Genomic DNA, 60,948 nt, shown 5'->3' on the forward strand with positions numbered 1-60,948 from the left:
TTACCCACTCTGTGAGTGCTCTAAGATCTGCAGATCACAAAGAGGTATTGAAATATACCAATTTTTGGTTTTAAAAAAATCTGAGTAATTTTACTATAGGTAGGGTCACTTTCCCCCTTGCACTTCTTCTACATTCCACAAAATCCACAAGTGGCCCTGGAATAGTTCTGCCTTCCTATCCTTAGGCAGCCTTTGGCACTCTTGATGTCCACTAGATATGTTGGACCATGGCTTCCATAAATTTCATTCAATATAGCAGCTGGGAAAGTATAACAACAGGGCACATGGAAAATGTTGCATACTGACATAAGGATAATCTCCCGGCCCGAGAACAACCAGGGAATCCCACGCGGCAGCCGTTGACAGATGACAGCTGTCAAAAGGCTGCCAGAAGAAACCGCGCACGCGCACAGGCCGGCAGCAGCCACTGACAGTGACAGCTGTCAAAAGGCTGCGCAGGCGCAAGAACCGGCCCGGCTGACAGCCGCGAGCTGTCAGAATGCCGACTCCCTAAAACACGCCTCCCCTTAGCCGGTGTAGTGTATGCCTTTAAAGCATACACGGAAATGTCAGCACAACAGGGGGCTGGACAGCTCCAGGCTATAACCGCTTTTGGCGGGAAAGCCTGAATAGAGCGAGTCGTTGACAGCCCCAGGGCATGGTCAGCTCTGGTGGGAAGCCAGGGTTTAAATCCATTGGCCACCTGCACTGGCAGGAAGCCCAGGTTTAAATCTATTGGTCACCATTCACCTGGGAAGGTATAAAGAGACGCCAGGTAACCCCTTTGCTCCAGCTTCATTTCTGACTCAATAAAGAAATACTACCCAGCTCAAGTGTCCGCCTCTCCGTTCAACCACGCGACATTGCACTGGTGACGAGGATGGGATCCTGCACCGGACAATGCTAGCCACAGACGGAATCCAATCGGCAGCCCCGGATCAAGACGCAGGACAACCGAGACAGCGGAATGGCACAACTGGGTCAGTATCCCCTTTTCAATAGCAACCGCCCAGAGGAGTGGGAAGCCTTCGTAGGGCAGTTAGAGTGCTACCTACGGGCAAACGGGGTGAAAGATGACCGGCAGAGAGCGGCAGCGCTACTCTGCAGCTGCGGCATGGAAACATACCAGCTGGCGGTCGGTCTCTGTGCACCCGACGACATTCACTCCATCGGGTACAATGAGTTGCTGGCAAAACTGACTGAGCACTTCAAGCTCGAGACGTCCGAGATCGCCTGGCGGTATCATTTCGAGAAGCGGGACCAACAGCCGGGTGAGTCTGCAAAGCAATACATGGCCGCCCTGAGGCAGGAAGCTCACCTCTGTAATTTTGAGAATTTAGAGATCCGGCTACGAGATCGGATCGTCTGCGGGTTGAGGGACAGGAAGCTGCACCAGAAAATTTTTGCAAAACAGAAGCTGACCCTGAGGGATGTCCAAGAGGAATTCCTAGCCTGGGACGTGGCCGAGGAGTCCGACGCATCCCCGGTCTACCTGCCATTTCAAGTCGGCCAAGTGTTGGGCATGCGGGAAAACCGGGCACATCGCGGCGGTCTGCAGGAGCAGGCAGCGGGATAGCCTGCACGAGGTGGAGGCGGAGTTCCCATTCGCTACAGGTACCGGGGAGCGGTTGCCGGGACAGACGGTCAGCCACACGGCGGGACGGCCGGACATTTATCTAACAGGGGCCCCTGCGGCGCTAACCCCGAAAATAAAATTGAGGGTGAAGCTGCAAGGGGTCCCCTGCACGATGGAGCTGGACTCAGGGTCAGCCGTGTCCATCATCTCCGCCAGAACATTTAAGGAGATTTGCAAGCGGAGCAGCCAACGGGTTCCCTTGAGGCCATCCAGACTGACCCTCTCTGACTTTCAAAATTCACCCATTAACGTCCGGGGGGAGGCGTTGGTTTGGGTTCAGTACAAAGGGTTCGAGGGCAAATTGAGAGTACTGGTTGTTGAAGGCCAGCAGACCAGCCTCGTGGGGTTAGGGTGGTTCAACGCGCTGGGCATCGGAATCACGGGGATTCACCAGACGCGGAGCTGCCTTTCCCTTGAAGCAGTCTGCAAGGATTTTGCGGACGTGTTCGACGGGAAGCTGGGAAGGTACACTGGTCCCCCAATCTCATTTAAGTTAGACCCCCAGGTGCAACCCATAAGAATGAAGGCTAGGAGGGTTCCGTTCGCGCTAAAACACAAGATAGAGCGGGAATTGGATAAGCTGGTAGACCAGGGGGTGCTAACGCCAGTCGATGGAGTGGAATGGGAAACCCCCATCATAACGCCGCTCAAGGCAAACGGCGAAATTAGAATTTGCGCCAACTATAAGGGGACAATCAACCGGGCTCTGAGCGCTCATTCTTACCCGGTTCCTGCGGTAAACAGCATTCTGGCTTCCCTGCAAGGTGGGTCGGTGTTCGCTAAACTGGATCTCGCCCAAGCTTATCAGCAGCTGCCGGTAGACCCAGGGACTGCTAAAGCACAAACAATTATCACACACACGGGTAGACCAGTTGCAGTTCGGGGTCAGTGTGGCTCCTGGAATATTCCAGGAGGTGATGGAAAGGACCCTCAAGGGAATACCAGGGGTTTGCCCTTATTTTGATGACGTCCTGATCACAGCCAGCTCCGAGGACGTCCTGGCAGCCCGTTTGAAGGCAGTACTTGAGAGGTTCAGGGGTGCAGGGTTGAAGCTCAAAAGGGAGAAATGCAAGATTGGGGTAACAGACAGAGTTCTTGGGGTTCAGGATTGATGCTCAAGGCATCCACCCATCTGCATCCAAAGTCAGGGCAATCAAAGAAGCCCCTACTCCCAAGAACAAGTCTGAGTTGCAGGCATTCCTGGGCCTCCTCAACTTTTACCACGCATTCCTGCCACACAAGGCTACAATTGCAGAACCCCTACACAGGTTGCTTGACAAGCAAGCATCCTGGGACTGGACTGACAAACACGCGAACGCATTCAAAACACTGAAGAACCTGTTAGCAGGCAATGCCACAGTCACCCACATCAGGGAGGACCAGCCAATCTGCCTTGCTTGTGATGCATCCCCTTATGGGATTGGGGCAGTTCTCAGCCATTTAAGGGAGGATGGAACTCAGGCCCCCATCGCCTACTACTCCAGGACCCTGTCAGCTGCAGAGCGGAACTATGCCCAGATAGACAAGAAGGCACTGGCAGTGGTTGCTGGGGTAAAGAAATTTCATGACTACCTTTATGGTAGGGAATTTCTAATTTATACAGACCATAAGCCATTATTAGGGTTATTTACAACAGAGAAGCAGACACCACAGATCCTGTCACCTCGGATGTTACGCTGGTCCATATTCCTATCCGCTTACTCATGCAAATTGGTATACAGGCTGGGCAAAGAGATGGGGCATGCCGATGGCCTCAGCAGACTTCCCCTAAGGGACACTGAGCCAGACCCAGCACCGGCCGGCCAAATACTGGCAATACAGGAACTGCCAGAATGCCCCCTCAACACAAGGGACATAGCCACAGGGACCCCCAAGGACAAGGTTCTGAGCAGGGTACAATCATGGGTGAGCAGTGGGTGGCAGGACAAATCACCAGGGCAAGAGTTCATTGCTTACTTCTCCAGAAGGCATGAACTGTCCACACACAAGGGATGCCTATTGTGGGGAAGTAGAGTCATCATCCCCACGAGGCTCAGAGAAAGAGTCCTCCAGTCATTACACGAAGGCCACCCAGGAATAGTAAGAATGAAGGCCCTGGCAAGGAGCTACCTGTGGTGGCCAGGGTTGGACAAGGAGATAGAAGGACTAGTAGCGGGGTGTTATACATGCCAGAGGACACGGCCAGAACAACCACATGCACCAGTCTAAAAGTGGGAGGAAACACACTCACCATGGTCCAGAGTGCATATAATTTAATTTAATTTAATTTAATTTAATAATATTTATATACCGCCCTTCTCCCTGAGGACTCAGGGCGGTTTACAGGGCAGAATAAAATACTGAATACAAACGTTAAAAAGAGATTAAATAATTGCCCATGTTAAAACAGTTGACATAGAATTCTAAAACACCAAGTTAAAAATTAAGACAATAGAAAACCCCACCAATCCCCATCAGGCTAGGCCGGCTTGTACAAACAGAAACGTCTTGAGATCGCGACGAAAGGAGCGAAGATCGGGCGCCATCCGGAGCTCTACCGGTAGCTGATTCCACAGCTCCGGAGCGCCCACAGAGAAGGATCTCCCCCTGGGGGCCACCAATCGACATTCTCTGATCGGTGGCACCCTGAGGAGGCCCTCTCTGTGGGAACGCACAGGACGCAGGGAGCTTGATGCCGGCAGCAGATGTTCCCTAAGGTACTCCGGCCCCATGCCATGGAGGGCTTTGAACATCGTTACCAGTACCTTGAATCTCACCCGGAAGACAACTGGCAACCAATGCAGCTCACGGAGCAGCGGTGTAACGTGGGAGTATCGGGAGACTCCCAATACAACTCTCGCGGCTGCATTCTGTACCAGTTGGAGCTTCCGGGTGGTCCTCAAGGGCAGCCCCATGTAGAGAGCGTTGCAGTAGTCCAGACGAGAGGACACGAGCGCATGAGTGACCGTGCACAAATCATCCCGGCTAAGATAGGGCCGCAACTGGCGCACCAGGCGAACCTGGGCGAAGGCCAGGCATATAGACTATGCAGGCCCATTCCAAGGTCACACATTTCTGGTAGCAGTAGACAGCCATTCTAAATGGCTGGAGGTGGTGCCTGTGGGTAACATGACCTCAGCAGAAACCATTCAAGCATTGAGGGGGATGTTTGCTACACATGGTCTGCCTGATGTAATCGTGTCAGATAATGGAACACAATTTACCTCCTCGGATTTCCAGGTGTTCCTGAGGACCTTGGGGATTAGGCACACCACCTCGGCTCCCTTCCACCCTGCCAGTAACGGATTGGCAGAACGATTCGTGTGGACAACGAAGGATGCCCTCAAGCGCATAGTACAGGGAAATTGGAAGCAAAGACTAGCCACATTCCTCCTACACCAACATGCAACACCCTGCACCACCACAGGCAAAAGCCCAGCGGAACTCAGATGGGGCAGACGCCTCATAACAACATTGGACAGGCTTCACCCAGACAGGGTAGCAGCAGACGCCGGGACCCCCAACATCAAAACAAGCTTCAACACAGGAGACCCCATCTGGGCTAGGAACTATAGCACAGGCCATCCATGGGTGCCAGGGGAGGTATTAGAACAAACAGGACCCCTTTCCTACAGAGTAAGGGTGGAGGAGGGACTCCTTTGGAAAAGGCACCTGGATCAGCTGAGGAAAAGGGCTCCTGAAAGGGTTATAGAGTACACACTGGGGGTGGAGGAGGAAGAGCCAACACAAACACAAACGCAGACACCCAGGAGGGGTACCAGAGGGGCACAGTGGCAACCCCACCCCAGGAAGGAAATTAACAGAGAAACCAGGCAGTCACCAGAACCCAGCAGAACTCAAAACCCGGGCACCGCAAAACACACACACACACACCACAATCCACCACAACATTCACAACAGGGAAGAGAGCCTAGGCATGGCACCACACCACCAGGGGAACCAGTGCCAAGAAGATCAAGCAGGCCACATAAGGCTCCAAGCTACCTCGCGGACTATGTGCGTTCTTAGGGGGGTGGAAAAGCAACCAAGGAATAACAACTGTGAACTCTTGTATATGTAAATTTTGTGTATAGTGTAAATAAGCGTATATAGTTATGGAGACAGAATGACAGGGGGTAATTCTTCACTATGGGGGAAGGGGTGTAGTGTATGCCTTTAAAGCATACACGGAAATGTCAGCACAACAGGGGGCTGGACAGCTCCAGGCTATAACCGCTTTTGGCGGGAAAGCCTGAATAGAGCGAGTCGTTGACAGCCCCAGGGCATGGTCAACTCTGGCGGGAAGCCAGGGTTTAAATCCATTGGCCACCTGCACTGGCGGGAAGCCCAGGTTTAAATCTATTGGTCACCATTCACCTGGGCAGGTATAAAGAGACGCCAGGTAACCCCTTTGCTCCAGCTTCATTTCTGACTCAATAAAGAAATACTACCCAGCTCAAGTGTCCGCCTCTCCATTCAACCACGCGACATTGCAGCCGGCAAGCCAGCCAGCTGACAGATTCCCCTGCCAAGCCGCGCAAGCGCAATCGCCTGGGAGCTGTCAAAGCTACCGGCAGGCTATTGGTCGCCGCCCTCTAGGCGGGAGAATACGGTTTCCTGATTTGTTGTAACAGTTGACAGTTCGCTATAAAAGGAAGGGTTTCTCCGCTTGTCAGCTGTCCGGAGCTGAAGCGAATAAAGCGTTTGGAACCCAGCCAGCCTCTCTCTCTGATCATTGTCCGAACTATTCAGAAAAAGCTTATGAAAGGTGATGTTTCTGGTCATTCATAAAGTGTCATTATATACCCTAACTGTCAGGAATAGCCTAGAGTTCTTTTCCTTACAAAACCACAAAGTTTCATAGAGAACCCTCAAGTCAAATTAGAAGGCTCAGATGAAAATGGTATCTTTGCCAAGCTTTCCGACTTGGAATGGAACAAATAGGACATTTCAGATCAACCTTACCTTAGATCCAGATCATTCTGTCCAACCTGCCAGCTTTTAAAACTATCTGCTTTTTTACACTCTTAATTCAGATCTCTCTGTCACACTCCTTTGCCTCAACAAACTTTGAAGAATCAACTTTTTCTACAGGTTAAATATCTGGACAGTTTTCATATAAACTTACTTCAAAGTTACAAATGGAAAACTTAAGGTCCACTAGATATTGTTGAGCTATTTCTTCTAGCAAATCCAGGTAGTATGGCCAGTGGTGAGTGATGCTGGCAGGTATAGTCAGTGAGATTTCTTTCCTAATGAAATTTAGATTATCCACTCTTAACCCATTCAACTCCATCCAATCTTGTGTTGATATTATTGAGATTGTTTAGATATTTAATATCCAAAAAGAATCCAACTGCTGTTCCTCTATAATCATGTCTTTGACTGTCATGCCATCTCATCAAAATCTTTGCTAAATAATGCATGGATTCGTTGTGGCGACTTTAAACACAAAACAGCATTGAAAAATAAAGCTTAGTAATTGTCTCAGGGCATTTGATGAAACTAGAAGAATGGAAAATGCTAAACACAGACTTTTTGAACTGCTCCCTATTCTAAACCTTGTAACCAACAATAAACAGATCCCCAAAGCTTATTCAGAGTGGGATGTAATTAAAAGCAACCTGGCATCAATTAATTAGTGCTGCTCTCCGAATAAATGATAAAGAATGAAATATAGCTTCATAACATAATTCAGGGCTGAGTTGTTAGCAACTTGCCTTTGAAGAGTGAATGGAGCACCCCCAAGAGTGTTTAGCCTATCTAATTCTCATCGATTAAATAAGACATCGTTCAGGAAAATGGATGCTTCAAAAGTGGAAAAATCCTATCTGTAACACATTCCAACCAATTATTTTTGTACACTTTACTGAAGCAGTTAAACTGCTTCAGAACATGGTATCCAAATTAAGAAAAGAAAAAAAGCACTTGCCTTCATGATTGAGTACCTATAGGCAGCAATTCCACTAAGGACAATTCTTTAAGGTACCTGTTAAAAAAAAAGAACAAAGTATTTTGTGGCCCTTTAAAGAATAATACATGATATAACTTTTGTGGAATACAGCCAACTTCATCAAATGATTGAACCAATTGAGGCTCATCTGTCTCATGCAAAAACAAGTATTTGAAATTCCATGACACCTGAATGGCCACTTAAAAACAGTGATAAAGGACTCATCTAGACAACCATTTTTCAGCATCATGAGAATATTGGTTTATTATCTAAAAATGAAGAATAATGCTGTTAGTTCTTTGCTATGTATGGTTAAATTTAATTTAATTTAATTTAATAATTTTATTTATATACCGCCCTTCTCCCGAAGGACTCAGGGCGGTGAACAGGGCAGATATATAAAAAATACAAAAATACAAAAGTTAAAAGAAAATTAAACATATGCCCAGCTAAAAACAATAAATACAAATATTAAAAATGACATAAAAACCCAACCCATCCCCCTTCAGGCCAGGCCGGCTTGTTCAAATAAGAATGTCTTCAGATCGCGACGGAAGGAGCGAAGGTCGGGTGCCATCCGGAGCTCAACCGGCAACCAATTCCATAGCTCCGGGAAGCCCACAGAGAAGGACCTCCCCTTGGGGGCCACCAATCGACATTCTCTGATTGGTGGCACCCTGAGGAGGCCCTCTCTGTGGGAGCGCACAGGGCGGAGGGAAGTTGATGCCGGCAGCAGGTGCTCCCTAAGGTACTCCGGACCCATGCCATGTAGGGCCTTAAACACCATTACCAGTGGTGTTTAAATGATTCCCTCATCCAGATTGCTGACGACTTCTACCAGATAGAGGATTGACTAATATGATTTATCCAAGGTATCTTATGGTTCAGATGAATTTTAGCAAGCACCAGGGAATTTTCTCAGCAATCTTACAGATAATCCCATATTTTGGTTGGGCTCTGCAACTAACCAGGAAGGCCAAAGCACTTGATGAGATTGTTTCCAGGTGACTTCTTGCTCCTTCCTGATCCTGGAAAGTTCATTAATTTACTGAATAGTATCATGAAGCTGCAGAAGACATAGCTGGAGTGCTGGGAGAGGAGGACCAAACGTGAACTTGACCAAATATGGATAAGAGCCTACACTGGAGCCTCTATAATGGTAATAAGGGCAATGAGGTATCAGTACTTTTCCATTTCTTTGTGTTGGCAGAACATGCCCTAGCAATCTTGCTTAGGGGGTAACTCACTTGCTTTTAGAGAATAAAAGGCAGGAAGATCGCCCCCAGAGGCCAATATTTCAGCAATATTTTGTCTACACAATTGGACATATTCCCTTAAATTTGAATTCCACATGGGCAAGGTCTGAAGAGGTGATAGGGACAATGTCTTCTGATCTTATATGGGATTAGTTTCAATATGTTTATTTCAATGAATGGGGTGCTGTACCACACAAAATTCATTATCTGTGGGCTAAATCCATGTTCTACCTGGCTCTTCAGGTGGCCAATGGGTATGTGAATGATTGAGTCTGGGATGCAACCAATAGCTCTTTGAGGGAGGAATAGTACTAATTGCCTTGAAGAGGACAATGGAGTACCCTCTTCTAAAATGATCTTCCCTAGATCCAGCACTATCTGCAAATCTCCAACTTTCCATATTTAGGGAAGGTTGTTGAGTAAGGTCATTGATTATTGTCAAAATATCCCCAAATTGTTTTTCAGGACAGCAAATAATCTACAGATCTTTTTGCTTAGTTTTGTTTGCAAAGCTTACATTTTTTGGGGCCCTATTATAAATGTGCTGTTGCTGCTGTAAGTGATCTTCGCTTTCGTGGAGTTTTACTTCACAAAAGAGATTCAAAAAAGGATCCTCCCATTGACCCAAGTATATTTTATACAAAATTGAAAGAGTCAATTGAAAAAAGATTACTTGATAGCAAAGATGATGAGTTGACGTATTGGTCTCGCGTACTTGATCAAAAACATTGGCCTAAAGATGTTAATACTCAACTCACATTTGGAGAAGTGGAAATTACTTATCAATCAGACTGCAACTAAATGAAAAAGATAATAATAATAATAATAATAATAATAATAATAATAATAATAATAATAATAATAATAATAATAATAATAATAATAATAATATAAAGTTGGAAGGGACCTTGGAGGTCATCTAGTCCAACCCCCTGCTCAGGCAGGAAACCCTATACCATTTCAGGCAAATGGCTATCCAGTCTCTTCTTAAAAACCTCCAGTGTTGGAGCATTCACCACCTCTGGAGGCAGGTTGTTCCACTGGTTAATTGTTCTAACTGTCAGGAAGTTTCTCCTTAGTTCTAGGTTGCTTCTCTCCTTGACTAGTTTCCATCCGTTGCTTCTTGTCCTGCTTTCAGGTGCTTTGGAGAATAGCTTGACTCCCTCTTCTTTGTGGTAGCCCCTGAGATATTGGAACACTGCTATCATGTCACCCCTCACCCTTCTCTTCATTAAACTACACATACCCAATTCCAGCAACCGTTCCCTGTATGTTTTAGCCTCCAGCCCCCTAATCATCTTGGTTGCTCTTCTCTGTACCCTTTCTAGAGTCTCGACATCTTTTTTACATCGTGGTGACCAAAACTGGATGCAGTATTCCAGGTGTGGCCTTACCAAAGCATTGTAAAGTGGTATTAGTACTTCACTTGATCTTGATTCTATCCCTCTGTTAATGCAGCCTAGCACTGTGTTGGCTTTTTTGGCAGCTGCAGCACACTGCTGGCTCATATTGAAGTGATTGTCTACTAAGACTCCGAGATCCCTCTCACAGTTACTACTATTGAGCAAGGTACCACCTATACTATACCTATGCATTTGATTTTTCCTGCCTAAATGTAGAACCTTACTTTTTTCACCATTGAATTTCATTTTGTTAGATAGTGCCCAGTGTTCGAGTCTGTCCAGATCCTTCTGTATCTTAAGCCTATCTTCTGGAGTATTGGCTATTCCTGCCAGCTTGGCGTCGTCTGCAAATTTGATGAGTTCCCCATCTATCCCCTCATCCAAATCATTAATGAAGATATTGAAGAGCACTGGGCCCAGAACAGAGCCCTGGGGCACCCCACTACACACTTCCTTCCATGTAGATGCGGTTCCATTGAGGACCACACGCTGAGTACGGCCTGTCAGCCAGCTACAAATCCATCTGGTGGTAATGCTATCTAACCCACATTTTTCTATCTTATCAAGTAGTAGGTTGTGATCTACTTTATCAAATGCCTTACTGAAGTCCAAGTAAATTATATCTACAGCGTTCCTGTGGTCCACTAATTTTGTCACTTGGTCAAAGAATGTAATAAGATTTGTCTGGCATGATCTGTTTTTGACAAACCCATGTTGACTTTTAGTGATGACTTTGTTTGCATCAAGGTGTTCGCTGATTTGTTGTTTGATTATCTTTTCCAGAATCTTCCCAGGTATTGAGATTAGGCTGATAGGTCTGTAGTTTCCTGGATCTATTTTTTTCCCTTTTTTGAAGATGGGAACTACATCAGCTCTCTTCCAGTCCTCTGGTAGTTCCCCAGTGCTCCAGGATCTTTGAAAAATATAGTTCAGTGGTTCTGAGATCACGTCTGCCAGTTCCTTGAGAACTTTGGGGTGTAATCCATCTGGTCCTGGTGATTTGAACTCGTCTAGGCTGGACAGGTGCTCACTTACCATTTTCTTGCCTATCTTAACTTGCGTTTCTATTCTGTTTTTTATGGCACTGGTTTGGGTAGGTTGGACTGTTTTTTCCCTTTGTGTAAAGACAGATGCAAAAAACGAATTAAATAGTTCTGCTTTCTCCCTGTTGCTTGTCACCTTCTTGCCACTTTCCCCCACTAATGGACCAATCATTTCCTTAACTTTTTTCTTGTTTTTTATATGTTGAAAGAAGCTTTTTTTGTTATTTTTGACTTTGGTCGCAAGCCTTAGTTCATTTTGAGCCTTAGCTTTCCTCACTTCATCTTTGCAGGCACGGGCTATTTGCTGATATTCTGACTTAGTTATGTGCCCCTCTTTCCAATTCTTATACTTGTCCTTTTTATCTTTCAATTTATCAGAGAGTTCTTTATGCAGCCATGCTGGTTTCTTTTGAGAGCTGTTATTTTTCTTCTTTGTTGGTATTGTACTAGACTGGGCCTTTATTATCTCACTTTTCAAAATTTCCCAAGCTTCTTGAGTTGTTTTCCCCTTTAGGATTCTCATCCATGGAATTCTTCCCATGGTCTCTCTAAGTTTATTGAAATTAGCTCTTTTAAAGTCCAAGACTCTAGTTTGGCTGTGTTCTATTGCTTGTGCCTCCAGAATGTTGAATTCCAATATTGCATGATCACTTCCCCCCAAGGTTCCTGTGGCTTCAACACCTTCTATCATTTCATCTCTGTTAGTGAGAATTAAATCCAATATGGCTAATCCCCTAGTTCCCTTCTCTACTTTTTGGGAGAGAAAGTTGTCTGCTAGGTTTGACACGAATCTGTTTGATCTTCCACTTGGTGCAGAGTTTGTCTCCCAGTTGATATCAGGGTAATTAAAGTCCCCCATTACTATTGTGATGTGCTTCTTACATACCTTAGTTAGCTGACTAGCAAAAGGTTCATCTATTTCCTCTGCTTGGTTGGGCGGCCTATAGTATATACACCTATGGCAATGTCATTTTTCCCCTTTTTATATTGACCCAAATGCTTTCAGGTTTACAGTTTTCGTCATTGTTGTGCTCTATTTCTGTAGAGATAAAGTTATTTCTTATATAGAGAGCAACTCCTCCTCCTCTTTTGTTTAGTCTGTTTCTTTTAAATAGTTTAAATCGCTCTAGCTGTGTGTTTCATTTGTAGGTTTCATCCCACCATGTTTCCGTAATGGCAACAATATCATATCTGCCCTCATTTACCTGAATTTCTAGTTCACCCTGCTTACTGTTCATACTCTGTGCATTAGTGTATAGACATTTGAGTCCTTTATGACTGACGCTGTGTTTACTTGCTGCATAACTTGTGTGGTGCCTGGCTTCCCCTATTTTCTTAGATTGCCGGGGACAGTGATGTACTGTATCAATTAACTCACTATCCCTATTATTTAGTTTAAATGTTCCTCCAAAAAAGCTGTGATGATTCGTGAATTCCGTGAATACATTCTCGAAAAGACATATCCAGAAAAACTGTTGCATTCCTATTTGTTCAAGTGAATGTGAACGTGGGTTTTCACAGATGAATCTAATTGCCACCCCAACAAGAGCTTTGTTAAAGACTAAGACACTTTCAGCACTTTTGTTCATCAAACTTGTTGGACCACCTCTGAGACTTTTCGATCCTTCAAAGTACATTGATCTGTGGTTACTCAGAGGATGACATTCGACCATAGATACTAAGAGCAAGGAAAGGAGTCAAGAAGATTTGCTAGATGAGAATTGGTCAAAAGTTTGGAATTTTCTATGAACATTTGCCTTAAATACAATAAATTAAATGTATGTTAAGAATTGAATATATAATTGTTTAATTATATAAATAAATATATAAATAAAAGATTAACAAGATGAGAGTTCTGGCACCTTTTTTTTGAAAAAAAGCCCTGCCTAGAACACAACCAACATTTCCAAAAAAGATTTCAAAAAGAGCAGAATTTTAAGTACATAATCCTGAATACAATCTTGACTTTTTAAAAAAATTCTTTCAGGTCCAAAGCACTTGCTTACAAAAAAGTAAACGCTACACAAATGTTGAAATGTGATTTTATCTCCACTTTTCTACAAAGAATTTTTGGATTAAGGTAGTATATAAATGTGATAACTAATTGAACACAAAAATACACAAATCCGATATATACAGACTTCAAATTGTATTTTTTTTCTTTTCCATACTAATAGGATAAAACTATTTAAAGGGGATGTGTGGATTTGGGCTTCTTGCTTGTTGCATTTGTCCTTCCCTTGCAGGTCCTTAGGAAAACATATTTTGATTCTGATTATGACAGAGGTTTTGTGTACTGAAAACTGCAAACTGCTTCAAATTTGTCAGATGCAAAAGAGGGGAAGGTTTTTTTATGGCAAAAATAAGGTATTTCATTAGATTCACTTGGCCAGGCAAAAAGGGAAGAAGCTGCCCCTGATAGAATTCCCTTTTCCATACAACAAATAAAGATTCTCTCCCATCCTCTGGTAGCACAAAACAAGTTGGTCATCCTGGTAAACGAGTGTCTTAGTACATGTGGTACACGCAGTTCAGGGTGCTTCAATAATTATCAGCCAGTTCTACCTTTAAAGTTTCTCTACAAGCAGCAATCAAAATTATATGCAGTCTCTGCATGGAACTAATGAATTCATGACCAAGGCTATTCCTAGGCATGTTAACAAGATCCTTTATCAGGATATTACTGTCCAACTTTAATGCCGAACACGAGGCCCATGGCCATGCCTGGACTGTAATGGAACCAACAATCTAGGACAGCATTGTAAGTAATGGTGTCAGTCAACTGACTCCTTGTTAAACAATGGCAATTTTTTTTCAAAAATGATCTTTATTGCTAAAAACAATTGTGGGTATTTCTGTGACCATAGCTGTCATTTTGTGCATGGGATACACTCATCTTGCAAGCAATTTTGTGTGCCTTGCCATGCCCTCAAAACTGCAAATATGCTGTATTTACTAGCTAAAAGAGTTTGCAGATCACAAACTAGATCTCTGTGCCGATGGCACATGTTTATATCTTTAGTGGTCTATTCATTTATTAAGAACCCTGTTCTTGACAATTCAAAATTGATTAAGAATAGAATTCATTAATTTTTCATGAGGACTGTTTTGGAAATTAGTCCATTTCAAAAACATGCATTTGAAAACTGGAAAAGGCTTTTGAAAACCAGAAAGAATATCCACAATTATAGAGGCAAAAAACCCCAATAACAATAACAAAAAGTTAGAAATTGCGTGCCAGCCTTAGACAACTAGGGTTACTGAAGCACTTATATGGTCCTTTTTTGGAAAAAAAAGTCATGCATTATTGTACATTCCTGGCCTTAGTCATAAAGTTTTGAGAGGCAAATGGAAGCTCTAATGTCATTCTCTACCAGTATTAGTAACCTATTTTTCCATGTGTACAATCAGCCAATTCATACAGCATTTCAGTTCAGAAGACAAACTATGGTAAATCATTTATTCTTTGTACACTTAGCAAAATGTAGAGTATCAAGCCATCTCAAGGGATTGTCTTTATGTCACCTGCTTTTTTCCCCCTGCCCCCATTAAATATCTTGTTTTCTTGCTCTAGACAGAAGATGGATTTCTTTATCTTCTCCTTTTTGTAGACGACTGGCTCAGATAAAGTCAAAAAACCAGGAGCGATGATACCACTGAGCCATCAGAACAGGCCTGGTTGTAAATTTAAACACCACTTTTATTCATTAATCTCCAACCGCTAAAGACAAACTAAAAGCAAAATTAACATGATTGCAATGGAAGCACTCTTGTACCCTGGGGCTATTTTGGGGCCTGCTGAGAGAGAGTGAGCTGATCAAAGAAAGAGGCCGAATCAAGGCTGGTGCAATAAGCGAGGCTCCACTGTGTTAATGGTTAGTTTCTTCTTCCTAAACTGTTTTGAGAGCTTGCCAGCACCACAATTAATCTGGGCTTCAATTTGGAGGGAAACGGCGCAATGGCCTGTCCAGTTTAATGACAGTATTTCACTCTGGAGATTTAATGCAAGCAATCAAAGCCACAGTGTAATTGGTGGGCACCCTGGAGTTGTAATAACGGAGGGGGGGGAGACAGTGGATGTTATTGCAGGGAAATATGCCCTCCCTTTATGTTCTAGGCATATGCAGATACAAAAAAGAATAGCTGTATATTCTGGATCAGCTTCCCTGACCTAAAAGCTGAGAATTTGAGAAATTGGGGTCCATAACATCTATAGAGATTTTGGTATCGGGAGTTCATTTATGCCCCAATATTAGCATTTTGAATAAGGAACTGGCATATGCAGTTGTGGCAGCTGAAAACAGCTCTAGATTATATGTGATCACTACAAATCCCTGAATTATAACTATACTTTCTATCAAGAACATCTGCAAGGGGGGGGGTGTCAAGAAAGTTAAGATGGCAACCATACCTGCACAATCAAAGCTCTGTTCCTGTTTTATGTGTGTAATGCACATAAGACAGGGTGGAGCTTTGATCTTATCATCATAACTGACATCATAACAGACAAGAAACACACCCAGGAGTATTAACACTACCTTTATAATGAGTTATAATACTGTAACAGATTTTTTCAAGTTTGAAAGTACATCTGCCTCCTCAGCTTAAGAGTCAAAGAAACTAGAGGGAGTCTCTTGCAGACATTTGCCATGCCCCCATTCCAGCATGCACAGCTGCCATTTCCCTGACCATTGTCTAATCCAGGGGTGTCAAACTGCCGGCCCGCAGGCTGAACGCATCACAAGGAAACTGCGCCCACCCCATTGCCGGCAATAGAGAAAAGGCTCCGATATGTCCCGCAATGTCACAGACATCGTGAGTTTGACATGTCTGGTCTAATCTGTGACTCTTCCACCTGTCTCCCAAGGTCATTCCCAGATACCATTATTTAAATTATATACAACATATAATTATGTACATCCCCACCCTTCACCTGTAGATATCAGCATTTCCTACAAAAAACATACCAAATGTAAGGATCCATGCCCTCAAATACTTCTGCACATATGTCTGGGATGGGACGTTGAAGACATGAATTTATTATTATCTTATAATACTTTGCTCAGTTAAAGATGATGACATGATTGTTTGTACCAAGAACATTAATAAAATGTGAGGTTATTCCAAGCAGTTGGGTTTTTCTTAAAAGGGAGAGAACCAATTTCAAATCCTTAGTAAAGCTAACTATAAAAGATGAAGGCTCCCTCAAACTGATCTTGCCTGAGATACAAAAGTCAAAATACAGAAATTAGAACAGTATATTGCTTGGATGATAATCTATTTGTTTATGCTGAAAGGATCAATTAAACTCCCACAACCTTTGCTATGTATCCAGGTACAGGCATCTGCATAGCAGCAGCCACCAGGGGGCGTTGGCCTGGACGCTTTTGGCGGGAAACCTAGGGCCAACCCCATTGGCTGGCCGCCTACCTGGCCAGGTATATAAAGAGGCCAGGTAGCCCTTGTTCTTCAGTAAGAAACCCCCCCACAATAAAGAGCTGAACTCGTACTCCGGCTGGCGTCTCTTCCTTGCGTCGGACCCACTACATTACAGTGGTGACAAAGGTGGGATACTGCCGACAGAAGAGCTGAAGTCACTAGGGGGAATGCACCGCGAGCTGAAGGAAAGAGGCATATTTTCCTTTCGTTCCCCCCCGACGCGACTGCCAGCCACCTAGACCAACACCGGTCACCGCAACCACGACTCAAGACCAACAACCAACCAAGCGATGGCATGGGCTGGACAACCCTGTGAATTCGACACCCACCACCGCAAGAAATGGGCCCGATACCTGGCACACACCGAGCTGTACATGCAGTTCAATCAAATCTCGGAGGATGGCGCAAAGGCGGCCGCCCTGCTCTGCATAGGGGGGCCCACACTCCTAGAGATTGCCGCAAACCTGTTCGCCCCGGAGGCCATCAATACCGTCTCTTACCGGGACCTCATGGCCAAGCTTAACGCCAACTTCCAGCCCCGGCTGTCCAAGTTGGCTTCAAGGTCACAGTTCGAGAAGAAGGACCAGTGTCCCGGCAAGTCCAGGGCCGAATACATCACCGCCCTGCGAGAAGCTGCCGTCGCCTGCAAGTTTTCGAACCTGGAGGAGCGGCTATGAGACAGGCTGGTCTGCGGCCTTCGAGACACGCGGCTGCAAGAGCGTCTGTTCGAAAAAGAGGAGGTTTCGCTCCAGGAGGCCCAGGACGCCATCCTGACCCATGAAGCGGCCTGCGGGGCCATCCAGGCGGTCCAGGAGTCCAAAACCAGCAGCCAGGAGGCCAGCATCCACCAGCAGGTCGCCTCAGCCGAGGACGAGGAGGACGGACAGAGCATCGACCTCCTCCGGCGGAAGTCGACCCCCGACCACCGAGGCGGATGCCCGGACAAGCCCAAGGCAGCGAGCAACAACTACAATTCGCAGAAGTGCGCAGGCTGTGGCGGAAACCACGTGCGCAGCCTCTGCGAATTCCAGTCAGCCACGTGTAGGGCCTGCAAGAAAACAGGCCACATAGCTGCAGTCTGTCGTAGCCGCCGCCCCCGAGAAGAGATCCACAAGCTGCATCCAGAGGAATCGCCATTCGAAGGTACTGGGGCCCCGATCAAATCACGAATTGGCTATGTCGAGAGCCGGCTGGGCATCCACCACACGGGTAGCCGCCGGCTGCTCAAACCAAAAATTAAACTAACAATCCGCTTGCAGGGCATTCCTTGCAGCATGGAGCTTGACTCCGGATCAGCAGTCTCCGTCATTTCTGAGGAGACCCTTAACTATATCAACAGCCAGAGCAAGCAGCGGATTAAAGTACGGCCCTCAAATTTGGCCCTCACTGATTTCCAAAACTCGCCGGTCAAGGTAAAGGGGGAGGCCACCGTGTCCGTGGGGTTTAAGAGTCGCGAAGAGCACCTGGAGGTTATAGTGGTAGAGGGCTGGAGAGCCAGCCTAGTCGGCCTAGACTGGTTTGAGGCCCTGGGAATCACAGTCTCCAGGATCCACCGGATCCAGGGAGAATCCATCAAGGCCGTCTGCAAAGAGTTCACAGACGTCTTCGATGGGACGCTGGGCAGGTACACAGGGCTCCCCATCTCATTCAAGCTAAACCCGAATGTTCCCCCCGTTAGGGTCAGGCCGCGGCGAGTCCCCTTCGCGCTCAAGCAAAAGATCGAGGGTGAACTGGACAAGCTGATGGCCCAGGGAATCTTAGAGCCCGTAGATGGGGGGGAGTGGGAGACCGCGATAGTCACCCCACTAAAGGCCAACGGGGAGGTAAGGATCTGTGCTGACTACAAGTGTTCGGTGAACCGCGCCCTAAACCCACACGCTTACCCGGTCCCCACGGTCAACCACGTTCTCGCTTCCCTCCAAGGCGGCGCCATCTTTGCAAGGCTCGATCTTGCGCAGGCATACCAGCAACTCACAGTTACCCGGGCAATGGCTGACACTCAGACGATAGTGCCTCACAGGGGAGCATTCAGGGTAAACAGGCTGCAGTTTGGGATCAGCGTAGCTCCTGGCATTTGTCAGGAGATCATGGAGAAGACGCTCAGGGGCATTCTGGGGGTTTGCCCTTATTTTGATGACATCCTGATCGCAGGAGCATCAGCTGAAGAACTGGCAGGTAGGCTGAGGGAGGTACTAACCAGGCTGCGCACTGCTGGACTCAAACTAAAGAGGGAGAAGTGCAGCATAGGTGTTCCATCCACTGAATTTCTGGGATTCAGGGTAGATGCCAAGGGAATCCACCCCACAGAGTCCAAGGTGAGGGCAATCAAACTGGCACCCACACCTAAGAACAAGGCAGAGCTACAGGCATTCCTGGGCCTGCTCAATTTCTATCACACATTCCTTCCACACAAGGCAGCCATTGCAGAGCCACTCCACAGGTTACTGGACAAAAAGGCAGCATGGGTCTGGACTTCTGTCCACGATCAAAGTTTCAGAGCCTTAAAGGCACTACTGTCTGACAAGTCCACAGTAACTCATTTCATTGAAACAAAGTCCACAGTAACTCATTTCATTGAAACAAAGCCCATATGCATAGCATGTGATGCATCCCCTTATGAGCCTAATGGGGCTCAAATTCCTATAGCCTACTATTCCAGGACACTATCTGGAGCAGAGAGGAACTACACCCAAATAGATAGGGAAGCCCTGGCAATCGTGGCAGGGATCAAGAAGTTCCACGATTATCTGTATGGCAGAGAGTTCACCATCTACACAGACCACAAACCCCTGCTAGGCCTGTTCACAACGGACAAGCAGACCCCCCAAATACTGTCCCCCAGAATGCTCCGGTGGTCCATCTTCCTTGCAGCTTACAATTGCAAGCTGGTGCACAAGCCAGGGAAGGAGATGGTCCACACAGACGGCCTAAGTAGGCTACCCATAGACTCCACTGAAACCGACCCCGCACCAGCAACACAGATCCTAGCCCTGCAGGAACTACCAGAATGCCCAGTACATGTCAAGGAGATTGCAACCAGCACAGCCACTGACAACATCATGAGCAGGGTACACTCATGGGTTTGCACGGGGTGGCAGGACAAGTCTCCGGGGCCTGATTTCCAGGCCTATTTCACCAGGCGACACGAGCTCTCCACGCACCAGGATTGCCTCCTTTGGGGAAGCAGGGTCATCATCCCCACCGCAGTCCGGGGCAAGGTACTGGAATCCTTACATGAGGGACATCTGGGGGTGGTTAGGATGAAGGCACTGGCCAGAAGCTACCTCTGGTGGCCAGGGCTGGACAAGGACATTGAGGAACGGGTCAAGGCCTGTTATACATGCCAGAGATCAAGGCCAGAAATGCCTCACGCCCCAGTGCACAGGTGGGAAGCCACACACACACCCTGGTCCCGCATTCACATCGACTATGCGGGGCCGTTCCAGGGCCAACTGTTCTTAGTGGTAGTGGACAGCCACTGTAAGTGGCTGGAAGTAGTCCCTGTCCCCAACATGACCTCAGCAAGGACAATCCAGGTGCTCAGAGCCCTCTTTGCCACACACGGCCTCCCCGACGTAATTGTGTCAGATAACGGGCCTCAGTTTACCGCTAATGATTTCCAGGCATTCTTGAAGGCGAATTGGATTAGACACGCCACCTCCACGCCCTTCCACCCATTGACTAATGGGCAAGCTGAACAGATGGTAAGGACGACCAAGGACGCACTCCGGCGCATTATCAGCGGGGACTGGCATCACAGACTGGCAAAATTTCTGCTCACCCAACACACCACACCATGCGTAGCCACCGGGAAGAGCCCAGCAGAACTACGATGGGGACGGCGCCTCATCACCAAGCTTGACCGTTTGCACCCTGACCGAGTGGCAGCAGAGACGGACAGGCTTGCATCACACAGGGTACTCAACGTGGGGGACCTGGTTTGGGCAAGGAACTACGGGGCGGGACAGACATGGATTCCAGGGACAGTGGTTGACAAAACGGGGCCTCTATCCTACATTGTAGGGGTGGAGGGGGATCGACACATCAGGTGTCATATTGACCAGCTCAGAGGAAGGGTCCCTGAGTGCACCACACACACCCAACCTGACAATCACACCCCAGAAGAGGCCAGACCAACTGGAAACCACACGGGCCCTGAACCTGAGGAAGATGGTTTCCTTCAGCCAGCCCTGCAGCAGCAGCAGGGCATCATCGGTGGCAGGAACCTGGCAGCCGGACCTGACCCAGTGCAAGAACTTCGTGAGCCAGACAGGCTGGGCCAGGGAGTAGCCACACCCAGACGGTCCACCAGACCCCACAGGACACCTGCATACCTAGCAGACTATGTGTGCAAGTGACATCAATGCACGGTTATACATTATGTTGTTTTGTAAATAGTTATGTGTGTGTTATAGTATACAAGGTGGTTCTTCTCTAAGGGAGCAGGGGTGTTATGTATCCAGGTACAGGCATCTGCATAGCAGCAGCCACCAGGGGGCATTGGCCTGGACGGTTTTGGCGGGAAACCCAGTTTTGGCGGGAAACCTAGGGCCAACCCCATTGGCTGGCTGCCTACCTGGCCAGGTATATAAAGAGGCCAGGTAGCCCTTGTTCTTCAGTACAACCCCTCCACACACAATAAAGAGCTGAACTCGTACTCCGGCTGGCGTCTCTTCCTTGCGTCGGACCCACTACATTACAACCTTTTTTGTCTGTTGGCATGAAGTTATATAGCAAAAATATAGCCAAGACAAAATAAAAGGAAATTTTAAAAAAAAGTACCTTTTGCAGTATACAGCAGAGCAGTTATGGATTATATCAAAAGGTCACAGGATAGAAATAGGAAAACATCTTAAATAAATGATTTATATGCTGAATTCAGATCCCAGGATTGCAGAATGTTGTGTTGAGAAATCCATCCGACGGATCAATTCCTGTAATAGCAGACTGTTCTGAACCAGCCCTCTTCTCGCAACCCCTAATTAAAAGAAGAGTCTGGAAAGCGTCCAAGGCTAAAAGGCTTCTGCCAAGATTTAATTACGCAGTTAACAAAAACACAAGAGCTTGTCTTCTCAAGCGGAAAAGTTGCTTTCAGCAACCAGCCCCTCCCCAAACACTTCTTTTATAGAGAGCTCAGGGCGTGGTCTCCCTGTGCCTCCTCCCGAGGAGTCCCATAGTCTTTCTTTGTTTGTCCCTGCTCGTCTGCCTCCTGCGTCGGGCGTCCTTGAACAGGGCCAGCTGTGGGTCATCATCCTCCGCACTCTCGGGCTCACACAGCTGAGAAGAGGTCCCCGGCTGAGGACTCTGCAAAGCCTCCAAATCATCATCAGCCGGTTCGTTTCCCTCCTCCCCCACATCTGAGTCCTCCGATACATCGGACCCGGCTGTCGGACCCACAGGCTGGCCCTGAGTCACAACACTATCCCGCACCGCAGGGCCCTTCCCCCGGGTCTGCCGATCCGGATGCGGTCGGGATGGGAACTGTTCGTGAAAAGCAGTCACCAACGCAGGGGCATGAACGGCGGTCGCGTCTTCCCATGTGAAGTCCTCCGGCCCGTACCCTTTCCACTCGATCAGGTACTGGAAGCGACCTTTCAGCCAGCGGGAATCCCTGATGCTGGCGACCTCGTACTCGGGGGTGCTGCCTCCATCACGAGTTCCTGATGGTGGAGGTTCCGCTTGGCGAAGTGGACAGGCCGGTTGTTCGGGGACCAACAAGGACCGATGGAAGACGGGGTGCACGCGCAGGGAACGTGGCAGAGTTAAACGATAGGCGACCGGGTTGATGACGGCCTCGACTGGGAACGGTCCAAGGTAACGGTGGTCCAGCTTCCTCGCCGGCCGAGTGGATGGTAGGTTCCTGGTGGACAGCCAGACCCGATCCCCCACCGATAGTGGAGGCGTATCCCTTCTCGACCGATCGGCGAACCTCTTGTAGTCGGCCTTGGCCTTCTCCAGCTGCCGTCGCACCAACCGATGGATCGCCTGTAACTCCGCCATGAATTCGTTCGCTGCCGGCTCCGGTGAGTCCACGGGAGAAAGAGGGAAGAACCTGGGGTGATAACCCACGTTGGCCAAGAACGGTGTCATCTGCGTGGAGGTGTGTTGCGAGTTATTAAAGGCAAACTCGGCTATGGCCAAATAGTCCACCCAGTTGTCCTGCTGCAGGTTAACATAGCAGCGCAGATACTGCTCTAAGATGCCGATGACCTTCTCGGTACCCCCGTCGGTCTGAGGATGATGCGCGGACGAGAGGCAAACCTTAATGTCCAACGCCCGCATCAACTCCTGCCAGAAGCGGGCTGTAAACTGGGCCCCCCTATCGGAGACGACCCTATCGGGAAGGCCGTGCAGCCGGAACACCTGTTGGATGAACATGCGACTAGTGGCGCGAGCTGACGGTAAGCCGCGACAGGGGATGAAGTGCGCCATCTTGGTCAACATGTCCACCACCACAAACACTGTCGTGAAGCTGGAGGATGGGGGTAGATCCGTCAGAAAGTCCATGGACACAGCCCCCCAGGGTCTCTTGGGCGTTGGCAAAGGCTGCAGTAAACCAGGCGGGGCCCCTGTCGCTGACTTGGCCTGCCTGCATGGGACGCAGGAGGTGACATAAGACTGGACATCGTGTCGGACTCGGGGCCACCAGAAAGTACGGGAGACCAGGTTCAGAGTCTTGAACAGGCCAAAATGCCCCGCAGCCGGGTTATCATGACATTGGCTGAGGACGAGTCCCCTGAGTGGCCCTCCTGGAACATAGAGCCGGTCACGATAATACAGGAGCCCATCCGTGACCGACCAAGGCGAATCTGGCCCCACCTCTTCCTTCCGCTGGGCCACCCACGCCTCCTGCTGCTGCGCCTCCCGGATCCGAGCCCGTATATCCACCGGCTCCCGCACCGCAGCAAAAGACTCGACGGGGATCACTGTCCTGGGCGGAAGCTTGTCTTCCACTCGGGTGTACTCGGGCTTCCTGGACAGAGCATCCGCTCTCTGGTTGTGCCCGCTTGGTATGTACCGCACCCGGAAGTCAAACCTCGCAAAGAAGAGGGACCACCGGATCTGGCGTTGGTTCAAATTCCGAGCGGTCTGCAGGCTTTCCAGATTCTTGTGGTCCGTCCGGACCTCGATCTGATGCCGCGCCCCCTCCAGATGATGCCTCCAAGCCTCGAACGCCGCCTTGATGGCCAGCAGCTCCTTCTCCCAGATGGTATAGTTGCGCTCCGAGGGGTTCAATTTCCGAGAGTGATACGCGCAAGGGAAAAGGGTACCGTTGGGCGTCGCTGCCTGGAGTAACACGGCCCCAATGGCAATGTCGGAGGCGTCCGCCTCCACGACAAACGGCCGTTGCGGGTCAGGATGCTTCAAGATGGGCTCCTTCATGAAGGCGTCCTTCAAAGCTTGGAACGCCTGTTGTTCGGGGGCGTTCCACTGGAACCGAGTCTTCTTCTGCAGGAGCCGGGTGAGGGGGGCTGTCAAGGCAGCAAAGCCAGGGATGAATGTCCGATAGTAGTTGGCAAATCCAAGAAGTCGCTGAACATCCTTCACGCGACGCGGGGGTTGCCAACTCTGCAACGACTCAACTTTACTCGGTTCCATGGCGATGCCCTCAGGAGAAATGCGGTGGCCCAAGAAATCAATGGTCACCTGGTAGAACTGGCACTTCTCCAACTTGGCAAACAGCCGATGTTTCCGGAGGCGCTGCAGAACCTGACGGAGATGCTGATGATGCGCTTCACGCGACGGGGAGTAAATCAGGATGTCATCCAGGTAAATCACAACAAACTGGTCCAACAGATCCCGAAAGATGTCGTTCATAAAATGCTGAAACACAGCGGGGGCGTTGGTCAGGCCAAACGGCATCACCGTGTACTCGAAATGTCCATAGCGAGTACCAAACGCCGTCTTCCACTCATCACCCGGCCGAACCCTGACGAGGTTGTAAGCTCCACGCAGGTCCAGTTTCGTGAAGATCTTAGCCTCCCGGAGTCGGTCCAAGAGCTCGGGGATGAGGGGCAGCGGGTAGCGGTTACGCACCGTGATGGCATTGAGTTTCCGGTAGTCACAGCAAAGTCGTAACTCGCCCGACTTCTTTTTGACGAAGAGCACGGGCGCAGACACTGGCGAGGACGAGGGCCGGATGAATCCACGAGCCAAGTTCTTTGTCAGGAAGTCCCGCAATGCAGCCAACTCGGGCTCCGACATGGAGTACAAACGCCCCACTGGGAGAGGCGCATCAGGGACTAGGTCAATGGAGCAGTCGTAGGGCCTGTGCGGGGGTAATTGGTCCGCCTCTGACTCACTGAACACGTCAGCAAAGTCGGACAGTTCGGGAGGCAAGGAAACCCCTGGGGAACCCTCCACCTGGCCGGCACAGATATGGCGGGTGTGGTCCACGCACTGCAAACTTGGGAAGGTGACCAAGTTCTGAGACCAATAGATCTGTGGATCATGCGCCCGGAGCCACGCCAGTCCCAAGACCACGGGGAAGTGCAGATCCGAAGTGACGTAAAACTGAATGGCCTCCACATGGGTACTGATGGCCATACACACGGGTTGCGTGGCGGCCGTGATAGGCCCGGACAGGAGCACTCGACCATCGATGGTCTCCACAAGCATGGGCGGATCCACCGGACACTGGGGAACAGCCCATTTGGCCACAAAGGCCGAATCCATAAAGTTAGTGGTAGCCCCAGAGTCAATTAAGGCATGGACCGGAATCCCCTCTGGCTTGCCAGGAAGGATCAGTCGTGCCTCCAAAATCAAATGCCGTGGAGGTTCACAGGCACCGTCGGAACGGCGTCGCTCGGCGTGATCGTTGTGGGTCGCCCGATCTTTCACACCGTCTAGATCGGGCTCGGGCCGTTTCCCGATAGCAAAGCAGGGGACTTTCTCGGGGCAGGCTTGGTCACTGACGCCCGCTGACGCTTCTTCGGGCAAGAAGCAGCCAAATGTCCAGGGTCCCCACAGTAAAAACACAACCCCTCCGATCGTCGTCTGTCCATTTCCGTCACCGATAGACGGGACCTGGCGGCACCCAGCTCCATTGGCTCCTCCCTCTGGACTGGGGGCTCACGCACAACAGGGGCGGCAGGGGTCTGTGGGGTGGCACGGCGACTCTTACGCTGCTGCAGCCGGGCATCGATCCGCAGACAAAGATGGATCAGCCCATTCAGGTCTGAGGGAATGTCCACGCGGGCCAGCTCATCCAACATCTCCTCTGACAAGCCATCCTGAAAGGCATCCACGAGCGCAGCCTCATTCCAGGCGGAATCCTGGCTAAGCAGCCGGAAATCGCTGATATAGGCCTGTAGGGGGCGCTGACCCTGCCTCAAAGCTTTCAGACGTCGGGTGGCGGTCTGCGCCTTAATCGGGTCCTCGTACATGAGGCACATATGGTCACAAAACCCCCCAAAGTTATCCAACAAAGGGCTAGGCTGTGCCAACAGAGGCGTGCCCCAACGAGCTGCATCTCCCGACAGAAGGCTCAACACGAATCCCACCTTATCTCGGTCAGTGGGGAAATCAGCTGCTCTCACGCTGATATAAAGCTGGCATTGTCCCAGGAAGGCAGGAAACAGTTCTGGTTTACCAGCAAATTTATCCGGCATAGCTATCTGACATTTCCTCCTGGGTGGGGGGGCAGCATGTACCTGAGCCTGCAGTTGTGCCACCTGAGTGGCCAGCAAGGTGAGTTGCTGGTTGAGCTGGGCATTCTCGGCAAGAAGCTGCTCCATCGTAGTATTAAGGGGTGGGTGGCTGAAAGCAAACTGTTCTGAACCAGCCCTCTTCTCGCAACCCCTAATTAAAAGAAGAGTCTGGAAAGCGTCCAAGGCTAAAAGGCTTCTGCCAAGATTTAATTACGCAGTTAACAAAAACACAAGAGCTTGTCTTCTCAAGCGGAAAAGTTGCTTTCAGCAACCAGCCCCTCCCCAAACACTTCTTTTATAGAGAGCTCAGGGCGTGGTCTCCCTGTGCCTCCTCCCGAGGAGTCCCATAGTCTTTCTTTGTTTGTCCCTGCTCGTCTGCCTCCTGCGTCGGGCGTCCTTGAACAGGGCCAGCTGTGGGTCATCATCCTCCGCACTCTCGGGCTCACACAGCTGAGAAGAGGTCCCCGGCTGAGGACTCTGCAAAGCCTCCAAATCATCATCAGCCGGTTCGTTTCCCTCCTCCCCCACATCTGAGTCCTCCGATACATCGGACCCGGCTGTCGGACCCACAGGCTGGCCCTGAGTCACAACACAGACATTGTGCACACATAGAAAGGATCAGGGCGTGTGTAAGGTATGATCAAGAAAGTAAAGATGGCAGCCACCATAGTTCAATCAAAGCTCCAACTGGTTCACTTAGATATTTGCATCTGCCATATTGACTTTTTTATCACACTCTGAGATACTCTTGGTAAGGCCCTTTCATATGCCAACAAACTGCTAATCTGACATTGGCACCTCACCCCACCCTTGTGTGTCCCCATGATAATACAGTGTTCCAAGTTATTTTGGAAAAACAAGCTGACAACTTTACAAGTTGACTGGCTCCACCTCTGCTCATTCTTCTGGGTGGATAAAGGGGCTACTGCTTGGTAGGAACTCGAGCCTTGTTCTGCCACTTGCATTTTCTACCTCTTACCCTAAAATTCTCAACTGACCAGAGATGCAGGTTAGCTACTTCCATAGCAGTGGTTGGCTTCACTGGCTCCACTCCCTCCCTCCGAAAACACCCCTCCCCCGCCGTTTCCCTTGCTGCAAATACAACCTGTTAAGCAACCAGAATGAATTAGGAGAACTCCTGCAACAGCCAGTGCTGTCCCAATCACCCTCCCAAGTTCCAATATGGTTGTGGGCACCCTTCATACTAACTCTGGACAACACTGAGTTTGCTAGAAGTACTTTTATTCTCAAGTACACACTGGGCAAGGTATTGGCAGGTCTCCCAGGTGCACATCTGCCTGCCTCCCATATTCACCAACACATGGGTTATGTGGGATCTCCTTATGAGCCCCCACAAACCACAGATGACCAGACAGGGGCATGACTCTGGCAGTCTGCCACATATCACCACCACAAAATGTGCCTCAGTACCAAAATGGCCAGTTTGGAATTGGCAGAAAAACAATAAACATATTTGTTTGCCATATTGATAAACTGGATTAGGACATTGGAAGGCAAACAACACAACTGATATACAAAGAGAAAAGCAAAATATAAGGTCCAAACAATTGGGAATGAAATAGGGAAGAGGCCAAATGGTAGCTGGTTTTAACTTTAGCGCTTTTAACTTGCTTAAATACAAGGCAACATCCTCACTTTGGAGGTTCCAATGAATAGAGGCCATCCCAAGAAGGCCTCTCAGCTGCCCCCCACCCCACCTCATAAGCCTGGCAGAATGTGGAGGTCAACCTTTAGGTGTTCATGCTGGCCAGACAGATTCTATCTTGGTAGGGAATTGCCCGATAAAACTGGGTGAAGCCACTTTCAGATGATAGCTCATACTTTGAATTGGGTCCAGAAGCCTGCCAGCAGCAGACACATGAAGTGTAGGATGGATGAAATTCGGCTCTAACAGTCGCCCTTTGACGAACATTGCTGCTGCCGCTTGAACCGGCTGTGCCTTCTCAGTCATCCTCAAAGGCTGCTTGAATGTAGAGCACATTCAAGCAGTCTAATTGTGCGGTGATCAGGGCATGAGTTGCCATCACTGAAGCATCCTGGTCAAGGTAGAATCATAACTGGCATAGCAGCTGAAGCTGAGCAACACTGCCATGTCCCCAAAGCCATGACTTTCCTTAGAGGAGTTTCTCATCAACTGAGAAATGGCAAAACCTTGTGGGAGGAATGCTATCCTAACAAGGACAACCAATATTCAGCTTTGGCAGGGCTTAGCCGGAGCTTATTTCATCCCTGCCAGATCCTAAGCACCCCCAGGAAACAATTCAGGACTTCCAATGCTTCAGCTCAGGCAATAGGATGGCAAGAATGGATACCATGCAGAGTTTACACGTCTTGTTCCTTGAAATTTCTGCAGTTGTGTTGGGCCCAACTCTCCACCAGCATGGACACTAGAACGGAAAAAGAAGACTGGTTTGTCTAAACGACGAGATTCAGGTTGAGGGACGATGGTTGTTAGTTTTGCGAAACATTATCTCCCAAAACCTTCGTCATAGATTTACGAATCAGTAGCTGACCCACAAGAAGAGGAAAAGAGCCGAGAAGACAACGGAAGTCTGCAAGTGGACCGCTGTTATACCAGGCCTCACCAGCGGAGGGCGCTGTTGCTTCTGTATCGTGGCGAGTGCTCCTCCCTCCCTATATAGGAGACCGAGAGAGGAGGCGGTGGTTGAATGCAGGTGTTGCGTGCGTTGAAGGCGGTCAATGCATGCAGAGCTCATGCTGGCGGTGGGCATGAAGGAGACGTGCGGGTAAGGGGGGGGGGCGGAGACTTACCACGTCACCTCACGAAAGGGCAGCCTGGGAGGCGCTGGGCTCTTCTTCGCTTGAGGAAAGCGAGGTGGACGCGTGTGACCCGCTGCGGTCGCTGCTGACGCTTTCTCCCCTTCCCACGCTCAGCTCAGAATTTCCATTGGCTTTATGGAAACCTAACTCACTCTAGAGCTCTTTGGATAAATGCGACCGCTAGAAGCAAAACCGTAAAAACCCGAGGCATGTTTCTTGGGGGATAAGGCAGTGAAAAAGTGTTGTACTCCAAATGTATTGCACGGCAGCCCCATCATCCCCAATGCGCGTGGAAATTTGGGGAGGTTGGCGTACTTTGAATGGCTTTAGTATCAGTTGGCAAGGACTCATACACACGCGCAGAAATATACCGAAGAGAGACCGAAGAAAAAGTATCTTGCATTTCGTTTTCTTTTGAGATCCCTGTGGTTTATCTTCTCCTCCCCCCTCCCCGTACTTTGTGTCTGAAAGCAAGCATCCACACTTACACCCTCAAGCTAATTCTTATGTCTGATGCAGTAGATGTTAGTCCATTAAAATTATGGCGAAGTATAGTAAGTAAAAGTTTCAAGGTACTGAAAACTGTTATGCCTTTTTTTTAAACAGAGAACTAGGTTGCCCAATTTCTGCAGTTTTTTTTAGAAATGGAGCTAGGAAGTCTCAGTATATCTACCCTTTCCTGTTACTCCAGGATGCCCTGTAGTTAGCTTGTGTCACTGCTCCCCCTCCCCAGCTGTTGATGAGCATACTTATTCTACACCTGCAGAGAATGAGATAGTCGGCCCTAAAGTGGTACATACATTGAATCATTTCTGCCAAGTTATTACATTTTTGAAAGGCCATTTTTTCAGAGGTTCCCAATATAAGGCAGGTGAATGCATTGTCCCCTTTCTTGGTTATTCTACATTTAATTTGGGGTATGTAGTTAGGCTCCTGGGTATAGAGAGTGGCCCTGTTTACTATGGAACATTATGATCCATCGTAATTCATTATTGTCACTTATCCCCTCTGGGGCTGTTTGCTTGCTTCTCTGGTAGCAAGGTAACCCTGGTCAAGCATTAGATTTCCTGAAGGACAGTGTTAACAATAAAAGGTGAAGAGGAAAGTTGAGATAGCTTCCTGTTCTGTTCTAGGATGAGTGTTTTACTTGCTAGATTAGCAACTAAAAATAAGGTAGTATCCGTCAGAGGACTCAACATGATTAGGTACATGGCCAAAGTCAGTGAATGTGTTGACTTGTTTACCCTTTTGTAGTTAAGTAATGTGCTGTAGATTTTGGAGGGGGAAAACCATCTCTGGTGAAGGATGAAACAAGAATTCTTTTGGGCATAGTCCACTCCTTTTGCCACCTTGTTCTTTACTGTGCGACCTCAGATGTTTTACTTGAAATTGAGTCCCATTTATTTAGGTTGGGTTTAGATTACTGAGACCTGTGGCTGCAATTCCAACCTTGTAACCAATGACCTCCCCTGTAGATGTTTTTTGGTCTCTGGTTTTATAATACGTTTTCCAACCTAGTTGGTTTCCTCATGATTTAATCCTAGACGGGTTGGTTTTAAGCTCTCCTTACATACAATATAGATCCCTTTACCCCCACAGATGTTTAACTATTAGATAGTTGATAGCAATCAGGTGCACAATATCAAGGGAGAAAAGATACAATCTTGTTTTCCTCTTATTTCTCCTGGTCATTAACATTATTGTTGCATTCTGACTTAAGTTCTTTCTCATGAACCCAAACCTCAATTCAATGGTCTTATCCAGGGGTCTTCAAACTCGGCCCTTTTATGACTCATGGACTTCAACTCCCAGAATTCTTCAGCCAGCATGCCTGGCTGAAGAATTCTGGGAGTTGAAATCCATGAGTCATAAAAGGGCCGAATTTGAAGACCCCTGGTCTTATCAGGGAATGTGTCTATAATGTAGGACAGTCTTCCTCAATCTGAGCACTCTCCAGATGTATGGAATCTAGCTAATAGAATTCCTCAGGAGGTGTGGCCATTGCTGAGAATTTTGGGGGATTGAGCATCTGGAGGATGTCAGGAAGGTTAATATAGATACATGGCTAGGCCAAGAAATTATTCATGAACAAGGGGAAGACATTGACACTGGAAGGGAGAGAGATTATGGAATTCCTTTCCAAAATTATTTATTTTATTTATTTTAATTTAATATTTATATGTAAGCAGGGGTGAGTTCCTGAGTCAATAATTGCTTTGCCTTCCATAATAATCCAGATAGGTCATAGGCCATCTTGGTCATTTTTTGGAAAGGAAGGGTGGGACTTCTTTTGAAAGTGCCTTCTGGTATATCTTGTTGCTGCCCAAATCTTTGTTGTGCTCAGTTTCACTGCTGGAGAAGAGATTGCTTGGTTGTAGAGCATTTGCTTTCCACATAGAAGAGCCTGGGTCTTCTCTCTATCCACTAGTCAAAAGGGATTAGGGATCAGATAATGCGACAGATTTGTGTCCCTGAAACCTACTGCCACAATCAATAGTATTAAGTTAGGCAAACAATTTCCCTTCCCTATATGAAAGCATTTCTGCTCTCTGATTATTTGAGATTAACAATAGATAAAAGGTGGAGTAAACTATTGGTTGATCAGTGTGATTTACAGCAAAAATTTCAGAGTGATGTTTGACAGATGAACAGTTGGAAGAACGAAATTGTGCTGCTGAAATTTTAAAATAGCTAAAAAGAAAATAAGAAATTCCTGATGGTTTGAAGGGATTATGAACTCTATTCTGGGAATTTCTTGGTTTGGGAAATGAATTGAGTGTGTCTGTTTCACCTTGTTTGATACAGTTCAGGATTGTAGTGAGGAAGAAATCTGTTCATTGCTGCTGCTTAATTTTAAAATCCAATGTCTCAAATATAACACACACACACACACACACACACACACACACACACACACACACCAAGAGCCCTTAGAAAATTCTGCATACCGTATTTCATCATAATTCCATTCACTGTAGGCTCTTGGCTGGTGAAGAACCATATGGATACCACAACATTCAAAAGTTGCCCACTCCTGTCCTAATCACACAGGAATATGATTTAGGATGCTTAAATAAAAGACAAAAAAGCAACTAACTAGAATTTTGAAATGGAGATTATCAGTAGATAATGATGTTGGAAAGTAATGCTAATGTTCCCTCTATAAGCATGACTGTTACTTATGAATGAATATGTGAAAATATTGTACAGTAAAATAGAAAGAAGTTGGTTATGGGGATGAGGGTCTGCTTCAGACATTCCTGTATTTGCAGTGATCTGTTTCATACAGTAATGTGCCAAACTCTAGGAGGGGCAACTATCTACTTAGCACTTCAGTCATTCTTAGATGTTGTATTTTCTATAATTATTTGATTCTGAGTCAAACATATCAAAATATTTTAAAAACTACATTGAAAGTTATTAGTTTAATTTATATTTATAATACAATGAAAAAATGGGTGGGATCCTTATTAGTGAACACAATGCAAAACTTACAAATCATTTTATATTTGTAAAAGGCATGCAAAAGTGGACTTACAAATAAATGTACTGCAATAATCAAGCCAGGATAGACTGATCTTTAACTGTGTATCTACGCACTAAAGTCTGTAATACTAGGAAAACTGTTAAGAAGATATACATTTCTAAAATTTCAACTAACAGCAAAGCGATGCTGCTTTCTGTGTAAAAACCTATCCTTTTTTTGCCTTAAGATGCAAGCTATCTTGAAAATTGAATTGATATTAGTAGAAACCTTAGTTTTTAATATTATGGAAACTTGCCTTTGCTTGAACTGTAGAATTTCACTTCAGATATGAGACCATTTCCTATAATAGCTTTTTTTCCTGCAAATTCTGGACTTTAAATAAGATAAATTACTTCATATGCAATGGGGATGTGAAGAAAGGAGTTGGTTGTGATGGAGAAAAATAAACTCCTTAGTCTTGATTTATGTAAATTTTCTGTACAGAAAGTTTTTGGAGAACCAGCTGGAAAGGCACTACGGAATTACTTCTCCCATTAGTTTGGCACCACCAAGGGAAATAGATTATATCTATTCACAGAAATTGATTGAAGCCCTGAAGCCTTTTGGTGTATTTGAAGAGGAAGAAGAGCTGAATTGCAGGTAAAAGGGAGTACATGTAGTAACTAATGGTCTTAAGTGAACATTTTCTAATAAAATAATAAATAAATTACCAAAGTCCTAATAGTGAGTTTCTCTTGGTGGAATTACAATAGGATAAACCCCTTGGCACCAATTTTTAGCACTACTTTTAAATGTTTTGTTTATGTTAAATATTTCATCACTGCAGGTTAGCTGTTCTTGACAAACTAAATAACTTGGTTAAAGACTGGATTGCAGAAGTTGCTGAAAGTAAGGTAAGAGGCCTGTCAAAGCTTGACTCCTCCAGACTATTTATCTTGTTTTCAGCTAGAATTCTGTTGGGAGTAATAGAGATTTAGCTGTTATATGAGAGACGTTTGCTGTCAAGCTATAGGTACCCTGCCATATATCAGAAGACTAATTGTTCCCTCCATGGAGCTCTTCATCTCCCACTTTCCCTTCCTTCCTGCCAGCCCTATTTTGGTGGCAATTGGGATAATCTTTGAAGCCACAAGACTTGCAGCAAATGATACTTGATTGCTCTGGAAAGCTCATGACCTATCATAGTTGTTAAATCATTGATAGAGTCAAACTTTAACAAAAGCTCTCTTTGCAAAATTTCCTTTCCAAGGTGGAGGCAGGCAAGGCTGAGGACAAGATGTCAACTTACTTGAGTTTTTTTAGTTAGCGAGTGTTTGCTCAAAGATTGGTGAATAAGCTACAATTGACTTGGCACACAGAATGCATTAAATCATAAGTTATGGCTTGAAAATTTCACTGGCTGAAATTACAAAACATAAAACTGAGCAAACTACAGTACATTATAGCTAAGCATAATGCCAGAATATGCCAGTCTGTTGTATAATTTCCATAAATGCACTCAGAGTGGTTCATAGCAGTTGATAAATTGGTTTACAGTTAAGTAGATATGCTATAAGTGGGGAAAAGAAGGAAAAAGATTAAGCAAATTTAAAAAATACTAGTTGCATAAGAAAGTTCTGGGAAGAGGAAACAGCTTTAGTTAAGACTATTGCCATCTTACCACTGACGGCAAAACATGGGAATAATGACTATAATTGAAATACTTCTGGAATAGGAGGATTGATGAAAATGTTAAAAAATTGTTAAAAAATTGAAGAGAGTGGAAACACTGTTGTACCTCTGTGTGTGCACATGTTAAATATAATTGTATACATTATTGGAATCACTTATTTTTTCAAAGTAAAACTTCTTCCTACTTTCCTGTAGAACTTGCCATCTTCAATCTCATCCAGAGCTGGTGGCAAAATATTCACTTTTGGTTCCTATCGTCTTGGAGTCCACACCAAAGGTAAGATCTACCAGATACATTGGACTGCAGCTGTTTACTTAATTTGCAGCTGGCATGGATAGACTATCTGATTGGGAAAGGCTGTTATAAACAGTCTTGAACTGTGAACATATTCATCTTGATCAACTAATTGTTATGACTGTTTTTCGGTAGGTGCTGACATAGATGCGCTTTGTGTAGCCCCTAGACACATAGAAAGATCAGACTTCTTCCAGTCATTTTTTGAAAAGTTAAAAATCCAAAATGGCATCAGAAATCTGAGAGTAAGTCCCTTTGTCTTTCTTTAACCATCTCGGTTGTGCATGTCATTCACTTGATGGTTGGGCAGCACTGTGTGAAAATGGTTTATTAACAAGCCTTGAGAGGTTCAGAAAGGCTGCACTGAAGTGATACAAAATTGGTAAACATGTTTTATTTTGTATTAATTGAAGTTTAGATTCGTTCAGGTTTATGCCCCAAATTAATATTTCTCAACTTTCTTCCCTGCTAGCTGGAAAATTCTGGGAGTTTGAAGTCCACTTATCTTAAAGTTGTACATTTTAAAAACACCGCTCTAAATGTCCCCCCCCCTCTGGGAAAACATTTAGATCTGGGAGCTCTTCTGGGTCTTGGAGGGACATATAATGAAGGCAGCAAAGGCAGACAGTCAATTTAAAATAAGTCATTAGTATGTTTATTTCCTATTTATTCATTTTCTTTCTATTGCATCAACAATTACAACTTTGAATTATGGGATGCACACAGGAGGTCTGCCACAATATGAAAGCTTTATTTCTTATCCCCTCTTGTTTCCTTAGCTTTGGGAAGATCCCAAGTGCAGAAGCCCTGATGTATGAGTAAGAGAAGGAAAAATATTGCTTTATCTAAGCTATTTTACAGAAAGGCTGCCTATATTTGTCAGTTAAGTTTTTTTTGAAGATGAATTTGTCAGGATTATTTTTTTTGAAGATCCAGAGATACTGGGCCATTCAAGAGTAGTTAATAATAAGGGTAGTTAATTAATAAGGGGTGACCTGATAGCAGTGTTCCAATATTTGAGGGCTGCCACAAAGAAGAGGGGGGAAAACATATTCTCCAAAGCACCTGAAGGCAGGACAAGAAGCAACCTAGAACTAAGGAGAAATTTCCTGACAGTGAGAACAATTAATCAGTGGAACCACTTGCCTCCAGAGGTTATGGGTGCACCAACACTAGAAGTTTTTAAGAAGAGATTGGACAACCATTTGTCTGAAATGATGTTGGGTTTCCTGCTTGAGCAGAGTGTTGGACTAGAAGACCTCCAAGGTCCCTTCCAACTCTTATTCTATTATTCTGTTAATTGTTAGAATTAGGCTTTCTTACACCTTGTCTGGGATGTAGAACCTAGGATTATTATAAACTTTTATAATCTGAACCCTGATATGGGGTACTGGTATAACTTAAATTTTGTTTTAGTAAAAACAAACTTGCTATTTTAAAAGTATGTGATAGATTCTCCTTTTTATTGAGTTATTTAAAGGTTATGTCTTTGGGGACACTGAGATGTCTGAGCCCTCTATTTTACTTTAGGAAAAGTTACATTGTGATTGCGTTGCATATCTTCATTCTGGAAGTAGTGAAATAATTCAAAACTACTTCAAGAATATGTTTTTCATTCCCTCCTACAGGCAGTAGAAGATGCATATGTACCAGTAATAAAGTTTGAATTTGATGGTATTGAGGTAAATATAGTTTTTGTCCTTATCAGTGGTGGGATTCAGCCAGTTCCCACCACTTCAGCAGAACCAGTAGCTAATTTTTGGTTGCCCAGGCCCAGAATGGACTTCTGGAAGGGGCATCCACACAGAGAACTGGTTGTTCACATATTTGAATCCCACCACTGCCTATTATGTACTGTAGACAGCTTCTGCTTGAAATTTGAATTTGATGATACCGGTTGTCCTTTTTAAGAGCGGAACTTGTTCTTAAAGTGATGTTTGGATAAGTAGACAGGTGCCTATATATATTTTCTCCAAGTGTGAATGAAGAGATGTAATAAACAGCTGAAATTAGGAATGGTTTGGCACTTAGCTTGTGCACTGAAGTAACAGAATTTTGCCAGATACGCCTGGGAGCAAATTTGGACTAGGTTTCCATTGGTCTTCATAGTGACATAATTGCTAGCATAAAAAAAATTCAGCTAACGTTTATCTTTCCTGGTGAGTAATCAAAAAGAAAAGCATTGGAAAATAAACAATACTAATAATACAATAAAGTGGCAAGCAAATGAAAAATAGCTCTCATTGGAAATTGGAAATAAGGCATTTCTGTGTCAATATATAAAAAAGTGATTTGCATTTATTAAACACATTTATTAAAAGACACTTGTATACTGTAACATATATGTAAATTAAAGGAAGATATATACAAGATCATATGTCATGTTAGCAGACTGAGAAGCAAACTTTTAAACACCTTACTAATGAAAATACTGAAATAGAGAAGATATTTACTAATTCACACAGCCTTGGGTTCAGCTAATAAATCTTGAGGATATGGGGAATATAGAAGTAGGTCCTGCAAAAATGAAGTCTGACTATACTAAGTGTAATGAGCATGCAGCAGTTTGTCATGGTGGCTGACATTATGCAGCTTTTTTTTTACAGTTCCAGAAGAGTTGTGTATGAATTGCAAGATTGATTCAGTACAGTATTACACAGGCTATGTGTATTGAATTTTGTGAGATGTTTCTTCTACCTTCTGAGCAGGATACATAGATCAAACCAGAATGTCTGCTACTTGGTAGCACATTGTTAGAGTTACTGCTGAGATACCATTTTCATTTCTTACATTTTAGATTGATCTTGTCTTTGCAAGACTACCCCTGCCAAGCCTTTCAGATAGCCTGGACCTTAGGGATGATGCACATTTGAGAAGCCTTGATATCAGATGCATTCGGAGTTTAAATGGTAATTTAAAAGCTTTCCGTAGTCTGGTATCTTCATGCAGTTTTATAACTTGGCTTGAGGATTCAGGCTAAGAATAACTGTCTTGTCTTCTCAAAACAGAAAAAGTGGCTGGATGGTGATGTTCAAATGTGTGCATTATCGTGTGATAATCGATGGAATGGATCCATCCATTAATTTCCATTCATAAGCAATGGATGGAAACTGAGAGAAGCAACCTAGAACTAAGGAGAAATTTCCTGACAGTTAGAACAATTAATCAGTGGAATGACTTGGCTCCAGAAGCTGTGAATGCTCCAACACTGGAAGTTTTTAAGAAGAGACTGGACAACTATTATCTGTATAGGGTTTCCTGCTTGAGCAGGAAGTTGGATTTAGAAGGCCTCCAAGGTCGCTTCCAACTCTGTTATTCTGTTATAATTCTTAAAGCTTACTGTACGCATGGTTGCATGAATCTTCAACTTCTGAAATTCAGTTTGCTTAAAACATGATTGAATTCTCATACACAGGTGTAAATAGCATGTAACACTTTTCAGCATTCAAAAAAAATGCTTCAGTTCTTGCAAAAAATAGTTTTGCAACAAAAGTTCTTCCAAAACCTGAGGCGCTGTCACAGAGAAGAGGGGGTTGACCTATTTTCCAAAGCACCTGAGAGCAGGACAAGAAGCAATGGGTGGAAAACATTAAAAAGAGCTCCAACCTAGAATTAAGAGAAATCTCCTGCAGTGAGAACAATTAATCAGTGGAACGGCTTGCCTCCAGAAGTTGTGGATGCTCCATTCCTAGAGGTTTTCAAAAAGACATTGGACAACCATTTGGTCAGAATGATATAGGATATCCTGCTCCAGCAGGAGGTTGAAGTAAAAGACTTTCAATGTCCCTCCCAATCCTATTATTCTATATTCTAAAATCCTATTGGATAAGTTAGGAAGATCATAGTGTTATTGTTGACACGATATGACCAGATTAACACAAAGACAAATTCTACCAGATCTTCACCAATATTAGAAAATCATAAACAAAACTAGGCATTGGTTTTTAATATTGTTGTCCCAATCCTGCACTGGGCCAATTGCTCAGTGTACCCACACTCAGTGTACCCACTGAATACACGTAGGTGGAAATTTTAAAGAATCTTTATTCTGCTGAAGAAAATGACACAGGATCATCTGTCTCAAAGCCTCTCAAATGTCTTCTGGTGAGGTTTAACCAGCATTTACCACAAGTTACAGCATGCATATGTCACAGGGTCACAAGATATTTTTTCCATGTTCCTTTAAAGTAAATCCTGTATTTTTAACATTTCAGCATTGCACATATGCATAATACAATACTCAACAAAGTTACATAAGTTAACTAATGCTACATGTTCCCTACCACAACTTTTCCAGCAAACTTCTCTTTTCAACATTCATATTTAGCCATAATATTTGCAACTCTCTCCTGTTTGCCTTTTGCCTTATCCCATAATATACTTGGGGTTACAGTTTAGCAAGCTAAATATTCTTAGGATTTTATTGAGCTTTTATCAAAACTTTATTGGGAATTTGGGGTTTTCTCTTTTAATATTCCTGTTCTTAAAACAATTTGGCCATCTGCTGATAGAAATATGATGTATAAAATCTTTATTAATTAATATGCTGTCTATGCATTTAATATGTTCATGTGTTAAAAGGCTAGTTACTTCAGGAATAAATCCTAGAAAATCTGGAGAGTTTGTATCCATTTCCCCAATTGGAAAGAAAAAACAAAAATTTAAGCTACAGTATTAATATTGTAGGGACGCGGTGGCTCAGTGGGTTAGGACGCTGAGCTTGTCGATCAGAAGGTCGGCAGTTTGGCAGGTCGAATCCCGAGTGCCGCGTAGCAGAGTGAGCGCCTGTTATTTGTCCCAGCTTCTGCCAACCTAGCAGTTCAAAAGCACGTAAAAATAAAAGTAGAAAAATAGGGACCACTCCAGTGGGAAGGTAACAGCGTTCCGTGCGCCTTTGGCGTCTAGTCATGCCGGCCACATGACCACAGAGACATCCTCGGACAAGCGCTGGCTCTTCAGCTTTGAAACGGAGATGAACACCGGCCCCTAGAGTCGGAAACGACTAGCACGCATGTGCGGGGGAACCTTTACCTTTACCTTATTAATATTGAGAGCCAGATTGGCATCAGGCTAGAAATCAGGACATTGAGTTCTGGTTCTGCTTTAGGCACAAAACTAGCTGGGTGATTTTGGGCCATTGCCCTCTCTTAGTCCTAGAAAGCAGGCAATGGCAAAAAACATATTGATGTTGCATGATTGTTATAGTAGCTAGATTTCAGGAACTAGCATTTAGAATAATCCTTGGATATGGAAAAATATGGTAAAATGCTCTGGGTATGAGTAAATCATCTTTTCCAAAAAAAATCTTTTTTATGTGGGATAACATAAAGACCAGTTTTCGTCATTTTTTTCAGGATGACTTAAGCAAAACAAAGACCTTTGTCCAACCTGGAATGTTTCAGATATGTTAAATTACATTCCACTTACTGGATATGGCTGGGAATTCTTGCCAGTGTGATGTAGTGAATCTGGATAGCAGGGTGCTGAGGAGTGCTGCTGTAAACCATTGCTTGCCCTTATTGGTGCTTTGTCTATTTAACTTGAAACTTTAATGTTTGTCGGCAGGTTGCAGAGTCACTGATGAAATACTTCATTTGGTACCAAACAAGGAGAACTTCAGGCTGACACTCAGAGCAATTAAACTGTGGGCTAAGCGTAAGTACTTAATACATCAAATTTTGCGCTATCAGCTGCACAACTTAATAGTCCTCGAAATGACTCTTTAGGTTAAGCCAAGTGAGTTTGTCATATATGAATGTTTTCTGCAAATCTTCATAATGGCAGTTGGACTACAAATTTAGTGGATCCTGAAACAAATTTACATGTGTGTAATGTTTGCAAAGCAGCATCTGGATATGTGTTTGCCATTCCTGTTAAATGCTCAAAACCTACTTTAAGCCATAGCAAATAATTAAGCATTGGTATTTGAGGTGGACATTATCCAGATTGTATAAGTGACAGAACAATTAATCAGTGGAACAGCTTGTTTTCAGAAGTTCTGGGTGCTCCATCCAAAAGAGACTGGACAACTACTTATCTGAAATGGTACAGGGCCTTCTGCTCAAGCAGGGGGTTGAACTAAAAGATCTCCAACTTCTCCTTCAACTCTTGTTATTCTGTTACCAGAATTCTGTCCTATGTAAGAACAAGAATAGGAATATTGCAGTTGTCTTACTACTACGTCACCTAAAAGCCTCTTCTGGGCCTGGCAAGTAGCACTGAGGTTCCTGTGAGAATTAAGAAACTAGTTTCTTCAATAGTATAACCAAGAACATCTGATGAGCTGTTCCTCATTGGAAATTAGATTTGCACTCACTTTGTTATAAAAATTATGTACAAATTATATCCTGTACTCTGCTGTAATTCCTAATTCATATTGCCAAAAAAGTTCAATCCAAATATTGAAGAAGTCACAGTTCCTTTCTCATTCTTATCAGTTATGAAGGTGCGTTATTGGAACATACATATAATAGCAGACATGACTACTGTTAGCATTTTCTGAAGTTATCCTTGCCTACAGGGGGAAAAAATGATTTGCTTCTGGACACTGAAAGACATTGATGTTTTCCAGCGAGAGTGGAGTAGTTCGTTCTTTTTTAGAGAATCTTTATAATCAAAATGTCAGCTCAATCAAGGGATTGAAACACATGACCTTTTAAACCAATATCTGTGTTTCTTTGCACATGCTAGAGGAGGCTGCCTATGGTTTAAGCATACTGCTGTCTACCAAACATTTTAGGAAGAGGTTCTCTACCTCATGTTAATTAAATGTATGCTTGTTCTAGAGATGTATCCTTCCGATTATATTATTTAGAGTCTAAATGTTTACTGCTTTTCTATATATCTCATTCCTATTAGTTTACAATAATCAGAACAAGAACTATTTTTTAAAAGTGCCTACCTTTCAAGTGGTCAGCTAGCCTCTCTCAGCCTCAGCCTGTCCCTTGTCCAGTCCACCTAGCTGAGGCTGCTGCATCAGGCTATCATTGACTGAGCCCAATCCTGATCAATAGTCCAGTCCATACTTTCCTCTGAAGACTCAAACTCCTCCTCCTCCTCCTCTGAACTGGCATCTGGAGAGGGGTGGGGGGAATATGTGCACTGGGTGTTCTATGCATTGTATGGTTCCTGATTGTGTGGACCTTTTAGTTGTTAATTAGGATGTTGATGGCTGGCTATTAAGTCATTGATTTTTGTTTCCTTGTGCTGCTGCACCCTCGATTCCTAAGTACCTGATAGGCTGGTAATAAATCAGCACTCCTATTGACTGACAAGGGCCCTATTTTTCATTCTAATTTTAAGTCTGTTCTCTAGCCTTTGCTGAAACAAAGCTTTGAAATAATCACTTGTGTATTGCGAGGCATTTGTCAGCCACTCAGAGCTTTTACAGCACGTGGTTCTGGTCAGACTTCAGACTGCTGCATGTTCAGTGCAATAAATGCTATGATGCTACTAGAGCTGAAGTCTAGGGACCCAAATGACAGGGAGAGATGGGGGATAAATCGGTGGAAGGGTGCTGAGACTGACAGTAATCACTGCAACCTCTTTCCTATTATTAAAAATATTTTATTGCCAAGCTTGGCTGGATATACCTGCTAATTTTTAAAATATTTTTAAATGTCTTATTCCTTTAAAAAACCACTTATTACTAAGCAAAAGGGGCTTATTATCAAGTTAATCTTGCATTTGACAACAAAAGTAAAGAAGCTTTTGTAAGGGCATTGAATAAACTATTGTAAAATGCATATATCATTCAGGTAGGTAACCTATCTATAAGCTTGAATTACAACCCAGCACATCATCCCTATCAAGCTGGTGGGCTGTGGACAGTGAGACCATAGGCTGAATCTGTTTTCCTAGGCTGGGTTGTCAAATTACACCTGCTCATCTGCTATTCTTAAAGGGAAGTGAGGCAAATCAGCAGCACAGAGATATCTAGTTATCTAACTCAGGTTTGCAGAAAACAGGAGAAGTGCCTTTTAAATTCAACCCTTTCCATTCTTGCCTGGCTTATAACATATAAATGGCCACAAGGTGGAATACTTTCAAAAGGAAAGTGATTGCTAGAATCAAAGTCTCAATGAGAAATATACAGCAAATTGTTGCTGGGGAGCTGAAAATTAAATGTTAGTTAATGCAGTCTTTGGGCTGATGTGCAAGCTTCTGCTTCTCTTTCAGAATTTTTTAGTGTTTTGGCTTTTCTGCGTGTTGTGCCATGTTAGATTCAAGAGATCTGCCATCAGATTTCATAGTCTGAATTAGTTAAAGGACGTGAAATGGTTCTATATTTGGAAGTATTGCTGATGCTCATGTTTTTCCACTTCTTTGCATTGTGCTCATATTCTAAATTTCTTTCCTATACCCAAAATGCTGCTTATTTCACTGAGTATTCAGTGGTGATAAAAGTAGTAGAAAATTCAATCATCTATTTCTTCCATCTCTTTTAACCTTCCTGGCTTCGAAAAGAAAATGAATTAACTTAAATCAGACTGAATGATTGTGGTCTAGTTTTCTTTTGTCCTGATGTTTTACCAGAATTTGTGGCAGGACAAAAGAATACTAGAACAGACATTCAGCCCAAAAACTCATCACTGCTTCATTGATGCCAGCCATGATAGCCTACACCAGTATAATGAATAAGACTTTGAAATACTGAGTCACATCTGGGTACCAAATATCTGTCTTTAGGGCGTGGAATTTATTCCAACATGCTGGGATTCCTTGGTGGTGTTTCTTGGGCCATGCTGGTGGCAAGGACCTGTCAGCTGTACCCAAATGCTTTGGCATCAACACTTGTTCACAGATTCTTCTTAATTTTTTCAAAGTGGTAAGATAGATTTATTTATTTATTTATTTATTTACTTACTTACTTACTTACTTACTTACTTACTTACTTACTTAGTAAATGTATAGACAACCCATCCCACTACCAAAGCAACTTTTGATTAATGTATGGGCCTCTACTGTGTAATCAGTGCAGGCTATTTTATAGACTAACAAAACATTATACTAAGCTAGGATTGGCAAGCCAAGGGGCTTGAAATCATGTCTCTTCCTGATAGGTATTCATCCTAGAAAGTTGAAGGTTTATTGTGCAAAGGGATTTGCTTTCTGCTATCCAAACTGGTTTACTAAAGACATTCATCTGCCATAGAATTTCTTCTGAGGAATTCAATTCAAAATTGCCTAAATTCTGGATGGTAGATTGTCTCAGAAAGACAACTATTACTAATAAAGTAAACATGCTCCTTAAAGAATGCTGAAAGAATATCATTTTTAAATACCACTCCTGTTAGCTTTCTCCTGCTTCTAATAGGACAAAGTTGCTAGTAGAAGCCAATGCTAGAGTCCTTCTAGGAGTTGCCTGAAATAGAATTCTTAGAATGACACAAGAGAAAAAAATACTTAAAGGTTGCTGTGTGATAGCTGCATTTAGTTTAAATTAAATTTAAATATAAGAAAAATTTTCTCGCCATCTTCTTTTTGGAGTACAGCACTGATATTGCTTATAGGCCATCATGGGCCTCAGTCTTATAGATAGTGTGAGTTCCAAAAAATTGTCCCTTAGTGGAACTGCTAAAACGATTTATATTGGGATGTTTTAACTCTTATGTCTCCATAGGTGACCTTGGGCTTATTCACTTTTTGAATTTTTACCCTCCCTTTGTATTAGTTCTCACAATAATTTTTTGGGGATTACAGAATCTTGCAGGATTCAATCTGGGTCAGTCACCAGAACCAGAGGTTTAGTTCATTACAGTATCTGGTTATACGCCACACAATTAATCTCCCTTGCATTTATTATTTGTTGGCATTAGTATAAAATACGCTTTCCTAACCTGGTAACCTCTAGAGCAGGGCTATACAACCTTGGCAACTTTAAAACTTTGTCGAGCTCAGCTCCCAGAATTCTCCAGTCGGCCATGCTGGGGAAACCCCTGCTCTAGACATTACTGACATACAGTAGGACCCACTTTTGACTAGCATGGCAGTGTTGGTGGGAAGTTATAGTTGTTGTAGTCCTGGAGGGTGGCATATTGGGGAAGGCAGGTATATTTTGTGTTTCTACTGTTTGTAATATAGAATGTGTAGTTCAGGTTTTGTCAGATTGCCTTTACATACAATGTTAGCATTGTGTGGAGATTAATATAATGGACAGAGCAGATTCTAAGGCCATCTACAGTGTATGCGTTGGAAACGAATGAAAGAAGTTTAACTGGATTGCCTTCTCTCCAGAATTACCACTTATCTCTCTTACTTGCAGGGAATGGCCCAATCCTGTCTTGCTGAAACAACCTGAAGAAAGCAATCTTAACTTGCCTGTCTGGGACCCCAGGGTTTGTAAAGCACACCACTTTGAGATGACAACCCTCTTGATGGAGGGTTTTTCAGTAGCCATTCCTCTTCTAAGAGATTATCTGTTCTGTGAGGGTCTTTGAGTTGTGTGGGGCAACATGGGAGGAGAGGAAATGTTCACAGAGGAGAACAACTAATGTTTGGAACAAAATCCACTTCTAAGCTGAATGTCCCTGTCTCATTTCAAGACAAAACACAGGCAGGGCATTGTGACATTGTGTAATATCCTTTGTAATCAGTTTTGCAGTTATGCTACCACCTTGATTCATACTTTAATCTGAGCTATTTTTTAAATTGCTTTAGAATTATTGGCTGCTTTGGAATTGTCTATTCTGAGTGGAGAAAGGATGTTCCCTTACAAGTAAAGATGTTTTCGCTGCATTTTTTATTGAATGCTAAACTTTAGTTAGCAGCTATAAAGCACTTTCTGGACATGCACAAAATAGGCTGCCTGGATTATTTTTGGTATAATGACAACAGTCACTGTAAAACAGATTTGTGTTATATTCCCCCGTTTCAAATGGAGGTGAAGGTTTACACTTATATTGGGTTTTCTAAAGGCCAGCTGATGAATTGTTGGCTGGTGAGATTTTTGGTTCATATTCTGAAGATTAGTTCTTCATAGAATCACCCATTCATCTGTGACAGGTAAATCCAGCTGACCGGTATCATCTGATGCCCATTATCACTCCAGCCTATCCACAGCAGAACTCCACATATAATGTCTCCACATCAACCCGAGCAATCATGGTGGAAGAATTCAAATATGGTAAGCCATTTCCATTGCTTCTATATTTCGCATAGCAGAGTAAGAACAGTTTATTATTTGCTGGATAATCTGAAGAGTTTTGCATTTTCCTCTTCTGAATAGATACAAAGAAATGCTCTGGATCAGGGGTCCCCAACCCCTGGACCGCAGACCGGTACTGGGCCCTGGCATGCCAGAAACCAGGCCGCACAAACAAGTGAAACCCCATCCGCAGAATGTAGGCAGCACACAAAACCATGCCCCCTCTGATCCATGGAAAAACCTTTCTCCACAGAACCGATTCCTGGTGCCCAAAAGGTTGGGGGCCACTGCTCTGGATCATTTTGTGTTCACTGGCAATCTTGTAGGAATGAATTTTCATTGATCAATATTGTTATTTTCGCAAAGATGGGTGTCTAGTGATAAGTTTCATTTATTTTTCTATTTATTATAATACCACTTCAATCAAAATGAATCTGTGCCACTTACAGAAGCAATTAATGCCAACTAGCCATAGAAAGGGACGCGGTGGCTCAGTGGGTTAGGACGCTGAGCTTGTCGATCAGAAGGTCGGCAGTTTGGCGGGTTGAATCCCAAGTGCCGCGTAGCAGTGTGAGCTCGTCCCAGCTTCTGCCAACCTAGCAGTTCGAAAGCACGTAAAAATGCAAGTAGAAAAATAGGGACCACTACAGTGGGAAGGTAACAGCGTTCCGTGCGCCTTTGGCGTCTAGTCATGCCGGCCACATGACCACGGAGATGTCCTCGGACAAGCGCTGGCTCTTCGGCTTTGAAACGGAGATGAGCACCGGTCCCTAGAGTCGGAAACGACTAGCACGCATGTGCGGGGGAACCTTTACTTTTACTTTTACCTTTAGCCACAGAAAAATACATAAAACTATCCTATGAATGAAGTTATTTCTGTATTAGTATCTGGTTGTTGCAGATATTTCTTAAAAGGACAAAGGAGACTTTGTCCCAACATTCTTCCCCGTCTCACCTCAGCAGAATTTAGGGAAGAAGGGCATTCTTTGGGAGAGAGGAGAAATTTCTCCTTGAATGTTTCAGGGCTGGAGGGATTTATTAGTGGGGGTAGGAAGATTGACTTCATTCTCCCTTTCCTGCCAGGGGTATCTTTACTGATGCCAGAAACAACAGCAGCATTCATATCATTGTTGCTGGTTTTTCTTGGTCCTATTCCTATCATTCTAGCATTTTAAGGGAAACAACGGCCTTCTTAAAAATGGCAGCAGAATTGCTCTTTGGACAGGAGAGGATAGGGAGAAAAAATTCACAGAGAAGTCTGTCTTTTAGTCATCTCTTGTTTCAAGGATTGTAGAAATGTGGCACTGGGAGTCTTGAATTCAATGTGTGGATGGGCAGAGCTAACTGTTATTCCCCTTCTCTCTTTTCATATTCATCTCTTATTTCTGATAATATCCATTTATCACTACTGACTATCCAAGATGAGATACACAAAGTGTTCCCATACAATATGGGATAGGATGCCAGTCCCAAAAATAGAAAGGATTGAGGTGGTAAAGCTGCACCATAGACCCCAATGGGAAGAGTAGTAGAATGGGTGCAGCTGGAAAAAACAATGGGATAGTGGAGGTTAAGGAAAGTTTTCGATGAGGTCTGTTAAGATTTAGAATTCTTATAATTCTTAGCCTCAATGGCCTTTGGGGGATTGACACTTCTGCATTTATAACTGTTTATTGTAAAGCACTTACCATAGGTATGCTATGTTTAAACAGGTCTCATGGTTACAGATGAAATTCTTCAAGGAAAATCGGATTGGTCAAAGCTGCTTGAGCCACCCAACTTTTTTCAAAAGTATAAGTATGTGAGATCACTAAAGATTTCAGAATTCACATTTCAGCAACTAAATATGCTGTATTTTAGTTAGCGATGCATCCTAAGCATCTTATGGGTATAAGCTTATATTAAAATAACAATAGTGGAAATATGGCATATTTAAAAACCTAACACTAAGTGTCGGGTCAAAGAAATCTGGATGCAATAATAACGTAGCTAGTGATAGCTGGGCAGGGTAGAGAATGCAACATTGTTAGGAAATATATTTGCAATAGTGACTTGTTAATTTTAATATTTATTTGTTATTTTTGAAATGTATTATCCTGTAGTCAGCTCATGATATGGTACCATGTTACCAAAGTTAGAGAAGTTAATTTGCGCCCAAATAGTTTAACTAATCTTGGCAGTAGAACTGCAAATAGCTGCACCTTATCATTACATAAAGTAAGGCAATTCTTCGAGCAACAAATATTGGATGGTTGTGGCAGTGGCATGTTTGCTAATAGACCAGGCTGCTCTCTTCAAATAGAGTGCAGAATATTATCCTGAATATTAATCTAATAGTATACTGCTAATGCATGGTAAACAAGAAGGAACATATTGATTTTCTGTTTGAAAATGTGTAGATTTTTTTTCATTGTGGAGATTTGTTATATATTTTGAAATCAGCAAAATATGTTAAGCACTGCATAGGAATTTTAGAGACAGAACAACATACCATATTTATTTAACCCATCTTGTAGAACAAAGATGGCCTTTAGATAACTAAGTACCCCATTTTTTGCAGCTCTGTAAATTATAATGAACACTTTCAGTGTTTTTGGAAATATTATTTGGATTCTTGAATGATACTGAAGCCTCCTTAGCCTTGATGTGGGAAAAGTGTATCAGTACAGTTCAAGGTTAAGGAAGATTTTAGAGGAGACTGTTATAAATAAAGTTAACAATAACTGAAGATTGAGTAGTAGAGATTTAAATAGTTTTAACAGTAGTTTTAATAGTTAAATTTTAAAACTAAAACTATTAAAATGTATTACATTTTAGTTCTCTATTTTTCCAGACACTATATTGTATTGACTGCTGTTTCTTCAACTGAAGAACATCATTTGGAATGGTAAGCCTATTTTTTAAATGCTGATAATAATCCTAATATAAAAATCAAAAGAATTTCAGATGGGAATTGAGGGAAAACTGTCTCTCCCTCATAGACTTCAATAGGAGCAGTAAGATTTATTTTCCAAATCGACTGAACATTTTACATTCAAGTATCTACATTAAAAATATGCTATATCATTTACAATGTATGAGAAGAAAAATCAACGTAATCTCATATATTCTGTATAAATTGTTCTGCAAGTTATTCAGGTTATTCTGTTTTAGGATTTCTATTTATTTAACCACCTGCTCTGACCTCTGTATTTTGACAAGTTTTAACCACATGATTTCAGATGTGTCTACATGCATGAAGGGATAAAAACACTGAAAAAAAATTAAAATTCTCAGTCCTAAGTTCTCTGCACACAACCACATCAAAAGAGTTGCAGAATCTACTCATTCTAGGCCCACCCATCATGTAATTACTGTCTAATATCAGGTCAGTCCAATTTTTAACCATTTATCGGTTTTATGATTATACTCTACTAAGCCATAATGTAGTTTGTTTGCTTTGGATTAACATATTGTTTGAAACCATTATGGTTCATAAGTCATAATTCATGGCCAAGCCAATTATGATTTATTTAACAAACTATGGCTTTGCCTAGTGTATAAACACAGTGTGCATTTGCTAAAACAAAAACAGAATTGTTACAAGTCATAATAATGTTTGGCTTCCAATAAACAAATACAAACAATTGGAGAACACATTTAAATAAAGATAGTTGCTTTTTTTGCTGGACCAAGATCCTGATGCCTAGGACAAATGTCTCCATTTTGATTGTCTCCAGTGAGAACCGATAACTCTTCCAGAGGATTCCAATGATGTCTCTGATCTTGATCATCATCTTTATTCATCTTCCTCTTCTTCTCTTCAATCATAATAGTCATTTTTAATAGTCTATCATATGTACACATTGCATGCCTCAAATATGAGTTTCTGTTTATACATAATCTCAAGGGAGTAACCAATGGTTAATTAGCCCAGGATGGATTGATTGATTCCTCTTGCTGTCAGTGGTTATTGTGGTCTTGTCTGAATCCCTGACTCAGAAACTAAAGAGACAGACCAGCAGCTTGAGGCATCAAAAAGTAATTAGCACCCACGGCACTTTTGGGAGACAATGAGCCTTAACAAGGGAGACCCAGGGCCAGGTTCTGGTAGGATGCCTCCCTCAAGAACAAGTGGCAGCTGCAAAGGACTGAGCAAAGGCAAATATGGTAGCATGCCTCCTTGAGAAGAGAGGGTACTAACATTGCTAATCCAGCCACATTGGCTGGATCTGGGTCTATATAAGAACTCCATTGGAAAAAAGTCATATACTGGAAAAACTTCACCTGCATTCCTGTCACCCTTGCTCTGCATTTGGACTCTTTCAGACTGGCTCCTGGAATTCTCTAGTGATCAAACAGTGGACTGTTACAGTCAACTCTTGTAGCTCTGCCTTTCTTTGTTCCTGCTGGCAGATTGTTATGGTTCAACTTAATGGATTCTTTGAACTTTTCAAGGTGTAAGTGCAACAAAATCCTGCAAATTTCTATGTCCCTGGCATTTATTTTTGCTTTAGTGCAGGGGTGTCAAACTGCCGGTCCACGGGTTGGATGCGCCCACCCCATTGCTGGCAATGGAAAAAAAGCCGCAATATGTCGCAACATGTCACGTGATGTTGCGAGTTTGACGCCCCTGCTTTAGCGGATCCAGATACTAACATTCTTAGTTAACATCTCCAGATCTACGATTCCAAGGTGTGAACCTTTTTCACTGTTCAGCTTTCACAGATATGCATCACCATTGAGAAGAACCTTGCTTTAAACATTCTGATCTTCATCTTAAGAATATCGTAATCCTTCCTGATCTTGTTTAATAGTGCATCCTACAATTAACATGTTATTTATTTTTCTGTTAACTTTCCAACTATCATTTTAAGTCAAAGAAAATAAAACTATATACCACGATCACTTTTTCATTTTCAATTGTAAATTCACTAATGCTAATCGATGCTGTCATCTTAATAATTAAACTAATCCACATTTTTCATTTCATAACAAGCTCTTTACATTCAGCTAACAAACTGGTATTGTCTATGTATCTCAGACTATTAAGAGTTTCAATTTCCAGTTTTGGTTCCAATTGTCATCTTTAAAATCTTGTCATTCTTATATTTGTTGAGACAGTTAGATTATATTCATCCTTATTTTACTTCCTTCCGTATACTGAGATGCTGTGTTTCCAAAGTCACTACTCATAGTAGCTTCTTGTTAATTGTAAATGTTCCTCAGAGGAATAATCAGATGTTCTGACGCACCATGAGTTTCACATTCTGGCATGAACTTCTTAGTCAAAGTGCTTGCTGTAGTTAATAATACAGAGTTGCCCTCTTATATTTTCTTGTTCTCATTGTGAAAACATAAAAGCAACATAAAAATTTTCCTATTCCTGGAACTTTCTCCCTTCAGAGTTGAGGTTGACCCAACTTGTTGTCCTTTGATAGGGCTTGGATGACTTGGCTTTATGTCCTGGTTTGGGGCTCTAAGTGTGTAAAGGACTTAGAGCCCCAGGTATTATATTGACATTTATGATAACATTTTTTACTCAGCTGCCACACATCTTTAACTTTGTAGTATATTGTAATTGTTTTTAATTGTTTTAGGATTGTTCACTGCCCATAATCACTTGTCTGAGATGGGCAGTTTAGAAAACAAACAAACAGACAAATAAATAGTAAAACAAAGGAGCATAAAATAAAATATGTTCACAAAGGAAAATGCACAACATAGATTTTAAACAAGCTTAGCGCATATGGGAAATTTAAACTGGAAATAACTGAAAACAAATGGATAGCAAACCTCACTGAGAAGGCCTTCAAGTCAGTGGATCATTTGAGGAAGAGATTAAAATATTCAGTTTGATTCTTGTGGGAGAAGATCATTTTGCAAGTACTGCGCTGTTACCTGATTCCTGATACCCTTTAAAAATGAAAAACAGTTTTTAAGTTCCACTCATAACACACTGGAAGCTAGAAGTAGCACATGCATATTAAGGTCAAATGACTCCAGAGCAATCATCAATAAAAGACTTTTCTGCAATTTGTAAATAATTTTATTATATGCATTATTATTTTATTGTTTATAAATATTAAATATAGAAAAATGCAAAAGCTACTTGGAAAAGTAGATACTTTTTCTGTTCTTTATACTCCAACTGATTTGCAATATTTGTAAACATTTAGACCTTTTCAGAAACCATACATTTTGCAGCCCAAGAGAATTATCATTATCATTATCTGGTTGATTATGTTTTATGATCTCAACCTGAAGAAAGGCAATGCTGATCCAAAGGCTACTCTGATGGATAGTATATAAACTTAATCCTTTAAAAAAGGAGATGATGTTACCTCATAAATCAGTGTCAGCCTTTTCTCCCAAAGCCTAATTTAAATATAGCTGCTATATGACATGGAGGGTTTTGTTGTGCTAATTATCTGGTGCTTTTTAATTTATTGCTTTTTATTCCTGTGTGTTTCAAACTTGTGGATATTTTTATTTCTGAATAAGCATTCATCCTATGGATGTAAAGAATTCTAAATGTTGAAAATAATATTTTCCAATATTAAATCTCTTGTGTTTCATGCATTGCTCCCTCAAATTGCATAGTGCCATGTTTCCAAAGGGAGTTGGGAGTTCTTGGCATTCTGACACATTGCTAACTGAGGCTGATTTTCTCTCTGTAGGATTGGCTTGGTAGAGTCTAAAATCCGTGTGCTTGTTGGACACTTGGAGAGAAATGAATTTATTACTCTTGCCCATGTAAATCCACAATCCTTCAGTGGGAACAGGGATCAGTACAAAGAGTGAGTTAATGTCAACACTATTGTATTGTGTTGAATTGATGTCTGCTTTTGAAGAGAGGCTAACATTGCTAGTTAGAAAGCCTTGTATAGCTTCTGTCTTTCCATTCTCAATTGTTTCCTTGGATAACAAGACAAAGCAAGCAATGGGAAAATATGGGAAGCACATAATTATCTTGCTTAATCTATAGGCACCTTTAGTCCCTTGTAGCACAAAGGTGATTTGTGTCACAATTGATTTGAAATCTTTAAGGTACACCATTGTTAACAGTTGGATTTTATATTTTGTCAAATAGTTGTATGTCTGGAAATTCTCAGTCATCCAAGTCATGATTGTCCCAAAAGTACTTTTCAAAAGGCAACTGGACTTTCTTTGGGAGTTTTTTTTTCCTTGAAGACATTTCACTTCTCATCCAAGAAGCTTCTTTAGTTCTAAAGAAAGTTTGGTTGCCTTTTGAAAAGCACCTTTGGTCAAATAATTTCTCACTCTCTTTTGTCCAGTTATGTGTGAATTGAGATGAATGTGCGCATGTAGATATATGTGTATGCAGTTGGTATGCATGTCCAGCCTAGTTGAGCACGCCATAAAGTCCACTGTTCCCAACACATAGTTTCCTCTTCATTAGAATAATAAAATTCTGCATTGCAAAGTCCATAATTCCTTTATAACATATAATTTTGTTCTTTGTTATGTTGACATCTGAATCTCTGCAAGGAAATCAGTCTAATGCAGAAGTAATTTGCATTTAGCTCTTACCCAGAACACTTCTGGCATTGGAGCATTTGGTAATATTTTGTTTTGTGTCTCCCTCTAGAAATGATTATGTGTCAATGTGGTTTCTGGGAATAATTTTTAAGAAACTGGAGAATGCAGAGAGTGTAAGCGTTGACTTAACCTATGATATCCAGTCATTCACAGATACAGGTAAACTTTTCTCTCCTTAAAAGTCCTGTTCTGAGTAGACCAATATTATTTTAGATGGATGTCTCATTTTAGTGTATGATAGTGCCTTTGACATCTTGGCAACCAAGTGAAATGTCATCCATAATGAGGTGGCTTATCAAAATGAGAAAAGGAATATTTACATATTAAATTTCTATACTGCCCATCACACCTAAGTGACTATGGGTGGCTTACAACATTACGCCAATATGGCCACAGAGAAGATTTGAAAATGAAGCATAATCCATGCTGAAGTAAATTTCTCCTTTAAATATTTTTTCCAAAGATTTACTATTTTTTAAATATCTTTAAAGCCTATTGGACTGACAAAGTCCTGATTTCTTGACTGCAAGAGAACACATGCTTTGCTCACTGTTTAATCACATCCTTTATATCTATATTGAACTTACTTTTAGATGAATTTGTTCCCTATAGCCTTGGAATTATTGGCAATAGTGTTAAGTTCACTATAATCAATGGGAGTTTCTCTTAACTATGCATTTATCTTTCCAAGCAGTGTTCTTGGAACTTAATTAGATTCTGTAGTGGGTTTTGCCATTAGAATTAATAGTTGTTTTACAATGGACTCCCCTGGATACATTTTCGCACAAGTCCAATTAGGACTTGTCCTTCCCCAGAGGAAGAAAAATAGGCTTACTTTTCAAAATGTATGAGGGTTTTATTTAGAGATGAAAAGTGCCTTGTGAAATGTAGTTAGTCAGCCTAGAAAATTCTGCAGAAGTTATTTTTGAAAGCTGAACATTGCTGTAAGCAACTTAGGTGTTTATTCATTGGAAAGAAAGAAAAAGCCAAAACTCATGATCATATGTTTTCCAAAGGGAAGCCCTCTGCCCAATAATGTGTTGGAGCTTACTTATACCAGTTTTCCAACTGCTGATTGTTAAATTTTCTGGAAGTTTTGTGAGCCACTTGAGAGCAAAGATGAGCCTCCAACCTGACACACTGATCAGCTGTTCAGTGACTAGCAATGTGGCAGTAGCAATGGAGCCGGCAGAGTCAATTATTAAAACCTATCAGCATGCCACTGCCTCTGCCTCTATACAGAAACTAGGAAAATTATTTCTTGATATAAAAATATAAACAGTCCTCAACCTATGGTCACAACTGAGCCTGGAATTTTGGTTATATTTCATTGCAGTCATAAATCAAATCACCGCATGACCAGACTAGATTTTATAGTTGTTTTTATGATAGTCGTTGAGTGAATCACATTGTTGTAAGTCCAAATCTAGCTCATCGAAAGGGTGCTTTTTGCCATTTTTTTTACCAGAAAATAAGAAAAAACATTACAAAACATGATCATGTAACCATGGGATGCTGCAACTGCTTATAAATGCAAGTTGGTTGTGCCCAAATGCCCAAAATGCAATCATGTGACTACAGGAATTATGTAGCAATCATAACTTTAAGGATGGGTCATAAATAACTTTTTCGAATCTGTTGTAACTTTGAATGGTTGATAAGCAACAGGGCGTAAGCTAAGGACTACGTTCAAGATTTATTCAATATATTGGCATGAATCTGCTAGAGTAGAAATGTATCCTATAAACCAGGTAATATAATACATTGGATACAAGGGTATACACATATATACTATTCTAACTATATAAGCTAGATTTCTGTAGGGAGGGAGATCAGTCCCTTCCCCTTTTATTAATTTATTTTTTTCTTTGACAAAATCTGGTTTTAAGTTATGTAAGCCCTTTGTTGGAAAACATGTAACAATTTTATATTAGTTTAATGGAAACAACAAACCAGCTGGCAGTTGTTGTGTTATAAAATCTAGTTTCTTTTTTTTATATATATAAATATTTTATTAATTTTCTATTTTTACAAACAAGTGCTTAATAGACAATGTGTTGACTAGGTCCATTAGTAAATCCATGGTATATATAAGCTTCTTCAAACTAAATCCAATATTACATCATCCAATACATCTCTTTGGAAAAAAAAAAACTTATCTAGGCTTTCACTTCAGAAAGGATAGTACCGATTAAGAATCAGATTAAGAATCATTCCAGGAGAAAAAAAGATTGTGGTTGTATCCCTAGGTTCCCTGCTTGTAAAATTAAGTCTACCAGTAAGACAGGACCATTAGACAACCTAAGAGTGTTCAGGAACTGAGGTATCAGGACTCATAATGCATATGCATTGCAAAAATAAACTGGATTAAATAATTTACTTTATTTCTGTTCACTGATCATGTGGCAGAACTCAATGGCTTCATTTTATTACCTGAAGATAGAATAATATTGTAGTAACCAATCTGACATATGCTTTATGGACTGAGAAGTTTGTTCCAGCAGCAGCAGAACAGCAAGTTAAAGGCTGATCAAAGCTGCTTGAGTTGTTAGATAACTTCTTGACTTTGTCATCTTTGATCTTAGTTTATAGGCAGGCAAACAATATCAACATGTTGAAAGAAGGCATGAAGATTGAAGCTACTCATGTGAGGAAGAAACAACTCCACTTTTATTTGCCAGCAGATGTCTTGCAGAAGAGGAAAAAGGTTGGCCCAAATTTTGGTTTTTCTGACACTGCTTCATTTAAAGTTCTGAATATTTAAACTAAAATTATCTCAACAGAGCGTGCCTGATCTTGGTGGACATGCTTGTGGGGTCATGTTGAAGAAGACAATGGAAAATAATAGTGGTTTGGACACTTACAGCAGTGCAGAAGTTACCACACAGTACAATACTGTTCCCTCATTCAACAACATGGTGGAATATTGCAGTAAACATTTTTCAAAAGGGATAGAAAGGTAGGTGTTGTGTGGCTGTGTCAAGTGTGTGTCATATGGGTGACATCAGTGTTAGTTTTAAGATGTGAGAATACAAAGTACTCCTGTATATGAGAACTTGGCACTCAGACCACTGCCTTTTCCAAGGTTCACTTCTTGATACAGAGTGGCATGGTTGAGATTCACACAACTCTGTTCTTCACTGCTCTAACTACATGAAATGGGAAGAATGGCAGTTCTTGAACTGGAAGGATGAGAGTTTAAGTCAGCAATGAGTAATTTGTATGGGTATTTGTATGATTTTATTAGGCCTTGGAAGGCCAGAAAGATATGATATATACCCAAAATAGGAGGAAAAAATGTTCAGCCTGTTCTTTGTTCTTTGAGGGATTTAGTAGGACTTAAGGGATAGGAAGGCCTGGAGGAACATTGTCCATAGGATCGCGATGGGTCGAACACGACTTTGCAGCTAACTACAACAACAAGGGGCAAAAGGAGTGCACTCATAAGAGATTTAAAATACCTGTATTTTGCAAAAATAGGGGAGGCGAAAAATCTGCTGTGTAAAATCATGGTCCCACAAAGTATGATTTGTCCATTCCTGAGCCAGCTTATGTTGTGTTGGTAACAAAGCAGAATAGGTTTCCCAGAGGCTTACTAAACCTGGTCCACTCATCCATTGCCTTCAATAAAACCACACTACATTTCCCAAACTTTTGTTCTTGCATCTTTTTGGTCAAATTTCTGTCAGACACTCTGGCAGTCCCACTTTAAAAAATTATCCCAGGTAATTCTTGTGTTTACTTTTGTTACTTTTACTTTTGAAGAGAGCACAATTTTTCATATAGATCTCTGAAATGCTTCTTGCAACATTTCCTCACTTTGTTCCATTAATATACTCACTTAATAGTCTCGTTACTTTTATTTTTAGTTCTGGTCACTATGTTGGAAGCTCCTTGTTTAGCTCTCGTCACTCACCCAAGCAATTTGTTTCCATCAAAATCATTAAGCATTTTTCTTTTTCTTTTAATTTTAGCTACATGAGGTCATTTTGATTTCATTTTTTTCAACCATTTTTTTCCTGTAGACATTATCTCTTTATCCTTATTTTGCAGTAATTCATTTTCCTCACAGCCTCTTTCCCATCATTCTACCAAGCATCCCTTTACATGTTTTCATTAATAACTCCAGAGACATTTTATGACACGTATAGCATAATACTTTTGTCTCTTTTTCAAGCGGCTTCCAAATTTTCTTTCCTTAAATCATACAGAATTTCCCTAATCAATTCCCTCACTTTCTCATCATAAATAATCAGATCACTTATGTTTCCTCATTCACTCTTCTTTTTATGTGTGCTTATGAATAGACTTATTCTTAAACCGTGTATCTCAAATAGACTTTTTCTAAACAGATAAATCCCAGTTGTCATTCTCCTCAATTCCCATCTATTCATTGTCATTCTCATCCATTTTCCCATGTTATTATGGAAGGCTTTTATCATAATGTCTCCTCATCTCCATGAAATGTTTCTTAACCAGAGCTGCTTTTCACAGATCCGATGTCCTTCAAAAACCTTCCATATCTGAAAGGCAAGAGAAACCATGGACCATCAGTCAGTCAGCGATGTCTGTGACAGGTACTGGCTCTTGTGTATACTAACTTCAAAATTAGCTAGTTTTCTTTTTAGGACCATTAAATTAAAACTTAACATTATTCCAATTTGCAGATTTGAATCTTACAGCTTCAGCAGACACAACTCTGCCTTTAAGTTCCGGTAATGTCTCCATGGCCATAGAGCAAAATATAATTCCTCCAACTATCACCCTTGCTTCTACTCATTCCCAGGAACACCTAGATGGCATAAGTTCTATTAAAAATAACTATGCACATAAGAGAGATCACTCACCAATCTCTGAAGATTGTTTTAAGCGTCTGAAAGATGTAGACAAGGTAAGTGCATAAGTGCCAATGCAGCATGAGTATTAAAATTGATTGTCATAGAGGACACAGTTACATGACTGATAACAAAACTCTGCTGAGGACTACAGCTTCAAACTAAGTGAAAGTTATTTTTGGAGCAACTATAAATAGAGATTCTGATCTCTTGGGAAAAACACCCAAATTGGTCAGACTTTAATAAGGGTGAAGATGTTAGTAGTAACAGCTCTGTAATGGGCACAAGAAATGTTCCTTATCTTCCCCCTCATCTTCTGTGGGGTTTACAGCTAATTTAACTGATTGTATAATTTATATCAAACAAAAAGATTTTGTTTCCTGGCAATACATACAGGAGACATTCCTACCTTTTGAATTATTATCTTAGCTTAGATGCTGGGGAAGTGAAGTAAAGAATGAATGAAAAACCAGAATGATGTGTTGTGTGACAAGATGATTGTTTATATTTGATGAGTCTTTGAAGTGTGGAAATGAAGAGCTAAACCTGGCTTTACATAATCTTCAATAATTTGGTGTATTTTATCCAAATTCAGCTGTTATAATATCAAGCTAGACATTAGTGTCAAGACTCAGAGATAGGAAGTAAGGGAAACACTACATTACCTTGTCAGACTAAATGGTGAAATAAATTGAATGTTGCAATTCAGGACATCATTTGTGTAATGACATCATGATGTATGTGATGTCAGTATGGCTTGTACCTGCTGTCTGTGACCCACTAATCCTTGCATTTTGGCCATGAACTTGTTTTTCTTCCTTTTAGCACAGCCTTAAAGACACCCTGACTCTTCCAACCTTTGATACACAAAGATCACAGGTATTAAGTCAATGTTTGTATTTGGAACAAATATGGAGATAATAACTGATGTCTGAAGACCTTAATATTTATGTGGCTTTCATTTTATTTTTATGTTCTGTAATACACCTATATGCTTTGTAATTTGCTCTCACTGAAATAACACTGCATATAACAGGACTGTGCAGTAACTTAGATTTGAGTGAGAAGAGGTGTTTTGGGGTACACAGCACCTGTCTCTGAGTTACTAAAACAGCTGTGTCTGATCTCAGGATTATGAGGCTGCAGCAGATAGCTCACAGCTCATGTGCTTTCTTTCATCAAATTTGAAGTATTGCCCACACTTAATATATAATTTGTACATTATTCTAATTTTTAGGGGTTGCCATCCATTGCAAAGACTCCCAGATTGGTTTATAAGTTAAAAGCTTTAACTCAACCATCTCCTTTCAGTAGCAGTAACTGTTAGATGTTTAGTGCCAGCCATTGGCAGTTCCCCAAAAGGATCATCAGATGGAGGCAAAGAGGCTTCTTTGCTTCCACTGATGAGCCAAGGGTCTCGGACCCACAGCCCCATTGGCGAGAGAGTTTTATGGTCAGGGAGGGACCAAGACCCCCCATAAATACCTCTGCACGAGGGGCTGTTCTTTGTTCTGCTTCTAGTTCTACTTCTTCCTTCTAGTTCTATCTCTACTCCTAACTTCTATTTTAGTCATGTAATGCTAGCTTGTTTTCTTTTATTTTATTTCTCTCTCACATGCAGGCATGAATGCTTTCATGCCAAGTATTTCTTTCTCTTTGATCTATCATGAATAAAGCTAATATGATTGCATCTCTGCGTGATGCCTTTGCTTGGAAGCTCCTTTAACGATTCACTCGTGAGAACACCTCACAGTAACAAAAGCTGAGCCGCTGGAGATGACACATCTTAGCAGTAGGATTGATGTCAGATGTTGCTTTGATCTAAGCTTGTACTCATATCTCTGGAATCTTGCTTCCCTCATCTGATTTTAGTTTTCATTTGCAGAGGCTTTCTAGTAAAGAATTGCCAGATTCATCTTCTCCAATTCCAGCAAGTGGTATGGTTCGTGTTGTTAAAAACTCCATCAGACTAACTCTTAATCGATAGCAGTGCCTTACCAGGTAATAGTAAATACATTGTGTTTTAATTACTATTGCTTACTTCTTTATTTCAGTTGTTACCCTTACGCTCATGCTTCTCTTTTGAACTTTGACATGCCTGCAACCACTTATAAACTTTTTTAACTCACAGAAAAGATGCCCTGATCCACTCCAGCTTTCTATCAGAACAATTATCTAGTACTAGAATTAGTTCACCTTTTTGTCTTGTAGGGCTTATTTGATTTTTTTCCGACTCATCTACAAAGATTGATGGGGTTGGATGAGAAAGAAAAAATTCTATCGTGTATGCAAAATTCCAGCTACACTATGCTGTACTGAGTGGAATCCTAATTATACTGAACTGAAATGTTTATAGATACCCAGCACAGTTGTTAAACTTTGGAACATAATTTCTTTAAATCAGATGTCTCACTTAATATTCACCAAATGTGTACAGACAATAATTCCCAAAATTTCTAAATGATGTCCTGGAAGGCGCTAAATTAGGAAAAGAGAGTGTAGCAACAATGATCAACAAATGTATTCTTGCCTTCTCCTTTGAGAATAAATCTAACAATATGCAAACCTTATAATTTAAAAAGAAAATAATAAGTTTCTGTTTAAAATGCCTAATTTTGAAATATTGACTCAAAAGAAAAAAGATTTTCATTAATGGTACTGTAAGATATTCTTGTATTAAAAGGCATCCTAAAGTTGCTGTATCCATACTATTGAAATAGAAAACAGCACACAAAGAATGAAGACAGAGACTGCATCTAAAGGATACAGCCTATGATTTGCTTATCGGTCTGTGTCAACTCATAACAGAGC

The 60,948-nt window shown here is 42.7% G+C and overlaps 1 protein-coding gene across 1 annotated transcript; it reads left to right on the forward strand.

The window, feature by feature from the left end:
- Window positions 1-29,080: 29,080 nt before the first annotated feature.
- On the forward strand, window positions 29,081-60,124 carry PAPOLG (poly(A) polymerase gamma; the record flags this gene model as incomplete). The annotated part of the gene is made up of 21 exons (XM_081313646.1): window positions 29,081-29,127; window positions 33,132-33,287; window positions 33,475-33,541; window positions 34,515-34,596; window positions 34,750-34,859; window positions 36,243-36,296; window positions 37,412-37,523; window positions 40,180-40,269; window positions 43,303-43,441; window positions 44,879-44,951; window positions 45,619-45,739; window positions 47,473-47,557; window positions 48,594-48,647; window positions 52,420-52,539; window positions 53,352-53,461; window positions 55,888-56,009; window positions 56,086-56,261; window positions 57,797-57,879; window positions 57,970-58,193; window positions 58,963-59,016; window positions 60,023-60,124. The coding sequence occupies 21 exons, from the start codon at window positions 29,081-29,083 to the stop codon at window positions 60,122-60,124; spliced, it is 2,181 nt and encodes a 726-aa protein (XP_081169772.1).
- Between the last annotated feature and the right edge of the window lie 824 nt (window positions 60,125-60,948).

The sequence above is a fragment of the Vipera berus genome (assembly GCF_964194415.1).
Source record: "Vipera berus genome assembly, chromosome: 1".
Classification (NCBI taxonomy): Eukaryota; Metazoa; Chordata; class Lepidosauria; order Squamata; family Viperidae; genus Vipera; species Vipera berus.